At 36.8% G+C, this 71,749-nt stretch overlaps 4 protein-coding genes and 1 long non-coding RNA gene across 12 annotated transcripts; all 5 read right to left on the bottom strand.

Moving 5' to 3' along the window:
- Positions 1 to 22,714: 22,714 nt before the first annotated feature.
- Positions 22,715 to 26,117, bottom strand: LOC120070545. Its single transcript, XR_005479979.1, has 6 exons — positions 26,051 to 26,117; positions 25,818 to 25,880; positions 24,426 to 24,870; positions 23,807 to 23,951; positions 23,366 to 23,708; positions 22,715 to 23,000 (listed from the first exon to the last, which is right to left on the bottom strand). It is a non-coding gene; the product is annotated as an uncharacterized LOC120070545 (long non-coding RNA).
- A 4,593-nt stretch (positions 26,118 to 30,710) lies between these two features.
- Positions 30,711 to 36,099, bottom strand: LOC120070639 (amidase 1-like). Of its 2 annotated transcripts, XM_039022469.1 has the most exons (9): positions 35,766 to 36,098; positions 34,457 to 34,609; positions 33,966 to 34,090; positions 33,750 to 33,875; positions 33,270 to 33,452; positions 32,657 to 32,804; positions 32,374 to 32,542; positions 31,126 to 31,260; positions 30,711 to 31,048 (listed from the first exon to the last, which is right to left on the bottom strand). In XM_039022469.1, the coding sequence occupies exons 1-9, from the start codon at positions 35,870 to 35,872 to the stop codon at positions 30,911 to 30,913; spliced, it is 1,284 nt and encodes a 427-aa protein (XP_038878397.1). In that variant the 5' UTR covers positions 35,873 to 36,098; the 3' UTR covers positions 30,711 to 30,910. The 2 variants fall into 2 exon arrangements, with proteins under 2 accessions (XP_038878397.1, XP_038878398.1); XM_039022470.1 differs by lacking the exon at positions 33,270 to 33,452 and having other exon boundaries at positions 35,766 to 36,099.
- A 2,981-nt stretch (positions 36,100 to 39,080) lies between these two features.
- On the bottom strand, positions 39,081 to 44,403 carry LOC120070602 (amidase 1-like). Of its 3 annotated transcripts, XM_039022417.1 has the most exons (9): positions 44,052 to 44,403; positions 43,557 to 43,702; positions 42,903 to 43,040; positions 42,686 to 42,811; positions 41,765 to 41,947; positions 40,459 to 40,606; positions 40,179 to 40,350; positions 39,561 to 39,695; positions 39,081 to 39,485 (listed from the first exon to the last, which is right to left on the bottom strand). In XM_039022417.1, the coding sequence occupies exons 1-9, from the start codon at positions 44,156 to 44,158 to the stop codon at positions 39,345 to 39,347; spliced, it is 1,296 nt and encodes a 431-aa protein (XP_038878345.1). In that variant the 5' UTR covers positions 44,159 to 44,403; the 3' UTR covers positions 39,081 to 39,344. The 3 variants fall into 3 exon arrangements, with proteins under 3 accessions (XP_038878345.1, XP_038878343.1, XP_038878344.1); XM_039022415.1 differs by lacking the exons at positions 43,557 to 43,702; positions 44,052 to 44,403 and adding an exon at positions 43,401 to 43,533 and having other exon boundaries at positions 42,903 to 43,027; XM_039022416.1 differs by lacking the exons at positions 43,557 to 43,702; positions 44,052 to 44,403 and adding an exon at positions 43,141 to 43,292 and having other exon boundaries at positions 42,903 to 43,027.
- Positions 44,404 to 62,317: 17,914 nt separating this feature from the next.
- Positions 62,318 to 67,392, bottom strand: LOC120071094 (root phototropism protein 3-like). Its single transcript, XM_039023140.1, has 4 exons — positions 65,300 to 67,392; positions 65,088 to 65,163; positions 63,010 to 64,113; positions 62,318 to 62,886 (listed from the first exon to the last, which is right to left on the bottom strand). The coding sequence occupies exons 1-4, from the start codon at positions 65,464 to 65,466 to the stop codon at positions 62,422 to 62,424; spliced, it is 1,812 nt and encodes a 603-aa protein (XP_038879068.1). The 5' UTR covers positions 65,467 to 67,392; the 3' UTR covers positions 62,318 to 62,421.
- A 737-nt stretch (positions 67,393 to 68,129) lies between these two features.
- Positions 68,130 to 71,425, bottom strand: LOC120071095 (nuclear transcription factor Y subunit C-9). 5 transcript variants are annotated; one of them, XM_039023142.1, is made up of 4 exons: positions 71,326 to 71,425; positions 71,019 to 71,065; positions 69,196 to 70,033; positions 68,130 to 68,436 (listed from the first exon to the last, which is right to left on the bottom strand). In XM_039023142.1, exon 3 carries the CDS (start codon positions 69,999 to 70,001, stop codon positions 69,219 to 69,221), a length of 783 nt encoding a protein of 260 aa, XP_038879070.1. In that variant the 5' UTR covers positions 70,002 to 70,033; positions 71,019 to 71,065; positions 71,326 to 71,425; the 3' UTR covers positions 68,130 to 68,436; positions 69,196 to 69,218. The 5 variants fall into 5 exon arrangements, with proteins under 5 accessions (XP_038879070.1, XP_038879071.1, XP_038879069.1 ...); XM_039023143.1 differs by lacking the exon at positions 71,326 to 71,425 and having other exon boundaries at positions 69,189 to 70,033; positions 71,019 to 71,295; XM_039023141.1 differs by lacking the exon at positions 71,326 to 71,425 and having other exon boundaries at positions 71,019 to 71,294.
- Positions 71,426 to 71,749: the final 324 nt, after the last annotated feature.

The following is a 71,749-nucleotide window of genomic DNA, read 5'->3' as shown; positions in this document are numbered from 1 at the left end:
AACACATTAACTAAAACAAGAAGTATTTTTAGAGATGGAAACAACCTTGCGTTCACAAACGTTCATCCCTGATCATCATAGAGATATGCAAGCAATCAGCGAGAGGTGTAAGCCAAGGAAAGATGGAACTTTAGTTGCATCCATAACAAGATTGACAACTTACGATGTTCTTTTCCTCAAACCCGTTCTCACTCTGATTCGATCCACAAGACTTGTCATCGCATTCTCTCACACACACTTTGCAGAACTTCAAATTTATTTACCTGTTTATTCATTTATCATCACATTTTACTTTTCAGCACCTCACAATCTTAATTTATTTACGGTCGCATATATCACATCATTTTCGCATTAGCATCGCAAATCCCCATGTTCGACCTTGGATCATTCTGAGAAACTTGCATAGAATTATACTTGGTTTCATCGCAAGAAAACTTATGACATGCATAAACTACATGAACGCATTGATTAGCATTCTACAGTGAGTTTTATAGCATCGCATATATTATTTGGTAACGTGATTAAGACATCGCATATCATCTTGCGATGGCAATCCAACGCACAACAAGTTTTTGGCGTCGTTGTTGGGGATTTGCGACTTTAGTGCTGATATTTTTGTGATATTGTGCAAGACAGATTTCTGAAGTACAATGTGCTTAAGCGAAGGGCAGCTGACGATGTATGAGTACTGGAACGGATCCAGAATTAAAACGCTGACCCATAAATTGAGAGAACTTTTCGCAGGAGAGCTTTCCAAAATCGTAATAGGCATCGCAGAGATATGGCAAACAACAACAATGACAGGCTCGAAGTAAATCAAGGAATGAATCAGCCGCCACAAGATCTAGTCTTCATGGCTGCTGATTGCAATATTCCTATGAGGAACTATGCGCCGCCTAACTTATATGACTTTTTGCCTGGAATCGCAAGACCAACGGTGGAAAAAAACGCGAGGTTCGAGGTTAAACCTGTTATGCTCCAAATGATACAATACACCGGTCAATTTAGAGGTTTGCAAGGAGAAGACCCGCATGCACACCTCACTAATTTTGTCGAGATGTGCAATACATTCTCCATTCCTTGCATGACACCTGAAGGCATCAGACTCTGTTTATTTCTTTACACACTCAAAGATGAAGCCAAGAAGTGGGCCCATTCTTTGGAGCCAAACGAGATTAACTCCTGGGATCAGTTGGTAGAAACATTTATGAAGAAGTTTTTCCCTCCCGCTGTTAACGCAAGAAGATGACGGGAAGTACTAAATTTCGAGCAAGCAGACAATGAAACTTTGAGTACAGCATGGGTGCGCTTTCGATGTTTGGTGAAGAACTGTCCGCATATTGGGATTCCAGATTACGTCCTCATGGAAACTTTCTATAATGGCCTGAACAAAGCAATGCAAGCAATCGCAGACGCCTCAGCAGCAGAAGGGTTTATGGATAAAACTTATACTGAAGCAAAAGTCATCCTAGATTTCATATCGCGAAATACGAATGATTGGGTTGATGATGGATACGGAGGCTAAAGCACGAAACGAAGGAAAACAGATAGAGCCATTATACTAGTGGACACAATTACCACGCTGGTCGCCCAGATGGTCACAGTCACCTTGCTCCTATAAACCATGGCCATAAATCAAGAAGCTCTCTCTCAGAATGTAGTGTAAGTCAGTGTACTGACGGAAGTGGCAATAATAAGTTGTATACAATGTGGAGAGGCTCATTCAGTGGAAGACTGCCCGTCAAACCAACAATCCGTATACTCGGTGCACAATAACCCCTTCAGCAACACATATAACCCAGGTTGGAGGAATCATCAAACCTCAGTTGGGGAGGGAACACTGACCAAGGAGGCCAGAGGAATCTACAGACCAATTATTCAGGGAATAGAGGAAATCCTCCAGGCTTTCATCACTAGGGTCAAGGCCAAAATAACTTTCAGAACAGACAACCTCACAACCAACCTTCTTCATCCAACACTGCACCAAATTCATCGTACTTAGAATCACTGCTCAAAGAATACATACAGAAGAATGGCACGCTCATGCAGTCGTAAGCATCGTCCATTAGGAATTTGGAGGTACAAGTTGGGCAGCTTACGACCGAATTGAAAAATAGAACACATGGTACACTGCCCAGCAACTCAGAAGCACCTGGACCTAATGGAAAAGAATAATGTCAAGCGGTGACATTGGGCAGGCAAGTTTGATCGCCTGCAGGGATGCACTTGCGGTAACGTTGAAATTTTTTTTTTTTTTTTCAAAAAGCATCCATATCAACTATCTTTACTACTTTGTTAAATTAGTTTCCCTTTTAGTCTCTATTTGCATTGATTATATTGAATTGAATGAATCATTTGTGTAAGCATCGCAATGACATTGATAACGGGTAGAAATGCACATTATTACTGTACTAAGTTATTAAACAATGCAGGTTTGCGTTTGATAAAATATATAAGATTGCGTCCAAAAAACATTAAGTTTGTAACATTGTGGTCGCATGCGTTCCTCGCATAAAAACAGTTAACTTTTGTATTTTTATACAGAATATGCATTCACGCAAGGCGAAAAGTTGATTACAAGAAATCAACGGTTGAGCGCAGTGTTACTGCAAGGCTTTGCGGTGATTTGCGCTCGCAAACACCGGCTCAAGAAGGATTACCGCATAGAGCCAGCGCAACTTGGTCAGAACATCTGGGTGAAAAGCATAATTAATCACGATGGGATAGAAAGCTGATGACGGTCGAGTCTGAATTAAGTTGACAAGCCGCTAACGGTCTACCGTTAGCAAGTACACTCAGCTTTTCCGGTGACATATTCGTGTGCATCAAGGTCGAGGGAGAGGATTAAGTAGCCATCCCACGGTGGACATAGAGAGAAGCCGGCCTACTATCCCAAAGCTATACAAACTGAAGGCAACCCTTCAGCGAGGAGTTCGAACACTTAGAGAATTTTACCCTTATATTTTATATATATATTTAGATAGAAATAGGTCTTGTCTCCATAGTCGTTCTGTCCTTTTTATTTAGAAGGCGGAGTGAAGAAGGAGGGATCGTGCCGGACGAATCGCCTAACGGGCACCGAGTGGAGACCCAGAGGCATGGAAGAGTAGGATGCCCGAGCGGGCACAGCTCTCGCGAAACGGAGAGACCTATCTATTTACTTTAACAATAGTAGAAAAGACAGAGTAAAAAGCCTTGGAAAGCTAAAGAGTGAGGTATTACGTGCTGACCAGGTCTCTTTATTCTCATCTTACATTGTATGTTTCTATTTGGCATACTTCCCAACTATATCTATACAATGGAATTTCTTTATCTACATCTTTCACTCTCTTGAAAGCACGCATGGAGTAGCTAAATTTCATCAAATGGGTTGAGAAGAACTAAGCTAACATGACCTAGGACCTTCATTGCATGCTATTATCTTGTTTGTGTTGTGCCCAACACCTCTTTAGAGCTACTCGAGAGAGAGTCTAAAGAAAGAACCTAAGACTTGAGAGAGCTAGGTTAGAATCTAGACTCGAGAGAGTAAGATTAGATCTGCATAAGCAAGAGATAGGGACTTAGAGATAAGCTCTGTTTGCCAACCTGCATTGCATGCACCCTAGAGATAGGTTATAATATTACGTGGTCGCCTTATTTATGTGTGTGTCATTTTGTCATCGCATAATTAAGAATAGAGGCTTATGTGTAGGTTCTATAGACTCATCGCATGCGTTCTAGTATTAGAAGTCGTGGCATTTTCGTCGAGAGATGATTTGCTATTGTATGTGTGTTGCATGATCACATAACATGAACGCATCCTAGGAAGTGTTAGTCGAACCCCTTCTCAACCTATTCACCACATACTCATCGCATCTTCCGTATTATCAACTCTTTTCGTAACTTTGCCGCATTTTTTTATTTTATTACCGCAACAACAACCCAAAATACTATTTGAATTATTGGTTATCGCAAAGTTTTCCTGAAAATTACCACTGCATACCGTTTTTCCTAGTCCCTGAGTTCAACCCTAGACTTACCAGGAAACTCAGTGAAGTTTATAATTGGATTGCACTGAGAAAGCTTGTTGCTCAATGCATTTCCATCACCGCATCTAATTCCATATTTTTACCTCATAAAATAATGCATCAAGTTTTTGGCGCTGTTACCGGGGACTCGGCAATTCAGTGTTCTAACGATAATTTTTCTGATTTCTTTGCAACTCCCAATCTCTGGCGAATTACGACCCGGAGATTGAGAGGACGTTCTAACGAAGACTAAGAGATAGCACCAACAATAACAACCAGATAGAGACGATATGGCGAAACAACCGAAAGAAAGGGCCGCAAACGCAAACAATATAATGGTCAACCCCATCTTTCTGGCGAATGACCGCAATAGACCCATTCGGGACTATGTGTCGCCCAACCTTTACGATTTCTCTCCAGGAATCATGAGGCCAGCATTAGACGGATCGAGGTTTGAAATAAAATCGGTAATGCTGCAGATGATCCAGGCTACTGGGTAGTTTGGAGGGAGGCGTGGCGAAGACCCGCACGCCCACCTCCGAAGCTTTATAGAAATCTGCAACACTTTTGTGTTCTCGAATATCTCCACCGAGGAAGTTCGACTGACTTTTTTCCTATTTTCCTTATGCTATCAAGCGAGAAAATGGGCATATTCTCTCGAACCGGGGGAGATAACTTCGTGGGAACAAGTGGTGGAAAATTTTATGAAGAAGTATTTCCCAGCAATCGAGAATGCCAGGAGAAGGAAATTAATAAAAAATTTTGAACAAGAAACTGACGAATTGATCAGCGATGCTTGGACGAGGTTTAAGCGGCTGGTAAGAGACGGTCCACATAACGCTTGCCAGATTGCTTACAGATGGGGATTTTTTACCAAGGACTGAACCCTGCTTCGCAAGCCGCTACTAATGCGGCAGCAGCTGGTGGTCTGCTTGACAAAACATATGAGGAGGCCAAAAATACATTTGATCGCATTTCCAAAAATCATGAGGATTGGCGAGAAAGCGATCAAAGATTAAGAATTAAAGATAGTGACGTAAACAACGGGGCCATCACATCCCTTCAAAATCAAATGACTGCGATGATGAGTTTGATACAAGGATCGCAATTAGCAGCAAGGGAGCGAAGAAAGGGCAGGTCAATGCAATTGCTCAAACGACCGCAAGTTGTGTCATTTGTGGCGATGCCCATACGATAGAAGAATGCCTAGAAAATTTGCAGTCAGTATGCTTCATAAAGAACAATCCCTTCTCCGATACATACAACCCCGGGTGGAGAAACCACCCAAATTTCACGTGGAAAAATAAACAATAAAGTTTCCAACCAGTGGTGCAAAAAGAAGGGCCACCCGAATTTTTCCCATGAAACAACGATCCAACGCATAACCAAACCAGCAGCTCGCAAACACCGCAATCTTCATCCTTACAGAGCTTGTTGAATCAGTACATTAAGAAGATTGAATCAGAGCTTCAGAATCAAGCAACGTCCATTCGAAATCTCAAAATTCAGCTAGGACAAATTGCAGGCAAGCACAAAAACTGACCGCAAGGAGCTTTGCTGAGCTTAACTGAGCTTCCACGCAACGCTGGGGGTTCAGGGAAGGAACAATGCTTAGTAGTCTCCTTGCTAAGTGACAAAATGACTGCAGAAGTGGGGGAGAAACCCATCATGACCAACTTGAATACGATGAAATCGAGGACCCGTTGACTTACAATTCAGAAGAGCCTGAGAAGATGAACCCTAAAGTGGCGTCACCCCTCAAGCTTTTAGATCATGGAAACAGAAGAAGTCCAGCCACAACATCCCACAAGTATTGAAGAAAAACAAAATAATGAAGAAAATATCGCGATAGTGCAGCAACGCAAAATTTCATGATCCCACAAAAAATGTTGCGACCCAGGAATCTTCACGATACCATGCTTCATTGGAGGGGTCTACAGTGGCCAAGCCTTTATGCGATCTTGGAGCGAGTATAAATGTAATGTCGCTATCAATTTTAAATGATTGAATATTGGCACACTTACGCCCACGACAGAGACTCTCCTACTTACGGACAGATCCCGAATACATCCCAAAGGAGAGTTGAAAGATGTCGCAATCTCAATTGATAAATTCATCTTGCCGACAGAATTTATCATTTTGGATTATCAAGCAGATGAAGATGCGCCCATCATATTGGGACGACCATTCCTCTCAACCGGTCGCGCTCAAATTGATGTGTACAAGGGGAAATCATAATGAACATCAATAGGGAACAGCTCCGGATTAAGGCAGTCAAGATTCCGGAGGAACGAGAAAGAAGAAAAAGCCACCGTGGACGTGAAAAGCCCAGCTTGAAATAAGCAGTCCCTGAGTTACTATGCGACTCAACCTCATTAGGGACACAATTCCTTTGAATATCCTTTTGAATCTCTTGTTCTACGTCATTACTTTCATGAACTTTCATCACAATATTGTTATCTATTATCGCATATTTATTGTTCAGATATTAATTTATAATATATATATATATATATATACGATCGTGCTGAACGATTGCAGTAAAAGATTTTGTTTTGTTTAAAATTATTTGACTCTCACAATGTTTTCTGTGCAAACGATCCAGGTACACGATTGCGGAGGCGCTACACGAAGATGCAACCACTTTATTTCTTCACCGCATTGCAAAGAAAAAAGATCGCCACAAAGCAGGATGCATCAACAAATAATGCGGGTGACAGTGCAAATTTGGGGATTGTATTTTTCCTTGAGTTTATTCCAAATTCTGCACTATCGCATTGCATTTTAATTTTGAAAGTTTTATCACCGCATCCTCTTTGATTACCGCAATCATTTAACATTGAGAAATTTAGTAAGTCACCGCATGCTCTCTCTTTACCAATTATGATTTCAATGATGAAACACTTGCTTCTATTTTTTTTCGTATATACTAGAGTCAACTTAATTTTAAGAAAGTCACCTCATGAAATATTTCTAAAAGTTAGTGATCTGCAAGCTTTCTTTCAAACTGACCCTTTACCAAACTTCCTAAGAATATCGCATAACTTCTTTCAATCTATTGGCAATGAGGACATTGCCGCATTTTAAATTTGGAGGTGAGGTATTTATTTTGCAACCTTGCTATTTTTAGCTCTATAAAAAATTTTAAAAAATTAAAAAAGGAAAAAGGAAAAATTTTGAGAATAAATATTCCACTGTCAACGCAATGGGGAAACCCATGTTGATAAGAGTTAAATTGTGAAGGGCACTTACCCGTAGTTGGATGTCCACATGACACGTGGGGGCAAGCCAAAACTAAAGTAAGTCGCCAGGATCAACGCATAAATAAATGACCGCAACTCCACTGCCAAGTAGGTATGAGTCTAGTCTGAGAAAGAGCGCCTTCCTCGTAGTTGGATGTTCGCATGACACACGTGGGGGCAAGTCAAAATGAAGGCGAGACACTTGGATCAGCGTAAGGTCAGAAAAAAATAACAATGTTACAAATATGCAAGGATAAAAATCATTTAACACCCTAGTGAAAAAATTTTTTTGAAATAAATCATGCGATGTCCTAGAATCTGTAAAGTCCTTTTGAAGGTTAAGCTTGTGGTCCCTAGGTCTTAGAAATATTTTAAGAAGAGACTTGAAAAAGAATTAAGGAAATTTTGGTGTATAGGATTGGAATGAAGTATCATTGAGAAATCTAGGAAAAGAGATTGCGGTAGAAATCTTTAGCTTATACTTGAGGACAAGCATTGTTTAAATTTAAGGGTGTGATAAGGGGCAGAAATGCACGTTATTACAGTACTAAGTTATTAAATAATGCAGGTTTGCATTGATAAAATATATAAGATTATGTCCAAAAAGTATTAAGTTTGTAACATGCGGTCACATGCATTCATCGCATAAAAACAGTTAACTTTTTTATTTTTATGTAGAAGATGCGTTGACGTAAGGCGGAAAGCACGATCACAAGAAATCAACGGTCGAGCGCAGTATTACCACTAGGCTTTGTGGTGATTTGCGCTCGCAAACATCGACTCAAGAAGGATTGTCGCATAGAGCCGGTGCAACTTGGTGGGCACATCTGAGTGAAAAGCATAATTAATCACGAAGGGACAGAAAGCTGATGACGGTCGAGTCCGAATTAAGTTGACAAGCCGCTAATGGTCTACTGTAGCAAGTACATTCAACTTTTCAGTGAAAAATATTCGGCGCATCAGTCAGAGAGTTAAAGCCATCCCATCTGCGCAATCATAAGAGGGAAGCCGTCTTTCACCCCGAAGCTCTATAAATACCAAAGGCAACCTTCAGCGAAGGAGTTCGAACACTTAGAGAATTTTCCCTTAGATAGAATAGTCTTGTTCATAGTTTTCCTTTTTATTTAGAAGGTGGAGCGAGAGAAGGGAAGAGACACCGGAAGATCGCTCAGGGCTACTCGAGAGAGAACCTAGAGGCGTGGAAAAGCAGAGAGTGGGCCAACTCTCGTGAGAGCGAGACTATCTTTTGAACAGAGTAGAAAAGACAGTGTAAAAGCCTTGAGAAGTAGACGAACGTTTATGCTCTCGAGGATCATTATTGCGTAGCAGACAAAAGGACGTCTTTGTCTGCTAGGTCATAATAGTGAGGGGTGCGACAAGCTTTTTGGATCACCAAAGCTTGCCGAGTGCACTATCGGTATGCATTGAGCCTCCCAAGGCCCAACCTATAAAATCCCTCATTCAGCCTCATCGAGGAGATTACATCCGTATTTTCACACAAACCTCCCCAAAACCCTCTGCATATTCAAAACCCTACCATCCGTTCTTCCCTACCCAAAAGCACTACTCTCTTCTTTCCCTTCACCCGAATCCATGGCCGGACAATCATCGCACTCTTCTTCCCAACCATCTTCCCCCTCTAAAGCCCCAGTCTCTACGCGGGAAGTAACCTTTCTCACTGGCAGTTACCACCTTGCCGCCCAGCTCAGACCAGTCCTCAGAATCGTCGAAAAACCCAGGCGAAAACCTTCAGTGTCTGCATCTCCATCTACCCGCCAAGAGGGGCCGAGCACAAAGAGTGCCCCTTCCACCAGTCCTGAGGTGGCGCTCCCACTATCTCCAACTAAAAGTGAACAATGGAGAAAAGATGACAAGGAGGTATTTGGGAGCATCTTAAGTTATTTGGAGAAGGACGGGGGGCTGTCGGAAGCAGGAGTAGTGAACCAGCCCCTACCATCGTAGGAGGAGATGGTTTCGGCGTCGCAAAGGATGGCCCTCACAATCCTGGATTCTAAAGAGAATGCTTTAGCAGACTCCAATGAGGGCCCCATTAGGGCTGTTATGGAGGACGTGGAGGCGCGGAGGCGGGCGAAGCAACTCGCAAGGAGGCAGAAAAAGGATTCGAAGATCAATGGGCAGAAAAAAATGAAGTTGCCCAGAAAGAAAAAGAAAGGAAGGAGAAGAGAAGAAGTGAGAGAAGGCAGCGCAGGCGTGAAGAGAAACGCTTGAGAAAAGAAGAAGAATGGAGGCAAAGGGTAGAAAGCCTAGACTTCGAAGGAGAATCCACCACCGCAAGGGTGGAAAGGGGGATGTCAACGCAACTTGAACCATCATCGCAGTAACAAATCTCATGACCGCATCCAAGATTAGTTGCAACGGAGGCTCAACTCCGGGGTTCCGACGACAAAGAAGATCCTGACATCTCCTCACTTATGCGGCGTCGCAAGGGGAATGCGTCGTAGGGTCCATAGAAGGCCTAGAAATAAATGAACGCATAAGGAAGGAGAGAGAAGAACGAAGGAGGGAATTGAAAGAGAAGGAAGAAAAGATGGTAAAGGTGCGCTAAATCATCGCCTCAGCCGATTTGGCTAGACGGCTTCCTGACGAGAAGGTTTGCCTTGCCAACACAAGGCCGGAAGAGGAAGAGAAGAAAAGGCTCGAGGATGAGCGGTGCATTGTGCTTGCCTCCGAGCAATTCAAAAAAGAAATGCAAAAAGATGAGGAAGCTGAGAGGAAGGAGAAGGAGAAAAAGAAGTTACATCCCAAAGCCAAAGTTCAACACAGCATTGAGTTAAAAATAAAAGAGATAGAAGAATGGGAAAAGGAAAAACAAGAGCAGGGCAAGGGACGGGAACGCATTCAAAGACAAAAGACCCGCCTTGGGTCCGCTCAAGAAAAGGGAAAACAAAAGGTGGAAGGCAACGAGTCTTCACCGGCAAGGAGGCGCCCAAAAGTCCAGAAGGAAAATGATGATTTATTAATGGAAATGGGTTTTTTCCTTGCTTCGGCCCCACTACTAGACCTTATCATCAGCATCATAGTTGAGCATTGATGGGAAACTTTCTGTCAATGCCCATCCATAGTCATCCCTATGATAGTGCGGACTTTTTATCACAGCCGACTCCACGACACCGAAGATGCGGTGGTCGTTGATGGGAGGGTAGTGCCATTTAGCATCGAGGACATCAATCGGCTCTATCAGTTGAAGAATTTCCGAGAAGCACTCGTCAACAAAATGATTGATGATCTTGCTGAAGAACACTTTGAGGACGTATTGAGAATACTGGCGCAACCAGGCACTAATTGGACAGTGTCCTTGACTGGCATTAGGACCCACGCATCCAACTGTCTGCTGCCAGAAGCAGGCCTATGGGTCTATTTGGTTAAGAAACGGCTCATCCCAACCTTTCATGATAAGACAATTTCAAAGGATCAAGCCATGGCCGCATATTGCATTATACGTGACATTTCGATCGATGTGGGCAGACTTCTTGTGAGGCGAATTAGAGGTTATGTAGACCGCATTAGGGGCCAATACTTATTTCTGTGGACTATCTCCAGCCTATGCCTATCCATGGGCACTGGCATTGAAGAAGAGTCGATGACAGAAGTCCATGGCCTCATTAGCACAAAAATCCTAACAGTCGTTCTAAAGGATTCGCCGCATAGCCCTTAGCCTCCACTAAAGTAGCCCCTCATCGATTTTAATGCGCTGCAACCACCTAGACCCACGATGAAAAAGGCAAAGAAATTATCAAAGGCAGTGCATCGCATCAGCCACCCAATTTTCCCTAGGAAGATTTTTTACCTTTAGTCATCCGACCACTGAGCCCCTTTCCCCTCTTCCCGATCATTTTACGAACCTTCTTCTTACTTCTGATTCCAACCCCTCATCCCCAGCAGCATCGATTAGCCATCCATCGCCACTTCATCTGTCCCCTCGAGCATCGCCACATGTTGATAACCCACACGGTTTGGGTGCAGGCCCTTCTGCTTAGGCCCAAACTAATGCAGGTGAGACATCGACGACACCAACCCCCACCACATCCATTGTTGCTGCCCTTGAGGATATGCAGGGCTTCTTAACCCAATAACTCTCCTCCTTCCGCCAAACCCTGATGGAGTTGCAAGAAAGCAACGCAGAGCTGTGCCATGAACATACAATGCAATATGTTTTACTCCTTCGCCTGAATCAGAGGCAGTTAGCAAAATGCAACCACGAGTACTTCAACTTCTTAACCGCATATTTACATGGTCCCGGGGTTTCTCAACTTCTACAACAGCCTCTTTTCTTCCAGAAGCGCCGCCTAGAGCTCCTCCGCAATTCCTCCCCACAATAAGCCCTCGCCTCAAGTTTAAATTTGGGGGTGTACCACCTTCTTCCCTACCTTTGTATTTTCTTTCTTCAATTTTTTTGAAATTTTTGTGTTTGCGGTCATTACAATCTTTTGTACTTAGAATATTTATATATATTGAATGACTATCTTTTCTTATTTCTTGGCCTCTTTATTGATATCAATCTTTGTCAATTTAATGTGGTATTTCCTTTTTTTCTTTTGCATCGTTTATTTGCGCTGCTATGATAAGTATTATGCGTAACCTTAAAGTAATTTCTTTATATATCGCATTTTCTGCCTAACACTTAGACAATTCATCGCAATAGTTTCAACTTTACCTTCTCAAGCACAAGACTCTGCTCAAACCTTCTTTTCAAACTTTTGACTAAGTGTTTTGTTTTTTCTGTCCAAAACGACACAATGAGAACCTTACGACCCTCTAAATTTGGGGGTGGAAAGGGTCTGAGCAGATGCGATCAGGTAGATGTGTTCATCTTCAAGCAAATGCGTTCATCCTTAAACAAAACAAAACACAAAAAAAAAAAAAAAAAAACCTCCGCTGTCAATGCAAGGGAAAATCCCAACCTGATAAGAGTTAAGTTGTGAAAGGAACTTACTCGTAGTTGGATACATTGCATGAAACCCATGCAGGTAAGCCAAAACGAAGGTAGGTCGCTAGGATCGATACAATACAAAAAAATTAAAAAGAAAAAAAAGAAAGAAAGAGACAACTCCTCTGACCAGCTAAAGTAAAAAACTTGGCCAAGGGACAAGAGTTGAAGTTGAGCTTGGTACACAATCGAAGTTGGATGTTCGCATGACACCCAAGGGAGAAAGCCAAAACGAAGTGTGTAATCATGATCGACGATCTCTATGGTAAGACAGAAACCAGGGTATAACATAAAAGGCGCATTTCGTTTTTTTATAAGAAAAAGAAAAAAAAAACATCTTTTCAAAACACGAAAGGAACTTTGAGTAGAGGTTTGTCTAAGGTAAGACTAAAGTAGAGCATGCTGAAGAAATGTTCAAAGGATAGAAGGAACTAGTGATTTTGAGAAATTATGTAGAGGAATAGAATTCTGAGTAGCAGATTGGCGCAAAGCAAGGACGAGACTTAAGCTGAATTGCCTTAGTAGAGGATATGCTTGAGGACAAGCATATATCTAAATTTGGGAGTGTGATAACGTGTAGAAATACAAGTTATTTATCTCATCTTACTTAGAATATGCGGCAATAGGAAGGAAAAGTTGCGTCAACATATTAAAATTGGTTTAGAAACGCAAAGATTGTAAAAGTATCAGAAATACACCCGCTGACCGCATTGCGATGGCAAAAAGGATGTCCAAATCTTTGTTTTGTAGGTAACAGGTATCACCGCATGCGACGATTGCTCGTGGACAAAAAGAGCAATGTATTCTCGAGGATTTATGAAATTGTACAGCTTTTCTGATGTACGACCTGACAAATTGAATGTAGAATAGAGCGAACATTCCCACCAAGCCTCGACAAGAAAAAGTAACTTTTTAGAGTGGGACCACTGACGCAAGAGGTTCCAAGGTCTATAAATAGCAACATCAACACTCAGCAAAAAGGAGAAGAAACACATGGAAAAATAGACGAAAAGAAGTTATGTGCAAGAGACATTCTTCCCTCGAAAACTCTCTTGAGAAGGAAGTTCTCCACCTTATTCCTCCATCACGCCGACAAGCAAAATAGCTCCAATCGAGATCCGTGCCAAGACATTGACACGCTGCTCTCAACTGTTCTTACTTTCTATTCATCGATTGTTGTTCATTTCCTGTCTTTCATTCATATCTCTTTAATAAACGCTTTATCTTTATCAGTTAATATCATTATCATCTTCATCTTCATCTCTATATTCTTCCACTTCTCTCACCATGAGTAACTAAACCTCCATGGTGTGGGGGAAAGATTGAGCGAGTAAGTCAATCCATGTTGAAGAAGTCAGCTAAGTTTAATTAATGCATGCTCAATTGCATCTTCACTTGCGAGAGTAGAAGTGAAGATGCTAATCCACCTCTCGAAAGAAGGTTGATAGAATGCATTAACTAAAGCAAGAAGTATTTCTAGAGATGGAAACAACCTTGTGTTCACAAATTTTCATCCCTGATCATCATAGAGACATGGTGACGTAGGTGATCACCGAGAGATGTAAGCCAAGGGAAGATGGAACCTTAGTTGCGTCCTCAACAGGATTGACAAACTTGCGATGTTCTTTTCCCCAAACTCGTTCTCACTCTGATTCGATCCACAAGAGTTGACATCGCATTCTCTCACACACACTTTGTACAACTTCAGATTTATTTACCTGTTTATTCATTTATCATCGCATTTTACTTTTTAGCACCTCACAATCTTAATTTGTTTACGGTCGCATATATCACATCATTATTGCATTAGCATCGCAAATCCTCATGATCGACCTCGGATCATTATGAGAAACTTGCAGTGGAATTATACTTAGTTTCATCGCAAGAAAACTTATGACACGCATAAACTACATGAACGCATTGATTGGCATTCTACAGTGAGTTTTGTAGCATCACATATATTATATGGTAGCGTGATTAAGACATCGCATATCATCTTGTGGTGGAAATCCGCCACACAACAGAGGTTAGCTGCAAAAGGAAAGCAGCTTCATTGAATATAACATGTCTAGAGACATAGATGCGATCGGAGGTTGGATGAAGGCAAAGATATCCTTTGTAGAGGGAAGTGTAGCCTAGGAAGATACATTCGTGGGATCTGAATTGAAGTTTGTTATCGATAAAGAGATGAAGAAAGGGAAAACAAGCAAATAGAAAGAGTATCATTATTTTTGTACTTCAAACTACATTTAGATAAGACTAATTGAACAACTGGAATGGAAGAGTGCCCCAAGCGACGATGCCACAGGGAGACATTGGTGAGTGTTGAGACAAGAGTTGTAGGATGTATGGAGGGATTGGATGAACTTGGAGCTACTGGATTGATAGATAGTTTGTAGAGTACATGATCAAGTATGCCCAGAGGAGTGGAGTCTTGGTTCAAAGATCCTTCACAACAAATGAGTCATGGAAAAATTTGACATAAGCATGATTGTCATAACATAAACGGCCAATGCTAATAAGATTTTGAGAGATGGAAGGAGTGTAGAGGACAGAGTGGAGAAGCACAAACGTGTTGGGGAGGGGGGAGAGAAAACGGGAAGAGACTTACCATTGCCTATAACAACTTGTTCACCACCATAGTATGGAACAGGCTGTGTGAAGAGCTTCCTAGATTTCCAATGCGAATTCATAGCCAACAATTTCGCCCATTTTTATCTTCATTAGATGAGGAGTAGAACCAGCTCATAATGGTTCGATTTCATTTTTGCCAGTGAGGATTTATGTGTGTTCGTTGAGGGTCGAGATACTTGGGAGGTTAAGGATAGGTGTCATTGATGAAGCTTTCAAGGCCATAGCCCATAATCAAGTTGAGGAGCTGATTTTTCCAGAGGAGGTAGATGGAGTCGTTAAGTTTGACAGTGAGAGATTAAGACATGTGAGGGAAATTAGCAACTGGTGATTGAGGGGATGCGAGGGTGGAGAAAGGATTCTGTGGTACCTGGGGTGGAAAAGGATGATTGGCAGAAAAACTAGCGTACATGAAAGTGTGGCGATGGAGGACCATATTGAGGAGGGAAGGTTAGATTTCGAATAGAAGGGGGTGGGATTCGTTGAGTTGCAGGTGGAGTGAAAGAAGGTAAGGAGATAGAAATGTTGGTCAGAGGTGGATTGGTAGAATGAATACCTGGAATCAACGTCATCGGCTGAGCTGAGTCTTCTTATGATGTTCCCGAACTTGACACCATGGGAGAGAAGAAAAAGGAGACCTAAAGCTCTGATACCATGTAAGAGAGGAAGTGAGGAAGAAGACAAAAGATAAAAATGAATCGGTTCAACCATGAAAAATGAGCCTTGGTACTGTTATTTATTTATTTATGATGTGTCATTTGTCACACAGTGATAGGGAGAGAATAACAACCAAGTGAGAGAAAGGGAATGGATAACGGACAAACAGTAAAAATTGAAAAGGGGAAGAAATAGCATAAAAAAGGGAAATACATATAATTCTAACAACCGCTCATTTCTTCTCTTTTCTTCTCAAATAATCTTTAACTCTTTCTTTACCATTTGACAAAGCTCCACCATTTTTGTGGACAACCCCCACTTCTCTCCTTTCTTTATTGTATGCCTTTTTGGGTTTAGGGCTTCTCGTCCATAGTTGTTCCAACCAATTTATTTGATAGCAAATTAGAACTTTAAAAGCCCCTTTAAAAAAAAAAAAAAAAAATCTGCAGCAACAACCTCCTCGACCAGAGTTTCATCTTCTTCCCAGCCTTCCATTTTCTTCAAATCCATTCGGAGCAAGAGACTTATGTATTTAAGAGAAGAGGGTTTTTGTCTTTTTCCTAGCAATGTGCATGGTATATATTATGAATTTTCTTCTTTAACCTAGAATATGTGTGGTTGATATCATACTTTTTCAAGTAAGTTTTTTTGTGTTTGTTGTGTTGTCTAATGATGGAATGAAAAAGGGTTCCAAATTTAAAGAGGGAGTCCAATAATTGGAGAGACCAACCAAGATAATATTTCACCACCAGAACTTTGATTGCTTTGGAAAAACTAGCCACAAAGAAAATTCTTAATAAAGTTTAAGAAAAATTGTGACTTACTTCAACCATTACAAACTTTTAGGGAATCTTTTTTCCACAATTTTGATGCATAAGTACAATGAACAAATAATGAATAGCTTTCTCATTATACTGCTAACAATAGTTTTAACTTGAAATGTTGGGTGAAAATTTTAGTTTTAAATATTAAGAGGGAACCAACTTTTGGTTGGAGAATCCCACATTGGAAAACTTTGTTTTGGAAGCCTCCCTTGTGTACTCCAACTTTGAGCTTTGGGTTTGGGCCCCAAGGGTACCCATGTTTTGGAGGGAGTAAGAAGATAGACCAGTGTGGGTTCGATGGATGTCCCACACGCACGCCACCGCCACCGTCCAGTCGAGGCATGTGTGATTATTCTCTTTTTATTTTTATTTATTTTTTTATTTTAATTCCGAAAAAGTTCCATGCATCTCTTACAGTAAACAAAGGTGTTGAGAATTAATAACAAAGTGTATCAAATTAACTTTTACATGCAGTTGTAACTACCTTGTAAATCCTATACATAAAGGATAATAGTTATAAGCTGACAACCACTAAGAAATTACTTCAAGAACTTAACAACTTATTTGTATTTTTCCTCTAATCTCTCCAAGAAATAATATTCTTTAGCTCCTCTATGGGTGTAGGCTTCTGATTGTCGAACCACGTTAAAATCTCTATGTTCATCTCCTTCTCTACATGCAAGTTTTTAGCTCATCTTCATCTTCATTTTCTTCAAAGTGTGTTCAGAACCCTCAACATCTCCACTCTCTCTCTCATTTTCTCTCTGAACAAAAATGATAGAAATGAAAGTTGAAACAGATTGATTGCAATATGTAAAGTGATTGATTGCAATCTATAAAGTGTTGTGGGTTAGCTAAATCCTAACCCTCAACGTGTAAGGGAGGATTAGCTTTCACGTGGCTTTTGCTTGGCCATATATTTTCAAATACAAGAGGTCTCAATTTGTGGTGATTCTTTCCGGTTTAGGCCTCAATGCAAAGTGGAAACACCCAACAAAGTGGTATCAGAGCCTACAAGAACAAGAAAAGATTAGTTAAGAATTCAAGAGAGCCAATCTTGGAACATTCAAGAAGGCAAAAGATGGGTGTTACAAGGTTTTATATAGAGAAATTCGATGGGAAAGCAAATTTCAATCTATGGGAGGCTAAAATCAGAATTGTATTAGGACAACAAAAAGCTCATAAAGCTCTTGAAGATCCCTCTAAACTCCCTACTACAGTAACATAAGATGAAAGGAAAAATATGGAGTTAATTACACATGGAACTCTTGTCTTGAATCTCTTAGACAGTGTACTTAGAGAAGTCATTGATCAAGATACAACATTTAAAATGTGGACAAAGCTAAATGAGCTATGAAACAAAAGATCTGCCTAACAAACTCTTCTTAAGGGAAACATTCTTTACGTCTAAGATGAATCCATTTAAAACCCCGATAGAAAATCTTAATGAATTTAAAAAGATTCCAGCTAAGTTTAAAATCCAAGGTGATACTATTAGGGCAGATAATGAAGGCTATAAATTCACTTCCAGAAGCATACAAAGATGTGAAAACAGCTTTAAAGTATGGGAGAGATTCACTCAACACTGATATTATCATTTCAGCTTTTAGAATTAAAGAGATGGAATTGATAACAAATAAAGAAGAAAAACCTAGTGTGGAGGGGTTATTTGTGAAAGGAAATCTAAGCATCACAATAAAGAGAATGGCAAACAAGCCTCTATAGAAGAAAACAAGGTGAAGTCAAAGACTATAAGCAAAAAGATTGGGCATCTAATCAAAGATTGTAGAACCTTAAAGTGGAAGAATGAACAGAAAAATAAAAACAAAAATCAGAAAAATCAATCTACCCAGTCAGAGGAAGCCTCAGTAGGGGAAGATTCATTCTTCTACTCAAATGCTCTAGCCACCTCAAATCAAATGGTAGAATATGAAGAACCAGCTAAGAACCTTGATTTGGTTCTAGATGTAGGGCGTTCTTTTCATATGACCCCTAACAAGGACTGGTTCAACACTTAAAAAAAATGGAAGGAGGCTCAGTATACATGGGTAATCATCACTTATTTCCAGTAGTTGGCATTGGCTCAGTTTCACTAAAACTAGAAGATGGGTCAGTGAAGCTACTTAGAAATGTCAGACATGTGCCCACGTTAAAAAGAAATTTGAACTCACTGGGCATGCTTGAATCAATTGGCTGTGAATACAGAGGAAAATGAGGCTATTATGAAGTTTTGAAGGATGCTAAGCCAATTTTCAGAGGGTTAAAATAAATGGTGTATATGTAGTTCAAGAAGTTCAAAAGTTACAATCAGCTCTAGTTATAACATCTAAAGAACCTACTGAAGGAGACCTTTGGCACAAAAGACTTTCACACATCAGTGTCAAAGGCCTTCAAGCTCTATCTAAATAAGAGATCCTACCTAAAAGGGTTCATCAAGGTCTATCCTTTTGTGAACATTATGTAATAGGGAAGGCAACAAGGCAGAGTTTTACAAAGGCTCAACATACAACTACAGAAATCCTTGACTATATGCATTTAGAACTATAGGGTCCCTCACCATTCCAATCCTTAAGTGATGCCAGGTATTTCTTAACTTTTTTTTTTTATGACTTCTCTAGGAAATGTTGGATATACTTTCTTAAAACTAAAGATATGGTTTTTGAGAAATTTAAGGAATGAAAATTTATGGTTGAAAAGCAGACTGGCTGCCAAATTAAATGCCTTAAAACATATAATGGACTTAAATTTTTTGCAGAAGAACTCAATGTTTTTTGTAGACGGTAAGGAATAGTTAGACATAAAACAGTGAGGTACACACCTCAACAAAATGTGGTGGTAGAGAGGCTGAACAGAATTATACTTGAAAAAGTTAGGAGTCCCTTATCTTATGCTATCCTACCAGAGAAATTTTGGGCTGAAGCAACCTCCTATACTATTTACACACTAAATAGATGCCCTCATGCTTCTCTAGATCTACTTACTCCTTAAGAAAAATGGACCAATCACCCACATAATCTAAGTAACCTAAGGGTTTTTGGGTGTATTGGTTTTGTACATCATAGTAAAAGGAAGTTGAATGCCCGAGCTATCAAATGCATGTTTTTTGGGGTTCATTGAAGGTGTGAAAGGTTTCAGATTATGGCATCCTATTGAGAAGAAGTGTGTAACTAGTAGAGATGATATTTTTTAGAAAGACTAAAATGTTTATGCAGAAAACTAACACACCTGATCAAACATTTCAAGAGCATATAGATACAATTGAGGTGGAGCATTCATTTATGCCTACTTTAGTTCCCTCAAGCTCAACTTCTGATAATACTAGTGGCCAAGTGTCTCAATATGAAGAAGAAGAAGAGGCAACCTTTAACACTGAGCAAGATGGACCAGACCTAAGAAACTATACCTTGGTTAAAGACAGACAAAATAGAACAATTGTACCACTTTCAAGGTATTATGACTACATCAACCTAACTCTAAATGCCTCATAACAGAATAATGATTCAGAATCTTCTACTTTTGAAGAAATAGTAAGTTGTGAAAATGTAAGAAAGTGGATAGAAGTAATGAATGATGAAATTGAGTCCTTGATGAAAAATGACACATGGGACCTAGTTCCTTTACCAAAAAGGTACAAAACTATAGCTTCCAAATGGGTGTACAAGTTTAAGGAAGGCATCGCTAATATTCAAGAACCTAGGTATAAAGCTAGGTTGGTTGGTAAGGGGTTTACACAAAGACAAGGAGTTGACTACACTGAGATATTTTCTCCTATGGTCAAACAAACCTCTATCAGATTACTTCTATCTATAGTAGCACAACAAAACCTAGAGCTTGACCAACTTGATGTAAAAATAGCTTTCCTTCATGGTTATTTAGAGGAAACCATATACATTTCAACCTAAAGGCTATCAAGTCAGAGGGAAAGAAGATCACTATTGTCTACTCAAGAGGTCCATCTATGGACTAAAGCAGTCCGCTAGGTGTTGGAATAGGAGGTTTAATGAGTTTATACAAAAGAATGGGTTCATTAAAAGCTCCTATGACAGTTGTTTTTACATTAACACTAAAACTTTTGCAAACCCTGTCTATCTACTTCTATATATAGATGATATGTTGTTATCAGTTGTTCAATAACCTTCCTTTAAAGACTGTCTTTTCAGTATAATATTGCCAAATCTACTTACTAAGAAGGGTCTCATTTGCAATGTGAGCTAGCATTAATTTACCAACTTTTGAAATATAAGAGTATTTTCAAGAGTCCAGTTTTTTCTCAATTTTCTCAACAATCGGAGAGCAAAAAGTATAAGATTTTGGATTATCTCCCAACGACATACCTAAGTAGGTAATAGGAAAAGGAATAGTAGGGCATCCTCATATAGATTCAGCCAAAGAAACCCCTAACTGATCTATATTGATACAAGAGATTGATAATTTCTAATATTAATTTTCAAGCCAAATGCTATCTCAAAAACATTGATAATGTGGTAGAGGTTCCATATTTTTGTAGAATCAATCTTTAAAAAAGAAGAATATCATTAGTAAAAAGTAAGTGAAAAATGCATATAGATCTATTACCAATAGAGAAGCCATTTATAAGTTTTTTTTTTTTTTTTTTTGGTGCATCTTCCATTAGACTAGAGAAGTAATCCTATTCTATGATGAATAGAAATGGAGATAACGGATCGCCCAGTGGAATACCACTAGTAGCTTGTATATAGCCTCTAGGTCTATCATTAAAGAGCATGAAATAGCTCACCGAAGATATATAAGCTCAAATCCACTCTATCCATGGTTCATGGTTCATGGAATCCTTCTAATTTTAGAATAGAGAATAAAAATCCCAATTCACCTTCTTAAAGCTTTTTCAATATCTAATTTGATCACAATTCCCTTTTTTTTTTTTTTACTATAATGCCAATAATCCACAATTTCATTTGCTATAAATATGGGGTCAACAATTTGTCAACCATGTAGAAAAGCATATTGACTAAGAGTAATAGTGGTAGGCAATACCTACTCAAGTCTTTGAGTAAGAACTATGACCAAAATTTTATAAACATTTGTAGTGAGATGGGTAGGCCTATAGTCTAAGATTTTTTTGACAAACCAACCACTTAAGAATCAAGACAATGTATGTAGCATTCATTGATTTGTTTTAGCATATACCTAGGGATTCAAATCACACACCTCATGGTTACTAATACACTCATATACGAATTAAACTACATTCGTTTTAGCTATTGATGATCTAAATTGATTCATTGATACAAATTTATAGTTTAAATTTATTCAATAATCAGTTTTGAATTGTTAGTGATACAATTCTAAAATTTAGGGTATAAATGTATTTTTTTAAAAAAATTAAATTAAATTAAATTAAATTAAATTAATAATCTCTACCAAACCCTATATACTTGAAAAGAATTACAAGTTGACTGCCACATGGTTGTCTATGCTTTTTTAGTAAATATTATATAATTAATCACTTGCAAAATGTAGTTTTTTACAAATTTCCAAGCCTTTCTCTCCACTTTTTGGTTCCTCAAGAAAAGGACAGTCTTATTCTCCATTATCTAGCAAGTTATTTTAAAGCTAAGAACATAATCAATATTGTTAATAGTTTAATTTCGATTATATAAAAGTATTTATATTTTTTCTTAAGAAAAAGTATTCTTATTTTTAAATTACTTTTACAAACACAATCGAAGTATTAAGTTTTGGGACAATTGTACTATTATCTAAAACGTAATACAAAAATTAGGCCCGTGTCGCTCCATTTTCAAATTTGCAAAAAAGTAATAAAGCAGTCTAGTCCAACTAATTACTTGAAAGATTCAAATAATACTGATTTCTAGCAGATTGTTGTCTGATTATTATTTTGATTGTTATCTTGTTGCTTAGATTGTTAACGATATTGATTTACCATCTGATTTTTGTTAAATTAATATTTGATATTGGTTGTTATTTGATTGCCAATGATTATGATTGCTATTTGATTGATTACTATCTGATACTGATATTTATTTGATTGTTGTTCGATTACTATTTGATGGTGATTATTAACAATACCAATTGTTATGTGATTGTTATCTGATTACTATATGATATTGATTCTTAGTGATACCAATTTCTATTTGATTGTTATCTAATTGTTATTTGATACTAAGTACTTTGTAGTTGCTATCTCATGTAATTTCTATTTGATAGTCAACCGTTTGAGATTGTTATCTGATTACTATTATGATTTTTTTTCTAAATACCACTTTAAATTTATAATTAAAATAAAATAAACATAATAAATGGTTTTTTTAAAAACAAAATCATTTGACTTTTTCTTTATCTTCCCTTTTTAAATTTCTCCAACTCTTCTTCTTCCTTTCTTCCTAAGATGGCCATGGACCGAATTCAGGCAACCTCCGGAATCCCCGAGCACCAGGCTCATGGCTCTGTCCATCGAATGCCTCGAAGGAAGCTCACGCACCAACGAGTGAACCGACAACATGCTTTAGACTAGCGACATAGTGGAGGAGCTTACCATCAACTCGTCTACATTTAGAAGCCATTAACGAGTTAAAGAGATTTACTTGCAGATCATCCAACCTTCTGGATACATTTTGAGGATGCTAACTTTGTCCAAAGTCGTTGATAATGGTTGATGTGAGTGCTTCCACACTAACCCATGGCGAGAAACCTGCAATTTAAAATCATATATATCACTTTAACGATCATTTTTGGGCTACATATACATCTACCTTTCAAGTAATTTATATTAACTTTCAAACTTTATATTTAATTATTTGGTTCCTAAACTTTAAAACATGTGAAATATATGTGTTTGAGCCCCTCATCATTGTCTAAAGTTTACGGACGTACCACACCCAAAATGAAAATTTTAAGATTTCATAATTTAGAAAAGAACGACCGTCTAATTATGATGTTGCAAATGTGGGAATTTGGTCAAAAAAAAAAAATAAAGTTATATTGAACCCGAAGAGTTATTAGAGGTTGTATTATTGTAAAAATGAAAAACGAAAGAAGATTAATCCATAGCAATACCTCTATGACCAAGTTACCCATATCCAAAATCTTCAATAAAGCCCATCTTTGGAATTTGAGAGCTACCATAACCTAAATTATTCTTTTGCTCATAATCTTCATGGCCTTGATTGAAAGGTGATTCATCTCCCATAACTTTATATGCCCACTCATTTACCTGTTTCCATATAACAAAACCTGCTTAATTGAAAGCTCTCACTTTCAGCAGATAAAGAAATAAAGTTGAAAGAGAGAGTGTGTAGTTAGCCTTTGAGGTTTGTTCATAATCGGGAGGATTGACACACTCCTTAGCATTAGCAACCATCATCAGCCATGCTTTCTTTGGGACTTTGATACCAAGCAACTACACAAATTTGGTTTGAAACAATCATTTTTCTTTTTTTTTTAAAAAAAAAAAATAAAGTTAAGGTAAATAAAAGGATTTTGAATGTATAAGCTAACCTTTTTCAAAGATGCCTTCAAGAAGTCACCCACAGTTTTGATGTTATGGGAAGGTAAGTTTTTGTGATATGCACCATCTTTTCCAATCCCTTCCAAGCGCCATAATTCATCTTCTCTGCTTTGAGGATGATGCTTCTTGTTCACTCTTATTATTTACAACAAAAAGAAAATTCATCAAAAAACCATTATAGAATCGACAAATAAAGAGATAAACGGAAAATACGTAAACAATAAAGAATCAACATATAAATTTACATAGTTCACTAACAGTGTGTTTGTTGTCCATAGAATAGAGAGATAATAATTTTATTTAGAGAGAATTATTCAGGATACAGAATAGAGGTACCTCTAGGATTAGAGATTTATATAGCGCACTTTTCGGGTCAAAAATTTGAATAACATAAAGATGACATATACGTCAATAACTTAGATTGTTTGAAGCGTCAGATAACAGATTCAATGCATTCCAATAAAAAAAACAATTATTTAATGAGATTGTCACAATGTAGTTACTGGTAGATATATGGTCAAAATCTATAGAGTTTCTCTAACATTTTTTGTAAATAAGACAAAAATGTTAGCCACATCATAACATGGGGTTAGCCAAATAAAAGCTTACCTTCTCCGCGATGATCCATGACTCTAAAAGATTGGGAGACAGCTAGAGGAATTGTTGGATCATCAAACATGGGAAGAATTTTGTCATCTCTAATCTAGTGATGGACAAAGAGAGAACGTTTTGCAAATTGAGCTTGAGATCATTTCCAACCAATAAAGGCCTTTTGCCATCTCTTGGAGACAAAGGATGATGTTGTTGTTGGCCGGTAGAGCCGCCGTAATCGCCGTCGAGAAGGAAGAACTCAAGCTGGGCTGATGAGAGAAGGCCAGTGCAGATAATGGCATTGGTTGTGCCATCTAAAATGACAACTTTCAAAGGCTCGCCATTTTCAGCTCTTATATCATTGTTGGTGAAAATGATGGAGGCTGGTTCATTGCAATACACTAACTTGTACTTCTCTATTCCACCCTTCTTAATTACTTCTTCTCTTGTCTCTTTCCTTTCTCTATTTACATACAAAAAAACATAAAGGAAAGATAGCCTAATTTTAAGCCTAGTTAAGCATAATTTACGACTCGATCAATGTAATTATCTTCACACCGAGCATGATTAAAAATAAACACTTTTACTCAACTACTTTTATAGACGTCATTCTATTTTATAACTATTTATTTTAGCTCAAGTTGATGATCATTTTCACTTTTGTTTTTTTCAAACTGTATTTATTTTCTTACAATTTCTTTAACTATTAACTTTTTCCTTTGAACTTTTAGCCAAATTTCAAATACAGAAATATTCTTTAAAAAAAAAAAAAAAAATCATGACTTGATTTTTGAAAACATGCATTAAAAGTAAGTCTGATAACAAAACAAATAAACCAACATAGGAACATATCCCAACTACCATAAAACTTGTACAATCAACTTTGAGATTTGAGGTTCAATTTTTCACCCAACATATATATGTATAATACAACCAAACAAATGAACCACTTGGTGGAAGTGGTGTTTATAAGCTCAATTTCAAAATCACATAGTTATCAAATAGGATATTAAGTTGTTACATGTTAAATCTAATTAAGGTTCCATGAGAAAACGATTTCATTTGGTGGTTTCTATTTTTAAAATTTATGTTTATTTCCTTTTTTTATTATAGTTTTCACTTATCTTAAAAATAAAAAAAAAATAAAAAAAATTGAATTCCTAATAAAATTTTAAAAATAAAATAAGTGACACAAAAATATGACCATTGAATTCCTAATAAAATTTTAAAAATATGACCACTGAAATGGTCATAATAAAGATATGGTAACAAAACAAGCAGTATGGTCATAAACAGAACACTAAAAAGAAAAAATGGTAATAAAATTCGGCTTAAATCATTACAAATTAAACAATTTCGAATAGAAAATTACTGTGGGGACTAGATCCAATGGAATTCGAAAATACTAACCTTAGTGATTCTAGAAGATGAGGGGAAAGTGAGTGTGAAAGCATTCATCACTTCCATTTGTACCTAATTACCAAATAAAATAATAAAAAAAATAAAAATAAAAATAAAAAACACATGGATGGATGTGAGAGATCAGTACTTTCATATTCAAAATTTTCAAATTTAGCACAAATATATATTAGAAATATGAAAATGAAAGGTAATATATAATTGTAAAGAATATAAAATAATACCATGTTTACCACAAAAGATTTCATTATTCTAGACATCAATTCAGCAAATCCAAGATCAGCTCCAGCTACTGATCCACCATCAAAACTATAACAAAAAAAACAAGAAGATCAAAAAGCTATAAAACACCAAGGAAAAAAAATATCAAACAACAAATCACCAGATCCAATCTAAAAGATAACAAAATAAAATAGCACTTGAATGCGATCAAGTTTCCATTTTCATTTTATAGAAGACAGAATTCATAGTAACGTTAACCCATAGTTTTTATATGAATCACATTCATATAATTAATATTTGAATCATATTTAAATATTTATTTCTCTTATTAAGACTTTATATTATAATGTATCAAATACATTATATTAATTATATTTCATATAATAACTTTATATTATAATGATCACATATATTATATTAATTATATCTTATATAATTAATTTCTTTTAATTAATTTGAACAATTCAAATTAATCCAATTTTCATTAACCCTAATTGAGCTAACAAGGGGACCTTATAGACCTATAAATTGAAGCTCCAACGATACTTGATTAATTAATTGAACTACTTAATTAAATTAATCAACTTTTATTAATTGTTGATCACTCCACTAAAGATCGCAGCTATACTCTTCGCACTAAAGATATATTTTTGTGTCTATTAGATATAACCAATCAACAATGCGTTGACCCTTCACAAATTGCTCGTAAGTACAGTTGGGCCAAAAATATCGTTTTGTCCCTGTAGTTACATCTAACTCTCTAAGTCCCACTGATCCTTCTAATAAACAATTAGTTATGGTCCAACTATAATTGAAGACAGAGTGTGGCGCCACATTGTTCAAGCCTCGAAATCAGTCTTTAAAGAAGCAATTTCTCTACTTACCTTAACAATAGGGGAGGAGTGAATGCCTTCTTGTGCAGTTGCGTTCCCAGCCCCCCAATTAGACGAATCTCTATAATGGTAGGCATATTGAGTCGGCGAATTTGGTCACTCTCACCCATGTAGATTAAAGAACCACCCTCATAGGCAGAAGTTTACAACTCGCTCAAGATTCAGGTTAAGTCACCTATGGTTATCCTGGTGAAATGCAAGTATCTTCTAACAACAGTGTTATAAAGAGAAACTATTCATTTCATGGTCCGGTCTTATACAAATTCTTTGTATAGGATACCCTGCTCACATGACTCCACATGAATGATTAGGATAAGATCATTTGTAGCACTTTACAACACTTGTAACAACTACAAAGTAGATTGTATCTGTAACATCACCAAGATAAAGTACCCAATCTTATCCATCTACTACAGACCTTTTAGGTTATCACTCAAACATGGTTCACTTGTATGTCTCCACATAAATGGTTAAGTTCTATAAAATAATCTAAGATCTTAGTTTAGGATTGAGCAAATGCACATAAAATAACAATTATTTTATTAATAACAATTTGAGGGAGAGACCCTTTTGTTCAGCCCTTCGCACTATTCTTCTTTTAAGGGTGAGACCTTTTTGCTCAACCCTTTATCTAGCCTTGTCTAAGGGAGAGTCCCTTTTACTCAACCCTTTATCCTAGCCTTTGAACTTGTCCTATGTGCACATAGAGCTATACTGGATCTTATCGTCAAGGATCATAACTAAAATACAGCTCAGATACCTTATCCTAGTACTACAATATTGGGTTGTTCATACATCATGAAGAAATCTTTTCATAAGAAGGCTTACTAGAACATAGTGTCATAACACCTAGCATTCATGAGAACTTCCTCTTCTAACGCATGCTCATAACATTAGGAGCATATAACTGAAATATACATAATAGCTTATAATTAGTGTGTGTTCTTAGTCATCAGGATAGGTAATTACTTGCTAAGGAGCTATCATGCATCACATAAGTCATGCTTCATAACATTATTACTTAGCTTGCATTGGAATGAGTTGGCTTGATAACTTACTGTAAGGTGACTAATCTAAGGTTAGTCTTTCATTTAGAACACAGATTGCTATGCATACAATATTCATAAAGCATTTAGAGTCACTCACAGCCTTGGTTGATCTTCTCAAGACTATAAGTTGCTCCTATTGATGTGAACACTTCCAATGCTCCCTTGCTATACGTTGGGTACTTGAAATTTCCTTTAGGTGCCAAGCTTGTATGCGGCAATCACAAACACTCTCATCACATACCATGTGCCAATTGCTTGTTCTAGGCGTCCCTTTAACCACACGCCAGCGCACAGACTGCCCCTTATGCGTCAAAGCCTTCACTGCCTGCTACACAGCTCATCACATAGCATAATGCACAATCTCACCTCTTGCGTGCGTGCCAGCCCCTGAGCTGCCTGCTTGTTCAACCCAAGTAGCTGCCTGCTTGTTCAAAGAATTCCATGTTCAACTTACATCTTAAATAACTCATTTTCCAGAGCTTTTCTCAATAAAAAGAATATTCAAATCTTCAACACTGGCCCCAAATTAACTGAGAACTCGACCTCTCTGCAGATTCCTCATTCTCCAGCTCGATTCCCTTGGGTTTTTCTTCTAGCGGCTCTTCCTCAAAAACTAAACTCACTCAAGGTTTAGATGGCTTTGGAATTACTCCATTAGCACGAGTAGATTGCTCTAACCATCCTCCTGAAGTTAGCTCTTCTATTTATACTAAAGTCTACATGTTAACTTTTATTATTAGACTGCAACCTCCATCTTTACTTGGATTCATTGAGCCTAATCACGACAACTGGCCATTTAAACGGTGGTTTAAGCTGATCATTTATCCTTAACCATCAACACAAGGTTTTTGTCTTCAACACTTCCATCGCAACTCATTTACCTTGCTAACGCACACTCCCATGGTCGCATGCCTCAAGACCATCACTTGCACCACCGCCCACTACCTTGGCCGTATGTCCTTGTTTAACGCCTCGCCCCAAGACCAACACATCAGCATGCCTATTGCCAAAGGCATTGCCTTGCTATCGCATCAACTTTCTTAGTTTCATAACCTCGTAAAGCTTGATCACCGCATGCCCCTCATCACCGGATGGCTTTCTATGGGCCAGCACACAACAACTAGGTTAGCACTTACAAACTCCTTGCCTTGATAGCATATGCACGCCCTTGCTCAGCCATGCCATCGCTTATACTCTTGAGCCAGCCTCATCGTATAGCTCCAGCCTCATCGCATGATCTTTGGCCTCGCATAGCCATCAGTCACACGCCTCAACGCATGCTCGACGCCCCTGCGTTCAGCGCCTTGCGCCCATCCTTTTGCGCAACCGAGCACCTCCTTGCTCATGCATGGCCCTTACTCGCAGCACGATGGCCCTTACTCGATGCACAATGGCCTTTCCTCGATCTATGCATAGCCTTTACTCGATGCACGATCCCTTCCTCGATCATGCATGACCTTTGCTCGATGCACGATTCTTTCCTCGATTATGCATGACTTCTACTTGATGCTCACCTAGTGTTTACTCGATGCTTGGCCACCATTTTCACGGCCAACACTTAGTCAAAATTTTACTTACATTGCCTACCACCAAGCTATTCAAGTACAAAGCTTCCAATACTTAGAATTTTCTTCCTTCACTCTCCCAAGCCTTTTAATTCCCTACAACATAATACTAACTCATATCTACTAAAATGTACTAAAGTATGGAAAATAAGGTTCAGGGTTTACATCAAGAATATATTTGATATACTTTATGTCACATATATTAGTCATATATCAATAGCATATTCTATATACTTTATATTTTGTATATCAGTTATATATCAATAATAAATTTGATATTCTTTATATTTTATATACAAGTCAATTGATGCACCCAGTCAATATTTATTCAAATTTCATTTTAAGTGTAATATTAATGTATCAATAGTAGTTTATACTTGAAATTTATTTTAAATTAGTACTGATATACTATTGATACACCAATGTAATACTTGAAATTATATTTAGAACGAGTGTTAATATACTAATGTTATATGTGAAATAATCAATTTTTAATGAGTTTTGATGTACTATTGAAACTCTCGTAATGTTATATTTTGAATGAATTTTGAATGATTGATGAATAAACTACCAATACACTAATGTTTGAAATCACATTTTGAACAGATGTTATATTTCATTCACTAAATAGATATACTTGAAATGTTTTAATAAATAATTATACACTATTCTCAAATCAATATAATGTTTGAAATGAATTTTAAATGATTGTTGATATGAATTTTGAACATGTTGATATACTTATGATACACTAATGTTATTATTGAAATTACATTTAAAACGTATACAATGGGAATGAATTATTCACTCCATAATGGAAGACTGATTTCTAAACAATTCAGAGATCAAATTGGCATCGACTTTGGGAGCGTTTGGAGGTGAGTTAAACATATCTAGTTCCTTTTAAACTCAGTTTTTATTACTTCAACATTAAAAATGCACTTTAGTTATTAGATAAACATGGGGTTCTTCTATCCCAAAATCAACTAACAATCCAAGTCAGGTATGTATCTTTTAAAGATTGTGAAGTCCATTTTTTCTAACTTGAAATCTTCAACATACCCTTTAAGATGATGTACCGTATATGAGTCGATCTGAATACCAAAGAAATTATCTTCAAGATTCATTATCAACAACTATACAAAGAATACATGAGACCACGGAATACAAATATCTCATCATCCAATAAACATACAATTTATTCATTGCTAAAAAATTTTAAAAAAAAATTATGAATATATAGGATACTACCCGTCTTACCTTACACATGTTCTCATTCTTGCAATCTGACAATAGTTATAGGACAGTAATTTTCAAATATCAAAGTAGTTTCCTTTAGCATTCTTTTGTCTTTCTTAGAAGCTTGGCTTAACTTCTTCTAAAGTGTTGTAAAGACTATGAACAACATTGAGCAAAAATCCATCTGAACCATGTTTTGCTAGCAAAGATATTGATACAGGAAGACCATTGTACAAGCCTAGAGGTATGCTAACCTGCAGATTACTTTGTCAGGAGAAAAAAAAAAAACTCATAATGGTTGCTTTTAACTTTTAAGAGAGAGAGAGAAAACCTGGCAGAATCCAGAGACCCCAGCAATGGAGAGCAAGCTGAAAGCCTTCGCACGAAAGTCATGTAGCTTCGAGATGTCTGTGTTTAGTTTAGGAGGGGGGCCAGGGACTGTAGGAATTGCAAGGACCCCAAATTCCTAATATGAAATCATCCAAAATAGCAGCTCAAGATTAGTTTAAAAGTATGATTCACAAACTGCTTTTTACATGGTAAATCGTGTCTTGTAAGATGGAAACAACAGAAAAACTATTCAATTGTTTCTATCTTCAATAAACACCCCATAATTGGGGTTCTTATGTACCTTTGGATGTCTTTAGATATTTCATTTAATTAATAAAATGTTTCTTATCCAAAAAGAAAAAAAAAAATCTATTCAATAAACAAACTCCAATTTGCCGCTTCTTTTTAGATATGGTTGTGTTAAAGTGTCGATATAATATTAAATTTGTCTTCACCCATCAACTTAAGTTTTTGTGTCAATCAGTGATTTAACATGGTACTAGAGTAAGAGATCTTGTGTTCAAACCCCCTGCAATATTATTTCCTTTCCAATTGATCTTGATTTACACTTGTTGGGTATTTTACAAATTTTCAAGCCCATAAGTGAAGGTGAGTCTTAAAGTGTTGATATAATATTAAATTTGCTTTCACTCATCAACTTAAGCTTTTGGGTCACTCAGTGATTTAACATATTATTATATGATACTTTGTAGTGATCCACATAAATGAAAAGAAGTTCACGACCCGTAGGCCTTCTACCTCCACGTGGCATTGCTCCGTCAGGCTTTCGCTCATTGTGGAAAATTCCCCACTGCTACATTATATATTTATATTCTTTTCCAAATAAAGGAGTGAAGATGCAAACCTATAACTCATAGGAAAAGGTCCAAATGACTAACTACTTGAGTTAGGCCCAAGTTGACCAATAGTAATCTTATTGAGATTATAGTGTAAGATCAAAGAATTTATTAGTCTTTTGAGGTGCTCTCCCTCAAACTTAATTTCCATAATTCTGCCTATCCTAGTTCCCACTATTTATACCCGTCAACTAAAATTAACTTCTCAAATAACTATAAATACGCCACAATCGACATTCCTAATTAAAAGTAACTCATTTCACTGGCATATCACATTTTTGGTCACTGGGATTTTTCTCTAACAAAAAGAAAAATGCGTAAATTTTAAGTTGCAAACTATTTTACTTTGAAGTTTTAGTAAATTGAGCGTGTGAGAAAGATAGAGAGATTACTTCAAGAAGTGCAGCAAGAGCTTCACGCAGTTCCATTTTAATGTTATGACACAGATCAATATTCTCATTTGTTGCTCTCATGGCTTCTGATACTCGTTCTGATATTCCTGGGCCCAAATGAGGATTGTAAGTTCTAACCCATTCTTCGTGATTGATTTTGAATTCATACCTGTAAAGGGTAAGTAGAAAGAGAGGAGAACGAAGATCAATCGTCAACACAAAAATACATCATAATCAATCAGTTCAACAGCATTCAAGTTACGTTTCATGGTGAGATCAGAACCTCTGAAGTAATTGCATCGATCTTGCAAGGGCTGCCAAGGATGGTATGCTATGCTCATGGCCTGCATTTCCTTCAATCATGAAATGCTTCAAACTTGGAACTTTGTCCACAAGATAAGTCCCAAGGACTACTTGTTTTATAAGATGGCCTGCAGTTGAAGGCTCGTATAAGAAATCATCCAACTCCGTTGAAAAATTATACCAGAAAGAACAAATGAACTCAAATATTATGTTTATCATTTTTCCTCCATATTACTATAAATGATCCCGTATACCATTAGCAAAGCTTTGGATCTGAATAGATCTTTTGTTGAATGTGACAATAAGGCTATAGTCTAAGAAATGGCAGACATCTCAAAGTATGAAGCTAGATCCTCTAATAAATTCCCTTGGGAGCAAATGAGAAGCCTAAAATGAATGCCAACCAAAGCATAACTCAAATGGTTAAAGCATATACCATCGTCCAAAAGATTAAAGATTCATACCTCCATGCGCAACCAGTGAGAAACTTAAATGCAAGAAAATCAAATTCCAATTCATTCAAGAACCATTATCAAATATACATTCATCAAGAAATGACCTGTGAAGACAACTAATATGGAATGTCGACTCACCACCAAATAATTTCTTTACTGAATTAATGAAAGCTTGTGTCAATCGTTCACTAGGAATGCTTGAGAGCTTGAAACAATCTTCTGCAATGAGCACCTGTGTAGGCTTTTGATGTTCAACCTCTGGATGTTGCAGTAGCAACCGACCTACTTTTTTTAATACAACAGGATCCCTGGCAAACCATCCTAAAACGCGAAGGTGGTGTCAAAGGATACACTTTTTTAATATGGCAGGATAGATGGGTTACATCATGAATGCAAAATTGATGTTGAAGCCTTGAAGGAAGAGATAACATGTTCAGACAGATAGCATTTTGTTGAGACATGGGCACTATTCCATTTATAAGCAACCAATGCCTTTACTACCAATCAATACTGTATCACTCATATAAGCAAAATCATGAGTAACAAAGTCGTCCCAACAGCTCTGTGATCACAAAAGATGTAGACGAAGTGACAATGAGACACTACACTACTCATTACCTACTGTATCAAAGCTCTGTGCCATGGGTACTACTCCAGAGGTAGAAACTGCACCATGTGAAGGCCGAAATCCAAGTATTCCACAATAGGATGCAGGCACTCTTATACTACCTCCAGTGTCAGTTCCTACAAAACTAAATATGATCTTTTACAACATTTTCCAGGCAGAAGTCCTTAAACCACAAATTATTCAAGGTCAGAGAGCTAAGAACTTGCCTAAGGAGAAATCCACAAGTTTTGCACCTACAGCAACAGCAGAGCCACTAGACGATCCTCCAGGTACCCGATCTAATGCATATGGGTTTTGGGGTGTGCCATAGTGAAAGTTTTCCCCATTTATACTGCGAAAATACAATTTAACTAGTGATTTCACTATTGAAAAGATTCAAAGGCCTACATTGTCAGGAAAAGTCATTTGGTGAAAGCTTTTCAACTAGAAATTAGAAAACTGACAAAAGTTGATTGGTTCAGTTCATGTTTTGACCAATTACATTGCAGAGTTGTCTGCTTGAAATAGAATGATAAGAATGGAATAGACATAGTTCCAAGACCAATTATAGAATGATGTGCAGCGCAAAATAGTAATCCACTGTAACCCGATTATCAAAGCCTATGCCATATATGGTTGTTTATAAATTATAAGAGAAAAAAAATAATGATAAGAAACCTAAGGAGAAAAAAATGTAAAAGTTAGGTCTTCTTGGTACCTGTAGGCCATTTCATCCATGATAGTCCTGCCAATGCAGCTGGCTCCCCCTCTTAGGATGGTCAACACAGCTGGAGCTGTCTGATTGGCAGGTCGGTGAGTCCTTAGCCATTCAGGATTTCCAAAACCAGTTACATGCCCATCCATATCAAATCTGTTTGGTTCAAATTCCAATGAGAACATTGCCCCAATTTCATGAAGAAAAACTGACAAACTTTTATTTGAAGGACCATGCATTAAAAAAAAACAAAGAGGTGAAAGAACCAACAACTATTTTACTGAACTAAGCTTCATCTTGCACACACTAATGACCCATTAAAATAAACAACCAACTGTCGATGGCTTGTAAGAATGGAAATATTAATATCTACAAATATATCGGCGATAAGATTTTGGGGATATGTTGACAAATTAGTTACAAAATGTTACAATAATCTTATTTCATATAACAATTTTAAACTTCACCTTAGTACTTATCTAATCTCTTCTAATCTCAAAAGAAGAATTCAAATAAAACTTCAACAGAAAAAATTATTTTGCTCTTGTTTTTAATTGGGAGAGTCAAATTTAACCTTTATTTCATCAAATGCGACCCTCAAATAAAAGAAATGGTCAAAATAATACTCTATTAGATGAATTCGTTGCCAACATGAGTATTGTCAACAGCTAAACGTCTCTATTTTCTCCAAGAAGTTGTAGGTTTGAAGCCTAGAGTTGGAACTCCCCACCACGTTTGATGTAATGTTCTAAAACTGCTAATATTGGATATTTTTAAGAAAGTTGGGATAATCTTTTTTTTTTTTTTTCCGGTATAACAACTGCAGGGATGGAGGTTGAACATCCGACCTCTAGGAATGAACATCATGCCAATCATTGTTGAGCTAAGCTTCCTTTGTGAAAATTGGAATATTTTATTGTCAACTTTGCAAACTTCATCACTTGCTTTACTTTGTCGTTAGATTCAATTTGTGATTGATTTTGGACATTCATGTTGCTTGACTTTTAGCATTTTGTAGGATTTCTTTTTTCGTAATAATTGGTTGACTGATGGACAATTTCGTAATTTGATCTTACTACTAATGAATAAATCGACTCACTAATACAAATGGAATTTTCCCTAAAGAACAATCAATTCATCTCATGAACATATAAGTTGATCCTAGAAATGATATCGGAGAGAAACATCTATTCCACCTACAATTGAAATTGAAATGCTACAAATAATACAGAACTCACAACCTGTTATCACCAAATCCTTCATGAATTTCCAGAACCAAATCAAAAACAGTAAATAATAAAAAGAATCTCACATGTCTTTAACAGCGAAAGTGAGGCCATTTAATGGAAGTTCATCGGAGGGGGAGCTCGGTTGCAGGAGGAATTTCTCCATGAAAGCTCCATAATACTGCACAGCCATTGCAAAACTAAGGTTTTTTTTGCTCCCCCCTTCTTCTCCGAATCTAATTGGAGTCAGAGTCCGACACAACCTCCCTAGTAATGGCTGGAAAATTGCAGAGTGGAAAGAAAAGCTAAGGCAACCAAAGAAGAAGATGAAGAAGGATCGCAAATAGTACAACGGTATCGTCAGTGGCTTATCCCCTCTCTCAGCGATATCAAATCAAAATGGGAAATTTGCACGACCCATTTTTTTAGTCTAAAATGTGAAAGGACCAATTTCTAAAAAATAATGTGAATAGACTCTCGCATCGTCATATCAAATTACATGTGAACACGGGATACTAAGTGAGTTGAATTTCTTACATCATTCGACTCTTCCATTCAGATATGTGCCCGAGTGTTGCATTCCTTCGTGTGAAGATTCACAATATTGTTCAATCGATTATGTCGCACATGGACCTGTGTTCGCATGGAAAAATGATGTAAGGAATTCAATTCACTTGGTATTTCGTGTTCACATGCAATTGTGGCCACCAAGGAATGAAACATACCCATTCAAAGTCTTTGCAGTAATGACTGTACATGTGGAACCTATAAATCCACTCAGGCACATATTTGAATAGAAGAGTCGAATGATGTCAGCAGTTTAACTCACTTGGTATCTCGTGTTCGCATGTAATATGGTATGACAATGATGTCAGAGAGGGTCAATTGACGTTATTTTTTAAAAATGGATTATTTGATATTTTGGGTCTCAAAAATGAGTCATCCGTACAAATGTCCAAATTTTGTTTTGTATGAACAAAAATGAGTTTTTTTTTTCCTTTTTTTTTTATAATTTTTTGTGCAAATAAAAGTGGGATTTTTGCACAATGAAAAAAGCTCACTAAAAAAACCTTTTTAACCTTCATCCATCATCCTATGGCAAAATTATTGTAACAATCCTTCAAAACACACTTGGTGGCTCTCAATGGTCGATTCTTGCTTTTGAGTCTCACTATCACTCCTCGATATTCATTCTTGTTATCGATGATTCGACACTTGCTTTCACTCTCACTCTCAAGGGTGAGAGTCGAGAAGAGATGAAATGAAACATTACAAAAAAAAAAGAGAGAGAGAGAGAGATGAAGCACTTTCTGTTTAAATTTAAAATATACATAGCAAGAAGCAAAAACGAAAGCAAGAACTAGTGTTGAATCATCGAGAGTGAGTATTGAGAGGAGCGAGAGATACTAACAAGGATCGAGGGTCGAGAGCCACCACACGTGATTCAAAAAATCTAATGCGAAATAATCATTTTCAAAACTAACGAATATAACATTAAATAATACAAGTCGATATATAAATTCACCATAGTGTCCATTCGCAGTCACGGTTTGATTGCGAATTGGTGAGATCCCAAATGCAATTACATAGTGCATTGCAATTTTTTAAAAATAAACACACTCACCCATTGTTGTACAATCGCAACATTGTAACAGTTCCTATATGTGAATTTTAAGTAAATTTTAACTGTTTGGTTTAAATAAAATATGAATCCCTCATTGTCATAATGACAATTGTTGAATATCCTCTTGCATTGTGAATTGGTAGAATCCCAAACATGATGATTAAAAAAAAAAAAAAGTGCATCACGATTCATCTCATTCTTTTTCACCATATGCTCCTTCATTGGATAAAATAAAAGTAGTTTATGATAAATCTTGAGGTTGATAGTACATATTTGATACTAGTTAAGCTTGGTTCATTTTGATAATATACTCAAATGATTTTTCTTCAATTTAACTAAATTTTACTCTTAATTAAAGTCATAATCATTCCGAAATCAATCAATAACTCGGGAAAAGAAACTTAATAAGTCTGAAAAATGAGACTTATCATAAGGGAAATAGTAAGTACAAAATGTGAACAAAGACAACTTCTCTTTCTTTACCAGTAGATGTTAGGGTTGGCAACGGTCGTCCCTGCCCTCGTGGGGATTTATAATCCCCGCCTCCACCCCATTCCCCGTTTTGGGGAGTCGGGATCGGGGTTGGGGAATCCTCGTTCAGGAATCGAGTCCTGCGAGGAAAAATTCCTCGTTTATATTTTTATTTTTAATTAATTATTTATTTAAAATCAATTAATTTTTTATATTTATATTCAATTTTTAAATATTTTATACAACAAAGTACTATTATTATTATTTTATTTATTTAAATTAATAATTAAAAATATTTTAGATTTAATAAAAAGTTTAATATAATTATATTATGAAATAAATTTAAAAAATTAAAAAAAAAAGGTTTTAAAAAAATAAGCTATTATATATATTATTATTATTATTAAAAATTATTTTAAAAAATATTCAGGGTGAGGATACCATCCCGTCCCCGGCTAATGACCCGTTTTTTATCCCTGGTTTGACCCTAACCTTGATCAAACCTGGGATTCCCCGTCCCAATTGGGGCGGGGATCCGCGAGGACCTGACCCGGTGTAATTTTTATTAACCCTAATAGAGGTTTATTTTGCTATAAAATCATATCATTTGGTCTTAAAATGCAAGATACTTATCAGGATAATAAATTATATGTTTGCTCCTCTCAAAACTAACCCATATTACACATTCATCCTTTAACCTAACTATTTACTCTCACAACATCCCTCTCTCATTTATGTTGATTTTTGTACTCTCTCTTACACCCCTTTAAGTAGAAGTTGTAGAGAACATTGGTAAATAGATAAATTCAAAGTTTAATAAAATTATTTTCTACATCTCAGTTCTTGTTCTTATTTTACCTCTATTTTTGGTCAATAGTGATACTTATCCAAGTGAAATTCAATACTTCAAAATAAGGAAAAATAATGAAATGTTCATTATCACCAACTATTCTAAGAGGAGTACACGATTAACTAATAAATTAATAAATTTTCACAAATAGAAAAAATATCAAACTATTTACAGAAATAATAAAAAAAACACTGATAGACACTAATAAATTTTTATCAACGTTTATCAATGATAAACTTCTATCAATTTGTATTACTGATAGACTTTCATCAACCTCTATGAAAAAAAAATTAAAATTTTGTTATTTTGTGTAAATAGTTTCCTTATACTTCTATTTTTGAAAATCCCACCTAATAAATTTGCTAGCAAAAGAAAAACTTATCAACTTCGTTCTCAAGATTCATCATCAACAAACACAAAATGATGAAAAATTTAATATCTCATTGATCAATAAACTTGCTAGAAAAAGAAAAACTCATCAACATCGTTCTTGATATTCATTATTATAAAAAGAATACATGAAACAATGACGGAGCAACTATTTTGCTAGAAAAAGGAAATCCTTATGAACATCATTCTCGAGATTCAAAATCATACATAGAATACATGAAACAATGAAAGATCAAATACCTCACTGTTCTCATTCTTCCAGTCTGAAAAAAAGATATCAATTTTCAAATATCAAGGTAGTTAGTTTGTTTTAGCACCCTTTTGTCTTTCTTAATAGATTGCCTCAACTTCTTCTTTTAGAGTGCTGTAAAGACTATCAACAACATTGAGCAAAAACCCATCTGAACCATGTTTTGCTAGCAAAGATATTGATACAGGAAGACCATTGTACAAGCCTAGAGGTATGCTAACCTGCAGATTAGTTGGTGAGAAAAATACATCAAAATCGTTGTTTTAACTTCCAAGAGAGAGAGAAAGAGAGAGAACCTGGCAGACTCCAGATACAGCAGCAATGGTGAGCAAGCTGAAAGCCTTCGCACGAAAGTCATATTGCTCCGAGATGTCTGTGTTTAGTTTTGGAGGGGGGCCTGGGACTGTAGGAATTGCAAGAACTCCAAAATCCTGAAACGAAATGATTCAGAATAGCAACTCAAAATTTGTTTAAATTCACAAACTACTTTTTTCCAGAAACATCAATGTCCCATTGTAGTTCTAGAAGTAAATTTCAAGTAATTTGATGTGATTGTTAGATGACACAGTGTAATTATACAAGTAAACCCTTTTTCCAAAAGAAACATTACATGGCAAATAAAAATAGGGGGAGTCAATAGTGAATATTGTAGATGTCTGGCGATTTGAGCTATTCCCAGAATCCGAAGTAGATGATACGATAGCAATTATGAAATCAGCAATAAAATGACACTTGTCATTATGAATTATGTTGTAATATCAAAGGGAAACTACACTGGTTATGGCTTTTTTTTTTTTTTTTTCCTCTATACAAAAAGCAATTGAAGTCCAGTAGAAATCAAAATGCACACATTTTTAAGATACTGATTATTTTAGTTTAAAATTTAGTAAATTGTGTGTGGGAAGAGAGAATACTTCAAGAAGAGCAGCAAGAGCTTCGCGCAGTTCGATTTGAATGGAGCGACTCAGATCAGTATTTTCATCCGTTGCCTCCGTGATGTATTCTAATATTCGTTCTGATATTCCTGGACCCAAATGAGACTTATAGGACCCAACCCATTCTCCGTGATTGATTTTGAATTCATGCCTGCAAATGGGAAGCAAAAATGAGGACAAAGATCATTCATTCATTCAACACAATTATATATCACAATCAATTAGCTCGAAGAGTTGTGGTTCATCACAAGATCAAAACCTCTGAAGCAATCGCTTAGATCTTACAAGGGCTGCCAAGGATGGTATGCTATGCTTATAGCCATCATTTTCTTGAATCATGAAATGCTTCAAACTTGGAACGTTATCCTCGACATAATTTCCGAGGCTAATTTGTTTTAGAAGATGGCCTGCAGTTGAAGTCTCAAATAAGTAATAATAGTCTATCCCAGTTGAAAATTTATATCCGAAAGCACAGATGAAATCAAGTATTCTCAAGGCCAATTTGTTTTATAAGATGGCCTGCAGTTGAAGGGTCAAATAAATAATCATCCATTCCAATTGAAAATTTATATCTGAAAGATGAATTCCAATAGTATATTAATAATCTTTTTTCTTTCGATCAATCCAGGATGTTAGTTATCTAAGAAGCACAAATGCAGATACATGGACAGAAAAACGACATGATTATATATTATGTTTTAAAAAAAAATGCCACCATGATTTGGATTCATTTTCCCTACATCCTTTATTGCATTGGCTTTTACAAACTAGATCAACCTACGACGATTTAATACTTTTAAGCATTTACATATTTTAGAAAAATGAGTTTGATGTATTTCACATTCACAGTTAAAATTTATTAATTTTGTTGTATTTTCCTATTTGGTGAACATTTATTGTGCATAACATGTGTTCAATTCATGTCTAACATATGTTGGATCCATTTTTACTTCACGCAACTAGTGTCTGAAACATCTCTATCATGTCAACAAGTGTCTAGTAGGTGTCCAAAAAGTGTCAAGTATCTAAGTATCCAACACGTGTTGAATATAGACACATTTCCTAAACTAAAGTACCCATGCTTCTTAGTTACTTAAAAATCTTTGGTTCTAAATTGATCTTTTATTGATGTACCAAAAAGGCTATAGTCCAAAAAAATGACGGACATTTCAAAGTAAGAAGCCAGATCTCAATGAGTTCTCTCTGGGGACAATGAGAAGAAAATCAAATATCCATTCATCAAGACCACAACCTGTGAAAAAAACTAATACTTGTTGCCCCATTTTTGTGCAGTTTTATGAAGTCTTTGTCTTGAAAGAAACAAAAGAATGTTAAGAGGTTTGTGAGTTCTTGGGGAGAACATTTAGTCCCTTGTTAGGTTTAATGCCTCTCTTCCAGCGTTGGTGTTTAAAAAAATGCTGTAATTGCACTTTAGGTCTTATTATCCTTGATTGGAGATCATATTGTGGACTACTTTTTATATGCGTCTCTTTTTTTTGTTCTTCCTCAATGAAAGGGTATCTAATCAAAAAAACAAAATCACTAATACAAGAGTGTTGACTTACCACCAAATAACTTCTCTACTGAATTAACAAAACTTTGGGTCAATCGTTCACTAGAAATGCTTGAGAGCTTGAAACAATCTTCTGCAATGAACACCTGCGTAGGCTTGTAATGTTCAATCTCTGGTTCTTTCAGCAGCAGCCGACCTACTCTTTTTAATATGGTAGAATCTCTGGCAAACCAACCTAAAATGAGAAGATGGTGTCAAAGGAATCCACACCATTTTCACATGGCAACGTAGTTGATATCGAAGGGAAGAGATGACATTCCAAAAGATAATATTTTGTTGAGCTATGGACTCTATTCTATTTATAAACAACCAATGCTCCGCTATGTATCTAAACCATCTCGCTTATCCATATGCAAAATCATGAGTAACATAGCCATCATCATCAAATGATTTCATATTTATAATGAAAATTTATGGAGTATTGTATTTCCACATTTCAAGCTCTTTCAAAACAAACCACAAATGTTTGTCAATGGACCTTTTACTTATAAAATTAAAAAGTAATCAGTAAAAAAAGAAAAAAGGAAACAACTTTGCATGACCGCACCAAAGGGCCTTAGTTGAAAATATATATATATATATATAGTTTCACAAAGGAGATCGAGAGTTGTCTTAAAATTCAGAGAAAAAGTCAATTTCTTATGCTTATCTACAAAAGACAATGCAGATAAAGTGAAAATGAGTGTATGTTTGTAAGTGGTTTTTTTGTCAGGTTCAAAATCACTCCGAAACACGATTTTAATCACTCAAAATTAATTTAAAATTTAATTTTACACTCTTAAATACAATTTTTATAACATCAAAATTAACTTTGAAGATTAAAAACATGTTTTAGAGTAATTACAAAAATCACAAAAATGATTTTAACCATTTTAAAATCACTTCTAAACATCTCGGAGAGATTACACATTACCTACTGTATCGAAGCTTTGTGTCATGGGTATTACTCCGGATGTAGAGACCACCCCATGTGAAGGCCGGAATCCGAGAATTCCACAGTAGGATGCAGGCACTCTTACACTACCTCCAGTATCGGTTCCTACAAATCGAGGTATAGTCTTCTACAATAATTTACAAAGTACAATCCATGGAATCACAAATTATTCAAGGACTTAGAAATGAGAACTTGCCTAAGGAGAAATCCACAAGCTTTGCAGCAACAGCAACACTAGAACCACTGGAAGATCCTCCAGGTATCCGATCTGATGCATATGGGTTTTGCGGTGTGCCATAATGAAAGTTTTCCCCATTTATACTGGCAAAATATGATTATCAAACAAGTGATTAAGATTCATTCAAAAGCCTGCATGTTAGGAATTGGGATGAACCAATTGGTCAAACATTTCAATTACAAATTAGAAACCTGACAAGTTCACGTTCATGTTTTAACCAATTTGTATGCAGAGTTGTCTTCTTGAAAAAGAATGATAAGAATATAGTTAAGACTAACTATAGAATGGGGTTCAGCTCAAACCAATAATTCTTATCCCCTGTATCTCAATTGGCAAAGGTTATGGGTTGTTTGGTTGCTATCAATTGAAAAAAAAAAAAAAAAAAAAAAAAAAAAAAAAAAAAAAAAAAAAAAAAAAAAAAAAAAAAAAAAAAAAAAAAAAACGAAAGCTACTAACGTGAACTTAGCTCCATGGTAATTAGCATGCATTCCCTTTCTTTAAAGGTCAAAGGTTCAACTTCGTCCCCACCAATATAGTTTGTACTAAATAAAACATGAAAGATAACGAGACAACATGGTATCAGGGCCATGTCTCTCTTGTTAACCTGAAGGCCGATTTCCATCATGATAGTCTGCCTAATGCAGGTGGCCCCTCCTCTTAGGATAGCCAACACAGCTGGCGCTGTTTGATTGGCAGGTGGGTGCGTCCTTAGCCATTCAGGATTTCCAAAACCAGTTACATATCCTTCTATATCAAATCTGTTTGGTTCAAAGTCCAAAGAAGTTTGACTTTAATACTCCAATTTCATGTAGAAAAAACTGCCATGTTCTCATTTCAATGAACATGCATTAACATAAATACAGAACCAAGAATTATTTTATCGAACTAAGCTTCAGCTTGTACCCAACTGTTGATGGCTTGTAAAAATGGAAACATCAATATCTACAAATATAACAGCAAGAAAAATTTCAGAACCTGCTATCACTAAACCCTTCATGAAATCTTTTGATTCTATCCAGAATACTCATATAGAAATTTCAGATTTCACAACCTGTTACTCTCACCAAAGCCTTGATGAACTTAAACAGTAAAGAATCAGAAACTCACATGTCTTTAACAGCGAAAGTGAGACCAGTCAAGGGAAGTTGATCGGACGGAGAGCTCATCTGCAGGAGGAATTTCTCTATGAAAGCTCCATGATCCTGCACAGCCATTGCAAAGCCTGAGATCGCTCTCCCTAATCAGACTCCGCCACAACCACCCTAATAATGGCCGGAAATTGCAGAGCTGATCTAGAGCAATCAACGAGGAAGAGGGTTATTTACAAAACTGCCCCAAGTGTGTTGACTTTATGCTTGCATCATCACATGGTGAAATAACATTTCGAAGCACAGGTGGTGGCCCACTCTTGCTCTTAGTCTCAATGGCTGGGCATTTGTCTCGATTCTCGCTTCTCGCTTTTCGCTTTTCGCTTCTCGTATTTCATTCCGTATATTTTTAATTTGAACAAATATATAACATTCTGATTCTTCTTTCTTGTAACGTTTCATTTCATTTCTTCTTCTCAATATTCACTCTAAAAACACCGATAAAAATGAGAGTGACAGCAAGTGTTGAGTCTTCAAGAATGAGAGTGAGTAATGAGAAGAGTGGGAGCTAGTACGAGAATCGATGATTGATGGCTGCCACATGTGTTTCAAAACATTGTTACAATAATTTCACCATGTGATGATGCAAGCAAAGATGTGATTTTCATGTGCTATTAGCAAATTAGGCTTCTGTTTCTAGATTTTTCATAGCTACAAAAATTGTAATAAAAAGAAGCTCAACTCAATTACTAATTGGGAAAAATTCAAAAACTGTCTATCCATATCCACTCATTCTTGCACAACCTTGGTATCTATTATATTATTTATATACTTAAAAGTTATTTGATATCTAATATATTATTTATATTTTTGAAACTTGATTGATATTTAATATATTGCTAATATATTTAAAATAAAATGACAAACGTCTAATATACTATTGGTATCTCATATATTGCTTATATAATTGAAAAATAATAATTGATGCCTAAAAAACAATTGAAATACTGATAAATGTATCATACGCTATTCATATACTTGATAGTTGTCCTTGATATATGATTGACTACTGATATACTTAAAATTTATCTGGTATCTGATATACTCGTGATATATTATTTATATACTTGAAACATGATTGATATTTGATATAGTATTGTTATATCTAAAATACAATAATAGGTCTATTATATATTTTATATTAGGAAATTTTGTATGGATGACCCAAAAATTGGGTTCAAAATACCAAATAACCTTGTTTTGAAAAGAAAAAAATGTCAAATGACATATTGTTGACGTCATGGCTGAGTAAAGTCACAAATTTGCCTTTCATTTTCTCTTTCCTTTTTCTCCGGCTCTGACATGATTTCCTTCTTCTTCTCCAGCGAATTTCCACCCTTCTGCTCACATGACGATCAAGCATGGCCTCCGTTCCATGATTCCAACGACCCTTGTCTTTGAAAGAACTCTTTAATAAGAGTATCCATGAGCGAAAGTGGATCTTTCCGATTTCATTGTGACAAAATTACCACACATACATTCTAAAAAACAGATATGCATTGTAAACACTAATTACTAGCATGCTCTAACGAATAAAATATAAAAAAATGAGAGACTTACCAGTTGAAGACAATCTTCAATCGACCTCGATCCAGCGGAAGCAAACTCCTCACGCTTCTTATCGTCCAACAAGCAGTCGCCTAGCAGCACCACAGTCGTCTACACGATCAGCAGCACACGAATAAATAGCAACCGGGGACAACACCACCACTTGAAGCCCTCGGTATTCTCGGAGTGAGAATCCAAAGGGTGGACTTTGATGGAATTGGTAGAGGGAAGGAGGAAAAATGATCGTGTAGAACGAACATGCAACTGGGAGATAGTAGAAAACTATCGTATAGTCGGGTGCTTATCGTTTAGGTCAGGGTACACGATCGTGTAAGTTTAGCTAAGCGATTGTCTGTCAAATGGTAAGCGATCATTTAGTTCCGCTCAACGCGCTAAGCGATCGTGTAGTAAATGTAAGCAATCATTTAGAAATCGCAGGCGATCGTTTAATGCACGGGTGTGCGATCGTTTAGGAAGACGAACATTATCCTATAGGCTCTCAACGCTAAGCGATCGTCTACTTTCACACCATAAGCAAATTTTCGTATCTCTTTCTATTCGTCTTGCAAAATGAAAATGATTTTCATTTTATTCTTCTAGTTTGAAACATTCCAAACTGAAGCAAAAACTGATCTCAACTTTATCTAAGCTACAAGGGGATCTTATGAACCTATGGCTCGAAGCTCCAACGATACGTGAATACTGACTAAACTCTTTAGCCACGAGATCCACCATCTTGTTAACTGCTAGACATTCAACTAAAGACCAACAGCTGAACTCTTCCTACCACAGATATATTTCTGTGTCCATCAGATATAAACCAATCATGAGTACGATAACCCTTCACAGATGCTCGTAAGTACCGTTGGGCCAAATTACCGTTTTGCCCCTGTAGTTACATCTCACTTCTTAAGTACCACTGATCCCTCTAATGAGCAATACAACATAGTCCAACTATGTGTGAACACCTCTCAGGCCAAGAGAAGGTGTGTAGTGCCACATCAATTCAAAGCCTTAGAATCAACCCAAGGATAAAGAGCAAGGTCAGGGATTATTTGAAGAAAAAAAAGTAAGGTCAACAAGAATGTTAAGGGTTGAAAATATTTATAGATCTAAACTGCGATGTAGGTTGAAGTATCTATCTATTTACCCTACTTCGGGGAAAGAGTGAATTTCATCTTTTGTAGCTGAGTTCCCAGCTCTCAAATCAACGAAATCCCCAAAGTGGTAGGTTTGAGTCGGCGAACTAGTAAACCACTCACACCCATGCAAATCAAAGAACCACCCTCAATGGCAAGAGTTCCCACTCACTCAAGATTGAGGTCATGTTACCTATGGTCATCTAGTGAAGTGAAGTCTCTGTCATGAATGGTGTTTTATAACAAGACATTAACACTTCGTGGTCAAGTCTTATACAAAACTCTTTGTATAGGACACCCCACTCGCATGTCTCCTACATGAAATGATAGGATCAGACCATCTATGAAAAAGTCACAATAGTTATGGACCATTCCACAAAGCGGGCCGCATCCTAAAGTTACTAGGATAAGGTTTCCCTCCTATATCCATATACTACAGACCATTTTGGTTATCACTTAAGACATGATCCACTTGTATGTCACCACATACATGTTTAAGTTACATACAGATAACCAGGGATTTTAGTTTTATTGGTTTGTGGTAAAGCAAATATGTAATGACCCAAATTTCTAGTATGTTTCCACGATGCTACTCTATGCATGCATAGGTGTGGCAATACATTTCTCGAAGAATAATTAAATAAAAGAGATAAAATTTTTATTTCATTAAATAAAGCTCAAATAAATAAAGAAGAGAAATCCTGAAAATACAGTTCGGGGTACCCCTAACCCAACTTTAAAATAAATAATAGTTAAATAAATTAATAAATAAAATCAAGGAATATTTCATAAGATTTTAAAATATCTGACTCCTAAACCAGACACTAGTACATGAAACCTAAGTGTGAAAGCAATAATTCGTCCAAATGGCTAAGTCATGATTTTTCTTGTCATGTGTCGGTCTATCTTTGCCCTTACCTGAAAAACATGAAAGAAAAAGGATAAGTATAAAAGTATACTCAGTAAGCGACCCACTACTGGGCCTACTCAGTGATCTATTAGCCTTTCCATTGGGACAGAAGTGCACAAGGGCATCATAGGTATAGGCATAAGGGGCAAACCCAAAGACACACTTTCATAAGTAGTGACCCCAAAGGGCACAAACATAAACATAAGTAGTGGTCCCAAGGGGACACCATATATAAGCATAAGGTGTGGACCCGAAGGCTCACAACATGCGATGTGCATAGCCCAATAGAAGTGCCAACAATCAATGCAATCTCATAAAGTCATAAGCATACAATTAAGGTCTTAAATCATGTTAAGATCATATAACAGTTCACAATTTATCCATACACTAAACACTGTTACAACACATAACATCAACATTCCATGTCATAAGCGTAAGTTACCAAAAATTTCAACTGATTAACAGGCATATCAAGATATCTCTTACTAACGTAGGGACCAATACATAATACATGCTTGGGTTCGAAGGCGAACCGGTAGTAAATCATTTACCTCGAATTATGTCGAACAATTAGCAAACAAAACTCCAACTATCAATCAAATCCCTCTTCGACTTGAGTCAAATGCTTGAATCGCTCTAGAATAAACCAATTTAATGTCAATCCTTATAAACACAACCTAACTCACCCAAAATGCACAACCAAAAGTCTCCAAACCACTTACCCAAAATGTCGACTTAACCAGAACTACACCTGAGCTTCAAGTATGGAATCCAATCTAGTCAAAAGCCAAACTGAAGGGTTTCAAAACTCAATTCTAAAATCCAATTAACATAAATATTCACCAAACCAATTGGGAAAAACAAGAATTAACCAGAAAACTATTATAGCTTACCAAAAGGTGCCCAAAGTGATCTTTAATGCCGTTGGACAGTACAGAAAAATATCTTGAAACCTCGAATTAAGCAACAATGCATCCTGAATATAACTTAAATCAGACCAAAATTGATAGGCATTCAAAACCCATTAACTAAAAACCAAATAAAACTTAAATCTCACCCAAAAAAAATCCAAGTTCTTGGCAAAACGAAAGAGGTCGACGACTGGCGGACAGTAAGAATGAGAATGGAAAACCGAAGAAACTCGGCTGGCGGAAAGCGTTGGGGTGTGATGCAGCTGGCGAAAAGTAGAGGTCAAGCAGCGAGGGCTGGACTGAGGCGTGAGTGGCACGGATGGCCACCGTAAGGAGGCGATGGTGTTTAGACTGTCGACGACCTGCCGAACCACGTATGGCTCAGCTGAAGAACGAGTTGGGGGAAAAGGGTGGTCTTGCATGGGGGTTGGGAGGAAGAAGAATGAGAGGAAAAAAAAATAATAATAAAATTTTCTTTTCTTTCTTTTCTCTGCACGCAAACTGAAGTCTCTTAATTCCACATTTATAACCAATTGTACCCCCACTAAACCCTAACTCCTCCCTTTTCCTTAAAGAAATATACATACAATTTTTTTAAATATATATATGTATATTTTTTTTTTCCAAAACCCTCTAACCACTTATCACGTATTTTTAAACCCAAAAATAAAAAGGAACAAGACGAATTTTACCTTACAATTTTTGAGGCATCACAAAATAAAACATTCAACTGAGCAAAATCAAAAAGTGAAGTAAAATATCATATATTATACATCACAAGCATTCGTACAAACTGTTTACAAACTATAGAATACGAGACTTTAGGGCATCAACCCCAACAATCTCCCACTTGTCCTAAAGTGAAGTGGGGTGTACAAAACTAGTACAAAACAATAAACTAGGGCATAAAAGCCCAGTACATGAAAATCTCCCACTTGCCCTAGTCCAGCCGCAAGCGATCTTGTAGACCTATGCTCTGAAGGTAACCCTCAAACACGGTAGCCGTGAGAGCCTTCGTAAACAGGTTAGCAACATTATGCTCCGAAGCGATCTTCGTGACATCACGTCCCTTCGAGGCACTATCTCGCGGATCAGGTGATACTTCCGCTCTATGTGTTTGCCGCGGCTGTGACTCCTAGGCTCCTTGGAGTTCGCCACAACCCTACTATTGTCACAATAGAGGGCAATGGGCCTAAACATATCTGGAACAACTTTCAATTCTGTCAAGAACTTTCTAAACCAAACGGCCTCCTTAGCAGCTTCGCAAGCCGCTACGTACTCCGTCTCCATAGTGGCGTAGGTGATGTACCCCTGCTTAGTGCTTCGCCACACTACAGCTTCTCTGTTAAGAGTAAAGACCTGTCTCTTATACACATCTAGATGTGTATAAGAGACAGGTACAGAACATCGTGTACATCAAACTGCCAATGGTAGATGCATATCGTACCTGTCTCATCTCCTCAACCTCCTGAGGCGTCTTAGGACACATGTTCTAGACAAAGTGACTCCATATCTGAATGGTAGTAGGACCTTCTTAGAGTTCTACATCGAGTACTTAAGCAACATCTTGTTGATGTACGATGCCTGAGATAGTGCTAGGACTTTGTTCTTACAATCTCGAAAGATCTGTATACCCAGAACAAATTGGCCTCTCCCAAATCTTTCATTTGGAATTAGGTCGCTAGCCAATTCTCAATTGCAGTCAGTAGACCTACATCATTCCAAATGAATATGACATGGACATACAACACTAAGAATACTACTGAAGTATTAACGATCTTCTTGTAGACACAAGCTTCATCAATGTTCTGATCAAAACCATATGACTTAATTGCAATATCAAACCGTATGTTTTAAGATCTAGAAGCCTGTTTCAGCCTATAAATGGACCGATTTAGTTTGCAAACTTTTTTCTCTTGACCGTGGGCTATAAATCCCTCGGGTTGCACCATGTAAATGGTCCCCTCAAGATCTCCATTCAGAAATGCCGTCTTGACGTCCATTTGCCAAATCTCATAATTATAATAAGCCGCAATGGACAAGAGAATGTGGATCGACTTTAACATGGCAACAAGCGAGAAAGTCTCCTCATAGTCGACTCCCTCTACTTGGGTATAACCCTTTTCCACAAGTCGAGCTTTGAAGGTTTCCACCTTCCCATCAGCACCCCGTTTATGCTTGTAGATCCATTTACAACCTATAGGTCTTACCCCATTAGGCTGATCTACAAGATCCCATACTCAGTTGAAGTACATAGACTCCATCTCGAGATCCATGACCGTGACCCATTCATCTTGGTCTACATTCTTCATTGCCTTCTGATAAGAGAATGGATCCTCAACGTTGTCATCTGCTACCATAGCTAGGATTTCCATGAAACCCAGATAGCGAACGAGCAGGTTCGCAACCCTCCCACTGCATCGAGGTTCCCTCAACTCTTGAGGTGGAACCGACCTACTAGATAAACTATCATAAAAAACTCTTGCTAATGAAGCAGGATCTTCAACAACTCTTGATGAAGTTTCAGTAGTTTCATTAGAAAGCTCACACAACACGACTTTACTACCACTGTGCTTCCTAATATGATCCTCCTTCAAGAAAGTAGCGTTCGTGGAAACAAACACCCTATTTTCCGAAGGATCATAAAAAAAAACCCCTTGTGTACCCTTGGGGTAGGCTACAAAGAGGCATAACCTCGACCATGGTTCCAACTTCTTGGGATTGCCTCAAGCACATGTACCAGTAACCTTCAAATGCGGAAGTGACATAAACTAGCTTTATGCTTGTTCCATAACTTCAGAGGTGTTCTTGCAACACTCTTGAAAGGAACACAGTTGAGTACATATACCGCAGTCTCCACTGGGAAACCCCAAAACGAGTCTGGTAAGGAAGCGTAACTCATCATCGAATGAACCATGTCCAACAAGGTTCTATTTCTCCTCTTCGCTACACCATTCTGCTAAGGTGTACCCAACGCCAAGAATTGGGAAACAATTCCATGTTCTATCAAATAGTCCTGGAATGTCGAGTCTAAAAACTCTTCACTTTGATCCAATCGAAGTGTTTTAATCCGTCTATCCAACGTGATTTCAACTTCAGCCTTGAACTCTTTGAACTTTTCAAAGGATTCATACTTCTGTTGCATAAGATAAACCTACCCAAACCTAGAGTAATCATCAATAAAACTGATAAAATACTCATAACCACCTTGGGCTCGCACATTCATAGGACTACAAAGGTCATAATGTACTAACTCAAGAGGCTCTTTGGCTCAATAACCTTTTCCAGTAAAAGGTCTTTTAGTCATCTTACCCTCAAGGCAAGATTCACACACCAGTAAAGAATTTTCTTCTAACTCACTTAGAAGACCATTCTTCACCAATCTCTCAAGCCTATTGATTGCCCTACTCGAAGGTTCCAAAGTTGGGCATTTTCTTTTGGAGAAATTCGTTGACGTTTAGATTGAGTTAGACAGTTTTAAACAACTCGGTGTTATGGAGGGAACTTAAGGCTAACGACCTTAGCACATATAAATTACTTTCCAGATAAGCTATACAAATATTAACATCATCTTTATGAATAAACACTTTATCCACATTAAAAGAAAGCGTATATTTACATTGCAACAGGCACTTTATAGAAATAAGGTTCCTCTTAAGTTCAGGAACAACATATACATTATTTAAAACTAGAAACCTATTCTGTAAAGATAACTGGATCCCTCCCACTGCCACAGTTGAGATAATGTACCTGGTGCCTACTCGCATCATCATTTCATCAACCTTCAACTAATGCCAGGATCTAATCCCTTGAAAAGAAGAACAAGCGTGATTAGTGGCGCCTGAATCAATTATCCAGGTAGAATAATCATTATCCACTAAACATGTTTCAAGTACAAGTAAATCATATTTACCTTTATTAGCCTTGGCGGCCTTCCTTTCCTTCAGCTAGTGAGGATAGTTCCTCTTCTAGTGTCCATCCTGGTTGCAGTGGAAACATTTTCCCTTTTCAACCGGGGGCGAATGCCTTTTTGAGGCGACAGGTGGCGGGTTAGTAGGCCCCTTCCCTTTCCCCTTACCACCCTTCTTCTTCTTTCCCTTTGCAGAATTAGAAGTAGAACGTGCAGACTTCGTTCTAGAGGTCGAACCTTGATGGAACGTCTTTGAGGATGAAGCACATTTACCTCAACCCTCTTCCTCTCCGTACTTTTTAGTAAAGATTGGTATGTCTGCAACTCGTTGAAGAGAGTTATAAGGGTGTATTTCACTTTGTTAGGAATCACATTATTAACAAAGTGCAGGAAGCTCTCTGGCAAATAATGCAGGATTATGCTAACCTGACTGCACTCATCGATAGTAGACCCATTCAACTCTGCCACATTGAACTGGACCATCATGTTAAGCTCATGTTCATGAACAGATGTGCCTTCTTCCATTTTGGAGTTGAATATATACTTAAGAGCCTCGTGCTCGACTGTTCAGACGGTTGTCCAAACATCCCCCGCAGAGACTCCATGATCTCACACGCTGAGACCATAGGCTCATGCTTCTTGGCCAACACGTCATTAAGACTTGCCAAGATATAGGCTCGGTTCTCATTTGCTCGTGTCCATCGCTCGTATGCCTCCCGAACATTTCGAGTGGCATTGGACGCTGGAATATGAGGATAGGCTTCCTAAGAGCAAACATGAGATGCTCGATGATTAAAATAGTCGTGATCATGTGTTTTCATGTTGAAAAATTGTCATCAGTTAGTTTCTCGGCGCTTAACAAAGCTATTGTGGCTGTAGCCATTTTCAAAAACTTGTTGAAAAATGAACAAACTTTTATAAGATTTTGCTAAACCACATTTTAAACAATTAATTTTAGCAATAGTTTCAAGTACCCTAAGTGCATAGACTTCTATTTTGCAATAATGCCCCAATGAGGCAGGAAAAACGTCACCGGTGGAGTGATCAGATGCTTCTTCATTAGGATGAGACATTCTTAACCATCAGGCAGAACCAATCTTAGAATTGAACCTAGCAGCCACCATTTATTTGGTCCAAAATTGTTAACCTTCAACAATTCCGCGTAAGTGTGACCCCTTGCTTTCAACACCAGAGTCCCACCCTAATGAGCCCACCATAGGGAAGAAGTAGATCAGAACAAGAGAATAAGTAACTTTATCCTCTTACAGGAGATCAAATAAAGAAACGCGCAAAACTTCCATCCTATAGGGGGACACTCCCAGGGTGCCTCAAGGCGATGCGTAGAAATTTTATTCAATCCAACAAGGGAGACCGTGAGATATGTTGTCGCATTTCCCGCTCCCACTTATTATGAACACTCTCTCTATTCACTTTGATATTGACCTGCCCAAACATCATCCTTTAGGGGGACACTCCCAGGGTGCCACAAGGTCGAGGATAGATTTCACGGAGTGGACTATATAGGAGAAACGTGAAAGGTTTAAATGAAGCATCATATGCCCCACGTACCTCCCACTGAATGTTCTACCTAGGGGTTCATTAACCTAGACAATCCAGCTACTGATTTTAGTCTAAGTCATCTTTTTAAGTCTATTCATAAACAACAATGAAATAAACAAGTTCAAGTAGTCACATTTAAACACTTTAATGGATTGTCCTTAACTTACATGCGTGCATCAAATCTATCTAATTCACCTTTCTAGGTAGGTTCCCAGGTAAGGGTGTGACGCTTCCATCAACTTAAATACCCCAGCCTAGCCAGAACCTGCCTTAGACAAAAGGTCCCTTATAGATAGATTCGCTACACTTTAACCTTATAAGCGATCGTCTAGAAAAAGCTATGTAATCGTTTAGTTCATCGCTTAGCTGAGTGTCTATCACCTACTAGCACTCAGCTAAGTGATGAGCTAAACGATCGCATAGCTTTTGCTAGATGATCACTTAGCTTTTCTTAAACGATTGGGCATCGACCTATACGATAGGTTATTTCCATCTCCCATTGCTCAATCGTTTACACGATTGTGGTTTCTCCTTCTTTCTGCCTCAAACTAAATTCACACAGAGCCCACCTTCTAGATTCTCACACCGAGAATACCAAGGTAGCCTTCTTGGTGGTGTCATACTTACAGGAGATTATTAAGTAAGTTAATGATATCTTGACCAAATCAATGATGGCTAGTCGTTATAGGAGCAAAAGTTGTTCTGGTACTAATGACTAGTTGAGAACTTCTCAATTCAGAGGAAGAATAATTGACCTCCCTTCGGCGGCTTTTGTCTTAAACCTTTGAAGCATCATTGAGAAACTAGATGTCACACGGGGTTCATATTAGTTTTGCTAAAACCTTATTGGACGTTGTTCATTTTATAACGGGTATTTGCTTAAAAACCTAACGTAGGTCAATGTGTTTTTTTTTCAGCAACTCGTTAGTATTTTTGTTTAATGCTTTTAATATGACCGACTACATACAGTGGAAAGAATCGTGTGAAACGTATTTCATGGCAAACAACCTCGAATTTGTCATGGTTGATGAGTGTCTCAAGTGTAAATCCTTGATGCACCGCGAAGTGTTCGCAATGCATATGAGGTGTAAATGAAGGCTAATTTGTTGGCCCAACTTCACATTTTGGCTAACATACATGATATTTTGGCCAAAATGGTTGAGCACATGATCATTCCATGCGAGATCATGGACTCGTTGCAAGATATGTTTGAACGTCAGTTCTTACTTGTCGAGCAAAAAAGGATGGATGAAAAAACCAGTAGTGTCAGTTGTTCTGACACTGATCCTACTACTCTCCAAAAGAGGAGACAAGACAGTAAATCTGATTTATTGGTCTTGGAAATGTGTTTGGTAGAGAATGACTACCTGGATCTTAGATTCAGGTGCTACCAATCATGTCAGTTCCTCTTACCAAGGATTCAGTTCTTGTCAGTTCCTCGTTACAATATATGTTTGAATGTCAGTTTTTACTTGTCAAGCAAAAAGGGATGGATGACAAAACCAGTAGTATCAGTTGTTCTGACACTAATCCTACTACTCTCCAAAAGAGGAGACAAGATAGTAAATCTGATTCTTGGAGACGTGTTTGGTAGAGAATGATGATTTTGCCTGGATCTTAGATTCAGGTGCTACCAATCATATTAGTTCCTCTTACCAAGGATTCAGTTCCTAGCAAACGTTGCCACAAGGAGAGATGACTCTACGAGTTGGTACTGGTGAGGTTGTTTCAGCTATTTCTATAGGTAGGCTGAAGTTATTTATTGACAAGAAACATTATCTATTACTGGATAATGTTTTTGTAGTTCCTTATATTAAGAGGAACTTAATCTCGGTTTTTTGTCTCATTAAATAAGGGTATACAGTCTCTTTTTCTGAGAATAAAGTGTTTTATTTTCAAGAATGGAATGGAGATTGGTTATGGTTCAATGGAAAGTAGCTTATATGTACTAAGGTTGTTAGTCATAAAAGTTTTGTTTAACACTGAAATGTTCAGTACGGCAACAACAGCTAAAAGACCAAAGGTTTCTCCTAAGGAAAACACCCCTCTTTGGCATCTAAGATTAGGTCACATCAACCTCAATAGGATTGAGAAATTGGTGAAAAGTGGACTTCTAAAGAGTTTAGAAGAAAACTCTTTGCCGGTATGTGAATCATACCTCGAAGGCAAGATGACCAAACGACCTTTTACTGGAAAAGGTTATAGAGCTAAGGAATCCTTGGAACTTGTATATTCAGACCTCTATGGTTCGATGAATGTTAGGGCTTGAGGTGGGTATGAATATTTCATCTCTCTCATAGATGATTATTCAAGGTATGGGTATCTCTACCTAATGCAATGTAAGTCTAAAGCCCTTGACAAGTTCAAGGAGTATAAGATTAAAGTTGAAAACTTGTTAGGTAAGAAGATAAAAACACTACGATCTGATCGTGGTGGAGAGTATATGGACCTCCAATTCCAGAACTATATGATAGAACATGGAATTGCATCTCAACTCTCGGTCCCTGGTACACCTCAGTAGAATGGTGTATCAGAAAGGAGAAACAAAACCTTTTGGACATGGTTCAGTCTATGATGAGTCATGCTCATCTTCCAAACTCGTTTTGGGATTTTGCAATGGAGATTGCATGCTATATCCTGAACAACGTTCCCTGAAAAAGTGTTTCTGAAACACCTTTTGAGTTGTGGAGAGGCCACTTCAGGGTTTGAGGCTGTCCAGCACATGTACTAGTGACTAATCCAAAGAAGTTGGAACCGCGTTCGAAGGTTTGTCTCTTTGTAGGCTACCCCAAAGAAACGAGAGGTGGATACTTCTATGATCCGAGTGAGAACAGAGTGTTTGTTTCTACAAATACTATATTCTTGGAAGAAGGCCACATGAGGGATCATAAGCCACGAAGTAAGCTCATTATGCGTGAGATTTCTAGTGAGTCTGAGCCTACTGAGGGTTCAACAAGAGTTTTTGAACAGACCGACAGATCAACAAGAGTTGTTGAGGTCAGAACATCTAGTCAACCATCTCAAGAGTTGAGACTGCCTCGACGTAGTAGAAGGGTTATGAACTCACCGGATCGCTACATGGGTTTGACTGAAACCCTAATGTCATTTCGAATGATGGGGTCGAGGATCCATTGTCTTTTAAGAAAGCAATGGAGGATGTTGACAAAGATGAATGGGTTAAAGCCATAAACCAGGAAATGGAGTCTATGTACTTCAATAACGTCTAGGAGCTTGTTGATCCACCTGATGGGGTAAGACCTATAGGGTGTAAATGGATCTATAAGCAAAAGAGAGGTGTAGATGGAAAGGTGCAAACCTTTAAGGCTTGACTCGTGGCAAAAGGTTATACCGAGATTGAAGGAGTTGACTATGAGGAAACTTTCTCATCTGTCGTTATGCTCAAGTCTATCCGGATTTTCCTGTCCATAACCACATTTTATGACTATGAAATATGGAAAATGGACGTCAAGACCGCCTTTTTTAATAAGAGTATCCATGAGCGGAAACGTATCTTTCTGATTTCATTGTGACAGAATTACCACACATACATTCTAACAAACAGATATGCATTATAAACATTAATTACTGGCATGCTCTAACAAATAAAATACAAAAGACCGAGAGACTTACCAGTTAAAGAAAATCTTCAATCAACCCCGGTCTAGCGGAAGCGAACTTCTCATGCTTCTTATCGTTCAGCAAGAAGCCGCCTAGCAGCACCACGGTCGTCTACACGATCAGCAGCGCACAAACAAACAACAACCATGGATGACATCACCACTCAAAACCCTCGGTATTCTCGGAGTGAGAATCCAAAGGGTGGACTTTAATGGAATTGGTAGAGGGAAGGAGGAAAAGCGGTCGTGTAGAACGAACAAGCAAGTGAGAGATAGTAGAAGACTATCATATAGTCGGGTGCTTGTCGTTTAGGTCGGGGTACACGATCATGTAGGTTTAGCTAAGCGATCGTCTATCAAATGGTAAACGATCATTTAGTTTCGTTTGGCGAGCTAAAAAATCGTGTAGTAAACGTAAGCGATTGTTTAGAAATCGCGGACGATCGTTTAGTGTGCGGATGTGCAATCGTTTAGGAAGACGGGCACTATCGTATAGGCTCTCAACGCTAAGCGATCATTTACTTTCACACCGTGAGCAAATTTTCAGATCTCTTTCTGTTCATCTTGCAAAATGAAAACGATTTTCATTTTATTCTTCAGTTACAAGAACTGAATTCGAACTTCCCACCTTCGCACGAATCCGGAGAAATACTCGGCCAATTATAACCGCCCAATTAATTATTTAATGAATATAATCATATTATATTCTTAACCTATAGTTTAATATAATATATCAACTATAGTGTTTTCTCCTCTACTTGATATAAATCATATCTATATCCAATTTCCTCCAAAATAATGTATCTCATACATTTAGTCAATTTTATCATATATAATTAACCAGTTCAATTATATCATATATAATCGAACTCCCTCTTGTCAATTTGAACATTTCAAACTGACCCAAAAACTGATTCTTAACTTTATCCAAGCTACCAAGGGGACCTTACAAACCTATGGCTCGAAGCTCCAACGGTACGTGAATAGCTAACTAAACTCTTCAGCCATGAGACCCACCATCCGTTAACTGTCAAGCATTCTACTAAAGACCGACAGCTGAACTCTTCTTACCACATATATATTTCTGTGTCCATCGGTATAACCAATCATGAGTACGATAACCCTTCATAGATGCTCGTAAGTATAGCTGGACCAAATTACCGTTTTGCCCCTGTAGTTACATTTCACTCCTTAAGTACCACTGATCCCTCTAATGAACAATATAATATAGTCCAACTATGTGTGAACACCTCTCGAGCCAAAAGAAAGTGTGTGGCGCCACATCGTTCAAGCCCTAGAATCAGCCCTTAAGTATCTATCTACTTACCCTTGATTCGGAGAAGGAGTGAATTCCATCTTTGTAGCTAAGTTCCCAGCTCTCAAATCAGACGAGTCCTCAAAGTGGTAGATTTGAGTCGACGAACTGGCCACTCGCACCCATGCAAATCAAAGGACCACCCTCAATGGTAGGAGTTCCCAACTCACTCAGGATTGAGGTCATGTTACCTATGGTCATCTTAGTGAAGTGAAGTCTCTGTCATGAGCGGTGTTATATAACGAGATGTTAACACTTCGTGGTCAGGTCTTATACAAATTCTTTGTATAGGACGCCCCTACTCGCATGTCCCCTACACGAATGATCAGGATCAGACCATCTATGAAAAATCACAATACTTGTGACCATTCCACAAAGTGGGCAGCATCCATAGTGTTACCAGGATAAGGTTCCCCTTCTATATCCATATACTACAGATCATTTTGATTATCACTTAAGACATGATTCACTTGTATGTCACCACATACATGCTTAAATTACATACAAATAACCAGGGATATTAGTTTTATTGATTTTTGGTAAAACAAATAAAACATTCAACTGAGAAAAATCAAGAAGTGAAGTAAAATATCATATATTATACATCACAAGCATTCGTACAAACTATTTATAAACTACAGGACACGAGACTTTAGGGCATCAACCCTAACAATCTTTTCATTCCTCACCGAGATCTAGTCGAAATCGATGACCTAGCCAAAATCGACAACCCTCCTCTGTTTCATACTCAGATCTTCCCGAAATCAACGACCCTCCTTCATTCCATTCCTCAACGAGACCAAAAACCAAGACTAAGACCGAGACTGAGAGCAAGAGTGAGAGAGAGAGTGAGATAGAGGAAGAAGACGACCCATTTTGTAGTGGTAAGTGGTTCTGCGGTAGATGTTTGCAAATTGTTCGATGGATATTCGCAAATAGATCATCACCGAGAGTAAAAGTGAGTTGGGCTTTTCTGCATGCATGAATTTATTTTGGTAATTTCACCCAAACTTAACGTCAGCAAAGGGCCTTTTGGCATTTTTTGGAAATTTGGCCATTTGACAATTTGGTCCCAATTTTTGGTTCATTTGTACTAATTTCCATACTAAGCAATACAATATCTCTAGATAACATATGATTTTTTTCCATAAGAAAACTAGTTTAGCAATAATTATAAAATAAAACTTTGAACCTAAGTGAATTGATTATTGATCCATCTCATATAATATACTTATTGAAAATTAAGATTAAAAATAATCACTTTTAATCCCTAAACTTTTATAGAACTAACAATTTAGTCTAGTTACTTTCATCCATGTCCCCATTTAGTCAACATGGAGAAGTCTCTCCTCACTTCATCTCCCATTTCATAGGTAATTGAAGATTCCTTGCTCTGATCAAGATCAGTTCTGCTTGACCGACTCTATGGGTTAAATAGACATCTTTAGTTAAGAACATATTTGCTAAATGAAAGAGCACTTAAAAATTCATTACTTAATTTTGTTAAATTTTTTACATCTAAAACTCCTATGAATACCTCTCTTGCAAACACTCAATATTTCAATATTTTCTTCTCTCCACTTAATCACATTTCTCTTATTTACTCTTCTAAGAGCAATTGGGCTAAAAGAGATGTGCTTTTTGTGGTAGAGTTTTGAGTTCAATCTATTGGTGCATAATGTTTTTAGTTATAGAATGTTTTAGGTCGGTTGTTGTAGAAGAGATAGGCAAGAGAAAACATTTTACACTGCTGGTTGATAAGGAAATATACGTTGTAAAAAACTTGAGTCTCCATACAGAGAGTGAGATACTCACATCTCAACTTAATTGTTTAGGTATTTATTTCTCAATATTTACCTCACTTTGATTTGCTATTTGTAATTTCCCTAACAAACATCTTTCCCATTTTGGAATTTGATTTGTCATTGTCACGTATCATCATCTATGTCATTTGCCAAAAACATCAATCATGTCAACATTTTAGACCATTTGAGGTGTCGCATTAGTGTTTTTTGCCATACGTCTTGCCCCATTGGAGTTCTCTTCACTTTTGGATTGTGAGTAATTATAAGAACTCAATCGATTTATCATCTAATTTACATGAACCTTACAACAACGTAAGCCAGAGATTTGCACCTTTGAATACGATTACTACCTCTAAAATTCAACAGCTATCCATTCAATGTGAAACAAAGAGATGAACAAAAACATCAAATTCATGCTCTTAATTTCTCAAATCATCAAGTTGTATAAGCTCAACCTTGGAGAAGATAAAACTGAAAAATCAAACTGGTCGATCGTTTTGCTACCTGACCAACGCAAACCAATCTCTTGTTGATAATCTAGACCCCGTTTCTTTATAATGTGGCGAAAAGGCTCGATTGAATAAACAAATTCTTTCTTTTCCTCCTGCATACGGTAGGACTTGCCACTCACTTTTGCAGTAGAATGAGAATAAAACTTATCTTTCTTTGACTTCTCACCAACCAGAGGCAATGGTTCAAACCAAAATGCCTCTTTCTTCACCAACTTCACCTTAAAAGTTTCACAAATATCAACATCATAGATTGATATTTCAATAGGGATCATCTCAACCAAATCTCTATAGCTTCCTTCATTCATATTCTTCAAAATCAATTCCTCGAATTGCTTTGAGTCTGAAATCTTGAGGCTATCCCAACGTAAGTGATCTGTCGTCAATTTTATCCGATATGGCCAATAGTTACTACCTCCATAAATGGTACTACCAAGCTCTTCTTTATCCTTCATGTTGCTCCTCCTACATGTTGGATCATCCAAACCTTTTGCCTTGCATTTCTTATCCTTCAAGCCTCTCCCAAGACATTGCACAAATCGTTATGCCTTTCGATTGAAATCAAAACTTGTTCATTTGAAACCTTCGCTACCTCTCATATGTCATAAAAGCTTCTTTCAACTCAGAAAAAAGGGAAAACTCAAGACTCAAATTTGTCCAATGATCCAACAATCTGTCCAAAAGTTATGGAAGTTACAGAAGAACACTCGAGAGTCGGGTTGCTCGTACCTATTTTCTTTACCAAACGAAGCTCTTTCTGGTTCAGTCTATATAGGATTAGATTAAAGATAAATTTCCAAATCTGGTGTTTCTTGCCAATTATGAATGACAGGGTTTTCTTTCAATGCTTAAGCTGTAACTTTCAAGTTATTGGGCAATCAGTGTCAGCCTTGTAATGAAAATTTTTGTGTTAGGTTCTGCTCATTAACAGCTGGCAAAGCTGTTAATGCATTGTATTCGAATGCAAGCAAAGAAATTTATAAGGTGCAAGATAAGGTAAGAGCTGCAATATACAAGAATGATCCTGTGTTGGTTTGACATGATTGTATGTTCGACAAGATGCGATAAAACGAAGATTTTCTTTAATAAAATGTTGCATGTGTGTTCAAGTCGACAATGGAGCAAAACCGAAGCTTCTTAACTTGGCATTGTTGAAACCGAAACAAACAATTTTCCGTACGCTGGCAAGATTTTTCTTGTAATTGAAACCTTTCTTTACTTGCCCTTGAAGCTTTGTCTTGCACATCTGAATGTCATTAAGCTGCCCTTTCATTGTTGCAACCTCTCTTTTCATCAGATTTATCTCATTTTGTGAACTCATCATCCAACTTGTTCCTGGACATTTACTTTCGCCCAGTACAACCTGGCTTTTCATCTGTCCGTAAATTGACCCAAAGGCTGTTCTAGGCTTTGTAACGTTCACTTGTTCCAAAAGAATAATACTCGTTACGTATTTCAACGGTAACCTATTGTTCTTCATTATGTGCTCCTTTGCTGCTTGGGATAGTTTATGGTATTTCAAGGATCTACATAGACATGTCCTTTCTTCTTCTGTGGACTCGGGATGTGCCTGCAAAACTTCGAAAAAATTCATGTTAACATCGCTCAAAAACCGATCCAAACCAAGAATCTGAGATTATTCAAATTGAAACTTAGCATTTCCCAAATGCAATATAAATGGGGCTTTCCTTACCTTCAGGTACATATCAATTGCTCTATACAGATTGTCGCAACAAGCCCGAGCATCTTGCGGCAATGCTTCTGCAAGATCTTGGAAACCAGCTGCTTTGAGGTTTTGATCCCGTGCAACAAGCATAAGATAATCATCCACCAACCTCCCAACATCAGATACATTTGATTGAGCGTTATCTGATATGTGCAAAGCATACGATTTTACCATCCGAGTAACAATGGCGACATCATAGACACCATCATTGTCTCCATAATTTTTGACAAGTAAATCTGAAGCATGACAATTTTCCAACATCATGACCAATCTACTTTCAAGCCTAGTTAACAATTCAGAGTCGATCTTCATTACAGATCCCAACTTCAAAATATGAAGCAAAAAGGTAGAGGTAACCGAATTTTCCTCTACAGGAAGTAACCGAATCAAACTTTCAACCGTCATTGCTTTCAACTTGTCAGTAGAGTTCTGCAGCGTCAAATTTTCGAATCCATTCATGAACCGAGCAAACCATCTCATTGTCCAGTGTGCTATACACGATCCTGCAACCTCAGACTTCATTCCTCTCTGTTTTCCCGATTCAATCACTTCAATGAAATGATCTATTCGTAGAACCGAAACATCTTTAAACCACCAGTTGTCAGCAACGACTTCGAGCTTTACATTATCAATATTATAGTCACTGTTACAGAAGGATTCCGGGTTCATACAAGCCTTCCTGGAGATTGCTTCAGAACAGCGTTTCGGGATTTGCAGCCGATTGGCACATCGAGTAATGGATTCACAACTTTTGAGAACTTTGAATGTGTCTTTCCATGATGATGATATTACAAAGCTCAAGAAGGCTTCTGCTTTGGAAGTTAGATTTCCTTGTGCAAGATCATCAGTCATTTCTAGGAAATGTGCTGCACAGTAAAGAGGAGCAACATTTTTGGCAGTTAAATCAACCTTCCATCCATAGCAGAACTTCATCACCAACTCAAAAGCCATAGGCCCCCCTGGAAGATTGTCAAGTTGTATTGTGCTGACACTGTTGTTATTTTGCACTTCATGGCTGCTGTTTTGGATTATCATTCTATTAAGATATTTGCTTCTTGCAACCATTGGGAGCTGAAAAGATGACAGATTACACCATTACAGTCTAACTCGGTATAAACAGGATAAATCCTATTTTGATTTCTCAATTTTTGTGCTTATTATATTTCAGTTGAATATTTTGTTTATGTCCTTACATTTTGCATAAAATACCAACCCCCATTGTAATTATATTTATATTTTTAGGCCTCATTTGAAAACCATTTAGGTCCGTTTTGGTAACCTAACCTTTTACCTAGTGAATTTTTTTTTTTTTGTTATCTACTTTTAGGAGCAAGCAAAGTTTTGAAGACTAAAAAAAGTAGATTTTAAAACTTGTTTTTGTTTTTGAAATTTGGATAAGAATTTTGTTTAGTTATGAAAGAAAAAACTATGGTAAAGAAATTACAAGAAAACAAGCATAGTTTTCAAAAATAAAAAATCAAATGATTTTTAAACAGGGTCTTAAATTTGATGAATCGATGCCTAAAGCTTTGGAGGAATTGGAACTATATGAAGTAGGCCAAAGTGTTGGCTTTCAAAATAGTTCTGGAATTTTGTTATATAATTGATGCAAAATTAACAATGACCAAAAGTTTTTTGCATAAACTGAATTGAACAAAGTCGAGAGAATAAAACAAAATTTTTGAAAATTCGTTCAGAAAGATCGAGAAACAAAATAAGATATAAACTGTAATATATTGTTATTTTGACCATGTTCATAAGATTCACTTAGAAATTTACATTAGAAATCAATGTTACGCTTTTCCCTGGAAAACCATCCTTGTTTCAAATTTCAAAATAGAAGACGGATAAAATTTCTTGAAAAACAGGGAAGACAAATAGTAGAACTCAAAAACTTGTACAGAGCAATGATCAATGAACAAGAGTTGAACTCTAATCATTGGTGTCAAAAATGGTAAAAATCTCTCATGGTTTTGTACTGAAAAGTTATTATGGAAAGATAATGCTGTAAATTTAACTGACAAGATAATAAGATAATACAGTACCTTGTGCAGGTGAAAGCTGAATTCCCCAACCTGAACAATTAAATCGCTTTCGTATGCCGGTTTTGTCTGAACAATCCTTCAATGAGCAGATTTTAAGAAAAGAAGTGTTCAATAGGAGTATCGTATTAAAAAAAAATGCATAAAGGGGTTTTGGGAGAGATAAGTGGGATTTATAAAATAGAGATGCATATGTTAGTGTATGAGGAGTTTACCAGTTCTTGTTACTTCTTTCCATGGACTCAGCAACCATGCTTGATTTCACTGGAAAAATGACACACTTGTTACGCTTCCCACCAATCACCGATCCACACGTCGGAATTTCCCTATCAAGATTCCTCCTTTCTTCAGTCGTCTCAACAGGATCAATGGTAGCAAACATGACTCTAATTTGCTTTAAAAGCTTCAGAAGAATGACAGAAAGTGTTCTGTTTTCACTTTCTTTATTTCTGCTATGGTCAGATGAATAGTACTCATCTCCTTAAATAGGACTTTTTCAATACCAAAAAGTTCATTCTTGATCCAAAAAGTGAAATAACATTAAATGCTACGTTACAGAGTTCTAAACAAAAGGAATTTCTGTTAGATAAATGAAGTAGTTATGTCATTAATGGAGTTAGTTGGCTTCTCCGGTCTGATGACACTGTAAGAAGATGACCACAGACAAAATTAGAGACAACAATCATGACTCTTTTGTTCTTCATTTTCATCCACAAAACAAGAATTTGATGATGTCACCTTTCTCTGTCAGTGTCTGCTCCAATGCAGCCATTATCACAATCCTCATTCATAGCATTAGTCGTTATACCATGAATCTAAATGTTTCATCCTCAGCCCGGAATGTTTCAAACAGTTGATGTGGTCAATATTGTGACACGTTCTGTGTCATCAAACTTTTGTTGTCTTAAACAGTTTTCTAAAAGATGTATGGTCTATAATGTTCTGCAATTATTAAAGAAACAAACATATGTCATATTTCGAAGAGGAATGAACGTATGTTACATCCATATACACTTCTGGACTCTATCTAGAATGTCTTTTACTACTTTGGAAAAGAACGAAGGGAAAAAAAAGGTATCCTACTAAGCTCGTGCTCTTCCTCATTTTTACATAGACGATGACAGCATTCATGACCAAAAACAATTAGGGGGTATTTGGACCCCCAAATTCAAGTGGGTGGAGCCCACTCCATGTTTGGGACTCCAACTATAATAGTTGTTATTTCCAGCTATTATTACCTACAATTAACTATAATATTACTATTTCAAATTCCTCTTTGTTACTATGTTTACCTTTCCTAATTCCTACTCATCCTCTCTTTTCCTTCTTATTACAATGCTTGCTATTTCCTATCCAAACTAAAATAGTCTGCACCCCAAACACAGACTATTATAATCCATAATAACCACCAACACTAATAATCAGTTCAGTGCCCCAAACACCTCTAACATGTTATCGATGAGTATAACTAAATAACAAACTATGAGCGATAAAAGAAATCGTAAGAGAATGGTAAAATTTATCTAGAACAATGTATAAACCACTCCAAATATCCAATCAACGCATTCAATTAAGGTTGCACGAAATCGGAGCCAAAATGTATACATTTTGCTTGGGGCCATGGAAGCAGAGAAATAAGAAATGGAAGCAATGCCATCACCAAAAGAAAGATTATAAATTTGATGGAGTTCATGGTCTTGGCCTACTTAACACTACTCTGAGAGCCTGATTCCAAAAACAGAGCAGCAGAAAAACATGTCTATTTGATGGGTCTGTAAACAAATTTCAGGCAAACGAAGTTTCATCTCTGACAATAATGATATTGTCACCTTTGATGATCTGTGTCTTCACACAGATTAGTTTCTTAAGAAATTTGTGAATAAGGACAAATCTTTTTATCTTCTTTAATATAATTACTAGTATCCAATGTTGAATATCGTTTAATAATAGAAGTGTTTTGGCTCAATGATAAATTTAGTCTTATTACGTCTATGTCTATTTAGTTTCTAAACTATATTTTAAATCAAGAAGTTCAGGTTATAATCTAACCAAATGTTCTCCTAAACATCAATGCAAATTTCAAAGGAATGAAAAATAAAAAAAAGGGAACAATTGAAATCCTCAGAACTTAATTTGTTTCCTGATATGCTAGATGATTCTTATGAATATAACAAAAAAAGATTCCAATTTTTAATTCCATTCGGTTTTCTTTGAGCTCTCATAAACAGAAAATACCTTAATCTCCCACCCCCCCACAAAAAAAAAAATGAAGATGACAATCTATCTTACATGATGATCTTTAATGACTACTTTGTGTTGTGGTTGGTTGGCCTAAATAAATATGAATATAGATACAAGACACAGACAGGACACGGTAATACATCTTTTACAAATCTAGGACACACATAACAAGCCAAAATATGCATTTTTAAAAAATTTGTATCGTTTACAAACTTGAAGGAAATTCTAAATCAATTAGTATATAGATTTATATGCTAAAAAAATTGGGTTTGATGTATTTCTCCCTCAAAGTTTATTATTTTTATTATATATTATTATGCATTTGATCTATTTAATATCCTTAACAAGTGTTCAATATGTGTTTAACAATGTTAATTATTAACTTAGTATAACTAGTGTCTAACACACATTGTGCAACCAAGTATTCAGTAATTGTCCAAGAAGAGTTCAGAGTGTTCAATTGTTCGATTTATGTCTAACACGGATACATTATTTAAACTAAAGTATTTGTGCTTCTGAGTGGGTACCTTGTTAGATGACTTGTTAAAGTCAAATAATTACATATAAAGTAACTGTTCGAACAACCTCTCCAATTTTTCTGAAATACTCATTTAATCTCCTCTTTTAATTTTAAACTATTAAAATAATAATAATAATAATAAAAGGTACTCTAACTTAACTACCTAACAACCCCTCTCTCCTGCTGTTGCTTTTAATTTTTAAATGAATTAGGTAGATTGAATTTTATTTTGAATCAAGGAAAAGTTGTCTTGTAATATAACATTAAGTTCTAGCTAGACAGAATAAGGAAACTACAGTTTTTTTTATATGGGAATGTCAAGGTAAGCATCAAATTTTTGGAGTATCATATGAAGTTATACATTCCTTTCAATTGTCATTTCCAATATGCAGAATAGAAATAAAGCATGAATAGAAAAAGAAGAGACTTTTTCTAGCTCAATCAAGATGATCTAATCTTGTCAAGCAAAATATCTACAGAAAGTATTATGTAGGGCTTCAGATCAAATCTTCAGTATAAATTCTCCTGTCGGTCTGGTGTGTGTGTGTGTGGTTTGGCATCGTTGTGAGCTTGCTTCGGAGGAGACTCCGTCTGCAACAATTGACAGGAAAATGGTGAGTACAGGCCAAATGGAAATCTAAAATCCAACTATGAGGCCATTTATGAAGGTGAGTTTGAAAGTTTGAATTTATGTAGCCAAGAGTTGAGAGGCCAAAGTCCGGATAGTCCAGTGTGAAATGTTACAAGGAATAAGTCTTTCTTGCAGTAGCAAGTTTATATAGTTCGCGGTTCAACGTTGATTTGTGGGTTTGTGATTACAAAAGTTTGTAGCTTAAAAGGGGTTTTTTCAGAAGTCTGGGTTTATGCAGTTCATAGGATCTACAGATTAATTCATAGTCAAAGATATGCAAATCAAACACAAATACCAAATATAAACACGAATTGTCTACTCCAGTCTATACAAACCAAATACACGCACCAAACATATACTCGACTTTTGGTACACAAACCTAACCCTATTATCCAAATGTCCGATCTAAATATAATCACATTAAATGGAACACAGAATTGGAGTTTATTTAAAGCTTCAACTGAAAGGGAAATTTGTAAGCTGCATATATGATTGATGATAATACACTCATATGCACTTTACAGCCAACGTTTTCAACAAAATATGCATCACTGAAGACTGGAATGAATCTGAATTCTGAACACAAACACAACCTCAAAAGCATGAAATCTACCTGAAGATAGTAGACCAAAAAAAGCATTATATATATACCACCACAGAAATTTCATTTTGAATAAAAGAGATGTCACGAAAAGAACAAAAAGAGACGTACGATTCACCTTCACCTCCATGCTGCAAGCTACTATTGATCAGGAGGGGCTTGATCTTGTGCGTGCTGCCACATTTGTGGAGGCATGTAAGGGTGTGATTGTGGAGCATACATGGTTGGGTCCATCACGGGCTTACCCATGATCATTCCAGGTGCCCCAACCTGAGGTGCATGCTGAGACGGCATATAGCAGTAAGGAAGTGCTTCTCCAGGCCCCCCAACTGTCATTGATCCTCTTGGAATCGACGTGAGTACTTCGTCTTTCAGATCCTCCCTCGGTACTATATCAACCAGAAAGTCAAAAATGTCAGTTCTTGTGATAGCTGCAGCAATATCATTCTTTTGAAGTGTCCTGCGCTTGTTCTCTTCGGTATGATTCCAAGACCGTAAAGTCAATTCCAGGATGAACATTTCACATGCCCTAGCAAATAAAACAGGTGCCTCAGCCGATATCATTCGTACGTCCTCGTCAGCCTTCATGATCTTCTTGATCCTTGCTAAGGGAAGACTATGGTTCTTAAAGTCTGTTACCTTCTCAATCTCTTGGTATTGATTTACCCAAAAAGTCTGGAGCTGTTGTTGAAGCTGTTGTTGCTGCTGCTGGTGGATATGTTGATAAGCAAGTTGATGTTGAGCAAGCTGAGCTCCACCAGGTTGACTCGTAGACTGAATACCTCCGACTGATGTAACGACAGATCCCGAAGTCGGACCTACAGTCATTTGGCTGGGATGGTAGAGGTTGCTACCATATGCCATCTGACCTCCACTGCCAACCGCTCCCATGGACGGAGGCTGGCCATGCCCTTGCTGATCCATCACGTTTGAACTTTGAAATAAATCTCAGACAGCTTTTGAAAAGAAGAACAACGAATAGAATAAGCAAACTGTGCACTAGATAAACAGTGCATATAATCAATATGCAAATCAAAGCAGGTTTTGAAATGGAAACAAGAATAACTTTTTCACCAGGAAAAAGAACTGAACAAAAATAGTATATTCTACAAAAAGTAATAGAAATCTATCATACAGAACCTTTACAAGACAGATGCCATAATATATTCACTTTTCACCTAATTATCAACAACTCAACCCATCAGAAGGACCTAGCCATACTTATCCGCAGACTGAATCGTCTAAAACAAACTCAATGCACATTTAGAGAATGAATCAATGATCATTGATCAAAGTAAAATATCAACAAAATCAATAGATCTCAGGAGGAAACAAAGAATCTTTTTTTTTTTTTTTTTTGAAATATCAGAATATATCAAAAGACTCTTTCATGAACAAAATTCACAGCACAGTACTTGCATACATTTACTGAAAAATTTCAAGCCATTACAGAAAATTCTCAAAGCTGCTACCACAGAAGTCAAAATGTGACATCCAAGCCCCGATTCCTGTTCATCACATTATGCATCGGTGATTAAATGGGCCGCCAGAACAAATCCTAAAAACAACCAGAAAGCTGATAGAAACTCCTCCTGCTTTACTGTTGATTTCCCTCAGATGCAATTCATCAAACAGTAGAGAAGATACAAAATTATGTGAGGGAAGGGAATTGTTACTTTTAGCCAAATGTAACGTAGGCTAATTCATGTTCATAGCTAAAAGCCTAAAACATATGAAAGAAAAAACCCAACAAGCAGTTGAGAGAGAATCAATCTTCTCATAGATTTTAGCTCTGTTGATTGCAAATGAAGATCATCAATATCAAGAACAATCAATAATTTCCACAACCAACCAAATCATATAACAAAAAAAACAAACAAACCCAGAAAGAAAATCACAAAATTATTAAGGATCAAGCAAAGAAAGAGAGAGTTTAATTACCTTTTTAAGAGACAGATGATACTCAAGTGAACAAGATCTTAGATACCCTGAAAGGGAAAAGGGGAAAATCGATGAGAAAGAGATCTATGGCGAAGAATGGAAGATGACCCATGTCATAATTTAGCTTTTTTTTGTTACGTTTGTTAGTTGGGGTTTGAAATGAGAAGAGTTTTTCATATTTTTCTTTTGTTCTTGGGGTTGTGTCCGCTTAAAAGAAAGAAAAGAAAGAAGAGAAAATCAGAGAGATTCCTTAAGAAAGAGTTTTGTATTTCGAAAAGATTAATAATGTTTTTCGAAAGAAACTGACCTTATAAAGAGAAAGGGAACAAAGAGGAATAGCAGAGAGAGAGTCTGTCTATATCTTCGATTCCGACTTACAATCGTCAGAGCCTAAAAGGCCCTTTTTTATAGTCGATGCTTTCCTTTCTTTCTCTTCCCCTTTCTTTTCTCATAATTTTTTTTAATTAAAAAATAATTCACTTTTTAGACTTAATTTTTATCAAATTAAGTATTTAGATTTATAACAATTTAGTTCATATTATAAATTTGATAATAATTCAAGACCTTTTGGGTAAGTATTTGATTTTTATTTTTTTTCTTAAAAATTAAGCTTATTTCATCCACATTTTCTATCATGATTTACATTTTTTTTTAAATACAATTGTTGAATTTTTAGTCAAATTCCAAAAACAAAATAACTTTTTGAAAACTACTTTTTTTTAATTCTCAAA

The sequence above is a fragment of the Benincasa hispida genome, chromosome 2 (genome assembly GCF_009727055.1).
Source record: "Benincasa hispida cultivar B227 chromosome 2, ASM972705v1, whole genome shotgun sequence".
NCBI classification, from domain to species: domain Eukaryota; kingdom Viridiplantae; phylum Streptophyta; class Magnoliopsida; order Cucurbitales; family Cucurbitaceae; genus Benincasa; species Benincasa hispida.
The sequence above is the reverse complement of the archived record's forward strand: the minus strand, read 5'-3'. Positions and strand labels throughout refer to the sequence as shown.

Excerpts from the sequence above, each read along its gene's own strand:
- LOC120070639 (XM_039022469.1), bottom strand. The coding sequence starts at position 35,872 with ATGGCTGTGCAGTATTATGGAGCTTTCATGGAGAAATTCCTCCTGCAA. Across the intron at positions 34,091-34,456 it reads ATGGATGAAATGGCCTACAG|TATAAATGGGGAAAACTTTC; the intron begins GTACCAAGAAGA and ends GTATTTTCGCAG. Across the intron at positions 32,543-32,656 it reads TCGATGCAATTACTTCAGAG|GTATGAATTCAAAATCAATC; the intron begins GTTCTGATCTCA and ends TACCCTTTACAG.
- LOC120070602 (XM_039022417.1), bottom strand. The coding sequence starts at position 44,158 with ATGGCTGTGCAGGATCATGGAGCTTTCATAGAGAAATTCCTCCTGCAG. Across the intron at positions 43,703-44,051 it reads ACTTTCGCTGTTAAAGACAT|ATTTGATATAGAAGGATATG; the intron begins GTGAGTTTCTGA and ends TGAACCAAACAG. Across the intron at positions 42,812-42,902 it reads GCTTGTGGATTTCTCCTTAG|GAACCGATACTGGAGGTAGT; the intron begins GCAAGTTCTCAT and ends CTCGATTTGTAG.
- LOC120071094 (XM_039023140.1), bottom strand. The coding sequence starts at position 65,466 with ATGTTTGCTACCATTGATCCTGTTGAGACGACTGAAGAAAGGAGGAAT. Across the intron at positions 65,164-65,299 it reads GAAAGAAGTAACAAGAACTG|GATTGTTCAGACAAAACCGG; the intron begins GTAAACTCCTCA and ends TGCTCATTGAAG. Across the intron at positions 64,114-65,087 it reads TCAGCTTTCACCTGCACAAG|CTCCCAATGGTTGCAAGAAG; the intron begins GTACTGTATTAT and ends TCATCTTTTCAG.
- LOC120071095 (XM_039023142.1), bottom strand. The coding sequence starts at position 70,001 with ATGGATCAGCAAGGGCATGGCCAGCCTCCGTCCATGGGAGCGGTTGGC.